Source organism: Bufo bufo, chromosome 8 (assembly GCF_905171765.1).
Source record: "Bufo bufo chromosome 8, aBufBuf1.1, whole genome shotgun sequence".
Taxonomy (NCBI): Eukaryota; Metazoa; Chordata; class Amphibia; order Anura; family Bufonidae; genus Bufo; species Bufo bufo.
Genome location: NC_053396.1, coordinates 175,979,105 through 176,036,669, shown reverse-complemented (window position 1 = coordinate 176,036,669; position 57,565 = coordinate 175,979,105). Strand labels below are relative to the sequence as shown.

At 44.1% G+C, this 57,565-nt stretch overlaps 2 protein-coding genes across 2 annotated transcripts; both read right to left on the bottom strand.

Moving 5' to 3' along the window:
- Positions 1 to 812: 812 nt before the first annotated feature.
- Positions 813 to 19,558, bottom strand: LOC120977677 (zinc finger protein 436-like). The gene is made up of 8 exons (XM_040405712.1): positions 19,513 to 19,558; positions 9,809 to 10,344; positions 9,636 to 9,721; positions 6,824 to 6,880; positions 4,601 to 4,736; positions 4,334 to 4,441; positions 4,154 to 4,255; positions 813 to 2,404 (listed from the first exon to the last, which is right to left on the bottom strand). Exons 2-8 carry the CDS (start codon positions 10,332 to 10,334, stop codon positions 1,641 to 1,643), a joined length of 1,779 nt encoding a protein of 592 aa, XP_040261646.1. The 5' UTR covers positions 10,335 to 10,344; positions 19,513 to 19,558; the 3' UTR covers positions 813 to 1,640.
- Positions 19,559 to 38,003: 18,445 nt separating this feature from the next.
- Positions 38,004 to 38,936, bottom strand: LOC120978114 (olfactory receptor 8D1-like). Its single transcript, XM_040406342.1, has one exon. It carries the CDS (start codon positions 38,934 to 38,936, stop codon positions 38,004 to 38,006), a length of 933 nt encoding a protein of 310 aa, XP_040262276.1.
- Positions 38,937 to 57,565: the final 18,629 nt, after the last annotated feature.

Genomic DNA, 57,565 nt, shown 5'->3' with positions numbered 1-57,565 from the left:
GGGTACTTGACACTGGACTTCAGGCATTTTGGCATTTCCCTCTCCACAGTCTTCCTCCAGACTCTGGCACCTTGATTTCCGAATGACATGCAAAATTTGCTTTCATCCGAAAAAAGCTTCTTTGTAGCCCAGGTCAGGCGCTTCTGCCGCGGTTTCTGGTTCAAAAGTGGCTTGACCTGGGGAATGCGGCACCTGTAGCCCATTTCCTGCACAGACTCAGTCCACTGCTTCCGCAGGTCCCCCAAGGTCTGGAATCGGTCCATCTCCACAATCTTCCTCAGGGTCCGGTCACCTCTTCTCGTTGTGCAGCGTTTTCTGCCACACTTTTTCCTTCCCACAGACTTCCCACTGAGGTGCCTTGATACAGCACTCTGGGAACAGCCTATTCGTTCAGAAATTATTTTCTGTGTCTTACCCTCTTGCTTGAGGGTGTCAATGATGGCCTTCTGGACAGAAGTCAGGTCGGCAGTCTTACCCATGATTGTGGTTTTGAGTAATGAACCAGGCTGGGAGTTTTTAAAAGCCTCAGGAATCTTTTGCAGGTGTTTAGAGTTAATTAGTTGATTCAGATTATTAGGTTAATAGCTCGTTTAGAGAACCTTTTCATGATATGCTAATTTTTTTAGATAGGAATTTGGGGTTTTCATGAGCTGTATGCCAAAATCATCAATATTAAAACAAGAAAACTACTTGAACTACTTCAGTTGTGTGTAATGAATCTAAAATATATGAAAGTCTAATGTTTATTAGTACATTACAGAAAATAATGAACTTTATCACAATATGCTAATTTTTTGAGAAGGACCTGTATATGGCTGCGACTTTTTAACCGAAGAGTAGTCTAATTGCACACATGCCACCTGCGCCCTGACGAATATAAAGACGCTTCAGCTCTATATGCGATATTACAGTGGATGTTCATGTAAAGCTACTACAATACTTCTGATGGGCCTATAATGAAAGAACCCATCCAGTCTTCAACTCAAGCATCTTACATGATGGCTAATTTTTTTAGGAGACTGAACCAGAAAAGACTCAGTTTAATGATTTTCTCATGTACAATTCATTCTAAGATCAAATGACGGAGCGCATGAAAAAGTATGCTGGCAACGTTTACAAAAACGTACGGAAAATACTGTGATACTGCCAACTAGTGGTAGGTGAATTTCATTGGCCAATAATGACAAAGGGGAGGAAGGGAAATGCTGTACTATGTGATGATTAAAAAAAACAAAAAAAAAAACATTATATATAAACTGTAAGAAACAAGACCACACCGGAGAAAAAATATTAATAACTTAAAACAGTCAAACGACAAACAATTGAATGGTGCAGATACTGGCAGGTGGTCGTTGGAGCTGCCCGTACTGTGCTTTACATCTTGAGTGGTTTATGGACTTGTGATGGCAACCCTTGCTTCACCCAAGTCGTCGTCTTCTTCATAGGTCTACAATTTGAATGGGAACCTTTAGGTGGACTAAAGAGTCATGTCCCACCAGCTCTTTCTGCATCTTCTAGAACACAACACACACTATGTGTATTACCGTCATGGCACTTCAGGACAAGTACATCTCAAGGTCTACACGAAGGTAGATGTGATAGATCTTCCAAACCAGCAGGTCAACAAATCGTTCCACAAATCAAGGCACGCTTAGTTTCTCTATTCCATGAGTTCGTAAGTGAAAGTTTAGGTATGACCACTTTGTAAAGCATTTCTTGCACTCAGGACAAGTGAAGAGCTTATCTGTGGAGTGTGTTCTTTGGTGTGTCACCATGTGGGAACTCTGGGTGAAGCGTTTACCACACTTGGGACAAGCAAACGGCTTCTCCCCAGTGTGTGTCCTGTAATGCGTTGCCATATTCGATCTTCGACTAAATCTCTTCCCGCAGTCAGGGCAGGCGTACGGCTTCTCTCCTGTGTGAGTCTTAAGATGCATTCCCAGGTGGGACCTTTTGGCGAATCTCTTGTCGCAGTGGTTGCAAGCATAGGGCTTATCGACTGAAGACGACTGGCCATGTGTCATCTGATGCATAAGAAGATTGTTCATGGTCTCAAACAGTTGATTCTGTTCTTCACAAACACGGACTGGATTATGATCGACGTATGAAGCTTCTTCATCGTACATGTAATTATATTGATTGGTTTCTTCTTTAATTTGGGGATGTTCTGTTGATGTGAAACTGGAGTCACCAACATATCTACTGTAGGCGGTCCAGGCTTGCTCCTCACATTGCTCTGAAGTAGACGTGTATGCAAGACTTTCCATGGCATGCCTGGGTGACGCAATAGGAAAATTTTCTCCACTGTCCTCTAGTTGAGACCCATGAAATGAAGCTGCGTTATGTTTTGCCATGCTACTAGATGATGAAGGCAGGGTGTAGGAGTCTTCTTGCAGGTCATCCTCTGAAAAGAGATCCGCACGTATAAAATATAATCGAAAAATAACACCACATCTTTCTATTTTGAAAAATGTTAATTTGGCCAAGGCCAAGATGAGCAAACTAGATGTTGTCCATGTGTGTCCATAACCCTTCTTGTGATTAACACAGCAGCTCTGAGACCCCGGAGGAAGCTGGTTGTTACCCGCAACACATATGATGCACTGCCTTTTAGCCTCTACTCCCCAATATATGCATTTGGTATAGGATGCGACTGGGGATGAGCAAACTTCACATTTTGAGGTTCAGGTTGGGGTTAATGCTGAATTGCATTATGGATTCTGTTACCACGGACCATAATGTAATTCCATTACTGACTGCTTTTAGAGCCATTCCGTCATAATAGAAGTCTATGACCTGCATAACCGATCCGTCCAGTTTTTGTTATGGTGGATTCCTCTCCTGCATAACGAAAACCGGACGGCTCCGTTATGCTGGCCAGAGACTTCGATTATGACCGAATTCCTCTAAAGGCATTCCGCCATGGAATTGCAATAAGGTCTGTGGTAACGGAATCCAAAATGCAATTCAGCATATACCCCAACCTGAACTTCAAAATATGAAGTTCGCTCATCCCTAGAGGCGACTTTAGAATTTTTTTGCACATTGGATGTTATGCACATTTGCTAGTATATATCCTGGCTTCCTTCTGGGCCTATTCTAGTGCTTTTCCAGGGTTTTGGTTGCTATTTGGGACATGATTTGCATCACACATGGTCATTATTGTAGACCGTGTTTTAAAGTATGGCTTTGATAAAATTATTTATATTTTTAGCGCAACTCCTTTTATACAGCCCAGCTTTTGCTTTTTGTGGTTCCATATATCATACAACAGTATCTAGTATAAAACAGATGCGATATGTACCTTTTTTTTAACAAATGAACGCTATAAGTGATGAATGCCAATGTATGACATCTGTCAAAGGCAGGCATTTAAAGGGGGTTGTGTAATCTCAAACATTGGTGGTATATCAGTAGAACACTGGGTCAGCTATTTCCATCAGCTCCATAGAAGTGAATGGAGCGGTGGCCACGCCTGCGAAGTGCACTACCCATTCATTTCTATGGGACTTCCACAAATAGCCTAACTGCTCTGCATACACAAAGGACAGAATGATAAAAGGTTCTGTCTCATCTTCGACATTGGTGGCATATCACTAAGATATAGGGGTTAAAGGGGTTTTCCAGGGATAGTAAAAAATAAAGCAGTGTCAGAAGTGCAGTGGGGGATCAGTGTAGGCGAGAATAGCTTCTTTGTTACTTTTAAGATTTATTTTAACTTCTCTCTGGAATACCCCTTTAACACCCTAATGACCACCCACTGACTTGATGACAGGCACTGTAGGTCCCCAGGAAAAAAAAAAATTATAATAAAAATATTCGCTTTGTGCAGCAGTTTACATTGACAGAGCTAATCTGGGTATGCTAAGACCCATCAGCTCTGCTATTCCCTGAGAACACACGTCATAAGGGAAATGTATTAACTGATGCAAAGGAAACCTGGCTTAGTTGCCTATAGCAACCAGATTCATCTTTTCATTTTCCAAAGGAAAAGGATCAACGAAGCCAGTTTTCCTTTGCACCAGTTTTGATGAATTTCCCCCATGGTGTTCACATTTAATTTGTAGAGTTTTAGATACATTATTCACATGGGTAATATATGCAATACTGAAGTGAAACATGTTACTAACCTCAATATATCTTAGTAACTTACCTGTGCAGGTAGCCTCTTGGCCAACAGAAGTTTCCCAGGAGTTCAAAACATACGTCTCCTCTACTGCTTGACCAACCGATGGAGAGTCTATACTGAATTCACCTGTACAAGGAGCAACAGAACACTGGTACGAGACATTACTAACAAAAAATTAACATTAAACCCATGAGTATCACTCACCTGCATACACACTGCTTGAAACATCCTCCTGTGCAGTTTCGGCTCCGCTTTGGTCGCCATCTTCTTCCTCAGTGACCAGTACAGCCTTTACATTTCCAATGCACATCTCTGATGTAAAAGAGAAATAAAAATTATATATACCGGTGTATGTATAATATATATATTTTTTAATTTTATTTTTTTCAATCAGCAACAGGCCCTGTTCACATCTGTCAACACTCCTTTTGCGTTTATAGAAAGCTTTAGTACCAGATCTGAAATGCTTACCTGGTTCTTCTGGGACAGGGCTGCTGGATATCGGATTCTCCGTCACCACCTTCTGGTAAAGGTCTCTGTGCTCTTCTATATAGTCCCACTCCTCCATGGTGAAATAGACCGAGACGTCACCAAATTTTATAGGTACCTGAAACCAAGAATCATTACGTTTTTGTAATAAGGACGTCTCTCCCAGTTTGTGTCTGTAGTAGTTATAGAATCAGCTTACCTGGTAGAGGTGAAATGAGCATTAAAGGAATGCAGTTAAGGAACTGGGCATAGTCCAAAACAGCACCAGATAAATATTGCTGTACAGAACCCAAATAATTGTCCATACAACAGCCAGCTACAGAGCGCCACACAGTGTCCAGAGAAATATTGCATTCAGCATCTACATATATACTGCACTGAGCATCTAGATAAATTAGAATTTCTGGCCCACCAGAAAACAAACCTTTGGTGACATCCATTGGTGGTCTACAGTCGTGAAGCTGTTAATACTATCATCCCAAGTGGTCTAGGCCAGTAAAGTACCTCACAGCAGTAATCCTAGTGGTCTAGGACTGCGAAACAGTTAATGTCAGCAATTCTGGTGCTTGTAGGGATATTTCAAACTACTTAACAGCGACAATGGCTACATTTTCTCAATATAGCAAGTGGACTTTACAGGTCAGCATCCCTGGTGGTCAAGGATAGTAAAGCTGCTAATACTAAGGGCTTAAAGGGGTATTCCAGTTGTTTAAAGTTATCAACTATCCACAAGATAAGCAGTGATGGCTAACCTCCAGCACCCCAGCTGTGGTGAAACTACGACTCCCAGCATGCACCATTCATTTCTGTGTTGTTCTGAGAACAGCCAAGCAAGTGTGCATCTTGGGAGTTGTGGTTTTACCACAGCTGGTGTGCCGGAGGTTAGCCATCACAGAGATAGGGGATAACTATTAAAATCGCTGGGCGTCCTACCGCTGGGACTTCCACTGACAAGGAAAACAGGGCCCCGTACCCCCTGCAGCCCCACTGAAATGAACAGATCAGCCACTGAATTCATTTCTATGAGAGTTCTGGAGATAGCCAAGTACAGCACTCACCTACCTCCGGAACTCTCAGACATGCCCAGCCAGCTGCTGTGTTCATTGCAGGGGTACAGGGCCCCCGTTCTCATGATCGGTGGGGGTCTCAGCGGTAGTACCCCCACCAACCTAATAGTTACAGGATAGGGGATAACTTCAAACAACCAGAATACCCCTATAATAGGAAAATCCTTGGTGATCTAGGGCAGTATAAGGGTTAATATCAGAATCCCCGGGAAACAGGGTAATGATCACAAAGGGGTAGAGCGAGTCTCAAAGTTACCATAAAGTGTAGAGGTTTGGGGCATTTCAGGGTTGTCCCAGGGCTTAAAAGTTCTGCATTTTGGTAACAACTATGGAATCCACAGTGGTCCAGGCCACTGAAGAGGTGAGGGCTCATCCAGACGATCAAGCCCCAACTTGTCCATGGACCGGGGAAAATGGACAATTCTTTAAGTGTACCTTTTCACTAGAATGGGCAAGTCCTGCAGGAAAACCGGACCTATACGTCACATGCTGTGATTTTTGCACGTGTGGATTGGCCCATCGGCTATGGTGGGTCTGTGGTTAGTCCAGGTGCTGTCCATTCCACGCTCAGAAAGCACCCGATAGTGAACATTGCCGATCCTGGTGCAGATGAGGAGATTTCAAGCCACTTAAGGCTACTTTCGCACTCGTGTTTTAGCTTTCCGTTTGCGAGATCCGTTCTGGGCTCTCACAAGCGGTCCAAAACGGATCAGTTTGCATTCTGAATGGAAGAGGATCCGCTCAGAATGCACCAGTTCAGTCTCCATTCCGCTTTGGAGACGGACACCAAAACTCTGCTTGCAGCGTTTTGGTGTCCGTCTGATGAAACTGAGCCAAACGGATCCGTCCTGGCACACAATGTAAGTCAATGGGGATGGATCCGTTTTCACTGACACCATAGAAAACGGATCTGTTAAAGATAATAGAAACGGATCCGGTCTGAACGGATGCAGATGGTTGTATTATCTGAACGGATCCGGCTGTGCAGATCCATGACAGAGCCGCACAAAATGCGAGTGTGAAAGTAGCTTAACAGGGACAGTGGCCACATTTTTTCCTAATATACATCCCCCCCCCCCCCCCCCCCCTCTGAGACTTCCCCCACCCTTCTCAGACAGCATCGCACAGTAGTACTGACCTCACCATTGTGTGGACTGCTGGGTCGAGAGGGATTCTTTTTAACCATTACGTATTCCTATAAAATAAGTGGATATGTTTTAGCATCAGTCCAGTAACCAATCTGATTAGTCCTTGACATGCACTCGTTTTCATACATGAGGCGCACACATTGGAATAGGCATTGCAAACCAAAATCTGTGAAAACAGCAGATATCGAAAAGGTCTCCAGTACCATCAGAGATATTACACAGTGTGAGGGGGACGGTCAGCTGTTTGAAGAGAAGACGCGCGCCGTGCTGGCACTGCCTCCTCTTCACGTTTTACCTTCTAGCCGTTGCATCTGCAGCGGTGAGCAGGTGTAATTACACCCCAACCGTCCCATTCATTTCAATGCTACGGATCGCTCCTATACAAGTGTATAGGAACGAGCCATCCCATAGAAATGAATGGGACGGTTTGGGTGTAATTACACCTGCTCACCGCTGCAGATGCAACGGCTAGAAGGTAAACAATGAAGAGGAGGCGGCGCTGGCACGGCGCGCACCTTCTCTTCAAACAGCTGATCGGAGGGGGTGCCGGCTCTCGGACCCCAGCCGATCTGATATTGATGACCTATCCTGAGGCTAGGTCATCAATAAATATAACTTGGACAACCCCTTTAAATCCCAAATTTTGTTGTCAACCAAGGTCCAAATACAAGGTGCAAAACATCTTATAGGATTGTAAGCTCTTGCAGGCAGGGTCTTCTCCCCCTCTGTACCAGTCTGTTACCCTCTGTACCCCCTCTTGATGTACAGCACCATGTAATTAATGGCGCTTTTATATAAATAGTAATAATTAACCCACGGTCACTAAATTCCACCCATCTAATCACTATATGTAGGCAATAAGGTCAGCTTTTCAGTGATGAGTTGAGGGCCTTTCATTACGGTATGGATATGATGTTTCTTAAAGGGGTTGTCAGGAGATGGCCAGGCATGGTGTGCAAAAAAAAAAAAGAAGTAGTAGTCCTGGTTCTTGCGGCATGTCTTTGTCCCTACTGCTTCCAGTATGATATACCACCCGACACCCCCCTGCTCATCACCCCTGCTGGCCTGCAGTGTGGAATAAGTCCCTTTTTCAAAGCAAATGGCACCCTTTCTAGAGGAGGGCAAAGGACTCTGAAGGCATCCACCTGCAAAAGACTCTCCACAGAATTATCTCAATCCTTTACACAAAAGGGGTTATCCGGGCTTTTTAATATTGATGACCTATCCTCAAGATAGGTCATCAATACCAGATCAGCAGGGGTCTGACAGCCGGCACCCACCGCCAATCAGCTGTACAAAGAGATGGCGAGCGCAGTGCGCATGTGCCATCTCGCTTCCTGCCCACTGCTCGTCCCATAGGCATACAGCAGCGGACAGGAAGAGAAGGGAGACGGCACGTGCGCACAGCATTCGCCGTCTCTCCGTAAAGATGATTGGCGGGGGTGCCGATCTGATACTGATGACCTATCCTGAGGATAGGTCATCAATATTAAAAGGCCTGGAGAACCCTTTTAAAGCTCAAGGGAAGCTTAATTGAAAATGCACGTGATTCTTATTACCAATCCATGTGGTATGAATCCGTAATACAGAACCCATAAACTAATGAGACCATACCGTACCTCCAAATTCATAGAGAGGGGCAAAACTAATAAGCCAAAAGGCATCAGAATTCTGGGTCTACTGGGGCAAAAAACGGCTATCCATGCCTTGTTCCTGACTTATTATAGGTTTTAGATACTTTTTGTGCCTTACTAGAAAGTTTTGAAAAGTGTCTAACAAAAAAATAAAATAAAAAGGAAGCAACATGAGGTGTAGTGTAAGGCATTGTTAATTCCAGTATTGAGATTGCACATCAGTATGCATCCGTTCCGAAATCAAAACAAAAAAAAAAATAATAAAAAAAACTGATCCCTCACTAAATACACTGAAAGTCAATGGGTGATGGATCTAGTTTTTTAGGCTCCTAAAAAAATGGATCCGTCACCATTGACCTGCATTGTTTTCAGTGCCGGATCAATTTTTTTTCCGTTTTTTATGACCGGAAACTGAATGCTGCCGAAATGGAAGACATCCTGATGCATCTTGAATGGATGTTTTTCTATTCAGAATGCATTAGGACTAAATGGAAACTTTTTTCCGGTATTGAGATCCTCTGTTGAGATACCGGAAAACAACAACGCAAGTGTGAAACAAGCCTAAGAAGGAGATAACTAATTAAAGGGGTGATCCCATGATTAAAGGACATCTGTCAGCAGATTTGTCCCTATGACACTGGCTGACCTGTTACATGTGCACTTGGCAGCTGAAGACCTCTGTGTTGGACCCATGTTTTATGTGTGTCCACATTTCTGAGAAATATGAGGTTTTAATATATAATATAAGAGTATTCAGATCCAGGTGCTGGTTTGAAAAGTGTGTAATATTATTCATAAGAACAACCCTTTAACATGTCGCACAAGATGCCACTGTACTAAACCCAGCACATCTGCTTCCTGCCTGGTCTAGTTTTTATATGGCCTAAATTTACGACAGTTTTTATTTCATGGATTCTATGGGAGAACGCGGAGCCTGAACGTCAGATTCCATGCGCAGCCAAAAAATGCCCGAGGCTTTGAAGATTCCATGGGCAACCACTAGATTTTCAGTCACACTTTAGCATACAAAGAAAGAGTTTTTTAATTGACAATTTTTTTTGTATACTAACAACCCTGCAAGGCAGCGCTCACACGTCTGTCATTTTATATTATTGCGTATTACAGGAGCCCACCGGGGTCCATTTGAGGGCATTATAACGGCACTCACCTCTCCGGTCAGCAAGGAGATGATTTCCATGGCTAGCTTTAACAGTCTTTTATTCATTACCTTCTCGCTCTTGTTTTCAACAAAATCTAAAGAAAATTATAGATAAAGAATATTTTAAACTTTTTTTTGGGGGGTGAATAAGACTACTGTGCCCCCCCCCCCATCCTCCTTACCACCATGCAGGTCTGTGCCAATCGATTTGTCCACCATAAGTTTAGTGGTCAGTGTCAAATCCTGTATCATATCCCCGGGTTCAGAGATTTCTGGGCTTCCCTGGATCAGACCTTTGAGGGTTGGTCCCATCTGTGGGGGAAATGCTAGTGGATAAGACCGGGGAAGGGAAGAGCTCCCGTTTTCTACTTGGGCTTTTGTGCAGGATGGAGTCTTGGAGACGTCTTGTACCTCTGAGATGTTCGGCACATCTCGAAAAACCATAGGGACGGCGTCCGGTTTCAGAATCATTTTTGTGCCGCTGAACATGTAATTTTTTGGCGAGAAATGTTTTGAACAGATCTGATAAGCTCCAGGTCTTTTGGTCTGGAGAACATCCTGTGCCAAGGCATCTACGTCAATGGACGTGTTACCAGTCTGCTGGAGCCATAGCTTAATCCAGTGGATGGAGCTGGGGAAGCCGTGAAAGGTGGCGTCGCAGTCATGCGAAGAATCACTCTGACAGTTTTTCACGATGCACTTTGTCATGGTGTTTTCCCTGGAGAGAAGGTCAGAACCATAAAGATCAAATAGTTAACGAAGTATGTGCAATAAGGGCAAGGAAACTGCTGTACTGATGGGCGTGCAAGAGAGATCATTATCCTAGGTGAAAGGGTAGAGCACCACACTCGTATTCTGATCCTGTAGTCACAACCTTCACCACTAGGAGAACAGGTATATGAACACCACTTTCCACCCCCAAGCAAAGGCAAAATCCGCCGCTTAGGCCTCTTGCACACGAACGTGTGCGCCCCATGGCAGTGCTGCAGGCCTTAATGAACAAACACCAACCGTGGGGCAGCCGCAGCGGATCGCGGACCCATTCACTTTAACGGGTCCTTGATCCGCAAAAAAAAAAATAGGACATGTTCTATCTTTTTGCAGAACGGAAGTACCAGGGCTGTGGAGTCAGTAGATAAATGCTCTGACTCCTCAGTTTTTGGTACCTCCGACTCCTCTGTATTTAAGTATGCGAATGTATTTTATACATTCTTTGAAGGAAAGAAAGGCAACATACATGTCATTACGACAGAACTACTTGCTAAGAAGCCAACAGTCTACTGTATTAAACAGTTTAAGCAAAAGACAAACACAATGAAAACAACTAAGTTTTTTTTTTTTTGTTTGTTTTTTGTTTTTATCAAGTGGCTGGATAGTAGCAGCAGGCATAAACATCAGGAACAGGAACTTTACCAGTTCAGAAATGGTGCTGCTGCTGCCTTCTCCTTTGTGTGCTGATCTTCTGCTGAAGATAGGGCAGTGGGGGGATCCAGGAAGGGGCATTTATTTTTAAAACATGATTTCCCTAGTAGAATCCCATTGTCATGTTTAAAGTTTAAGCTAACAATCTGAGTTTACAAGTTTTTATAGCCTTAGCTGAATGACAGAAGTTTTTCAAATGGTTTACAGCTTCAGTCTTGAACTATTGACTATCCATTCCCGTCACTTATACAAGTGTCTCTAGTCCTGCAAAAAACATATTGACTTAATCAGTTATCAATGACAGGCTAGGTTAACTATGGGCGTTGCGTTCCCTGTAACAGCGGAACACAACACAATACAATGGAAAGTATAAGTATTGCCGCTCCTTAACTGTGCGTTGCGTACCATATAGTGAAGCATATGAAAATGACTTACGGGTAATTGTATTTTCCTGAACCCACGCCAGCACCACAAGAGGATGGATCTGTCCCCCAAAGCCAGGAAACCTTTTCTCGTTTACTTTTACTTTTTTTTTGTTTTTTTGCGACACCCGAAAACTACCAGCCAAGAAGGGAGGGAAAATATAAGGGTGCTGTCGTGGGTTCAGGAAAATACAATTACCCGTAAGTAATTTTCATTTTACCCCTCACCCATGACAGCACCACGAGAGAGAGAGAGCCAAGGAAAACTCTAGGGTGGGATGACAGCAGAAAGCACCGAAGCTCCAAAGAATAAATCAGAAGGAGAGTTCAATTGTAACCGGTAGTGGTTAAAGAAGGTAGAAGGAGAAGACCAAACTGCCGCTTTACAGATGTCCTCGATAGAGACCACAGCTCTTTCAGCCCATGACGTAGCTACCGCCCTTGTGGAGTGTGCACGCAGACCCTCAGGAGGTTCTTTCCCCAAGGAAGAGTATGCCAGAGTAATTGCTGACTTGATCCATCTTGCCAGAGTCTTCTTTGATGCCTGGTGTCCTTTGTTTTTTCCCTGAAAAAGAACAAAAAGCAAGGAAGATTTCCTCCATTCCCTAGTCTCATTCAGGTACTGAATGAGACATCTTCTGACATCCAGGCAATGAAAAACTTCCTCCCTGTCTGAAGCTGGATTGTCATAAAAGGAAGGAAGAATAATTTATTGTGATCTATGGAATTTAGTAGCTACTTTAGGTAAGAAAGCCGGGTCAGGTTTTAAAATGACTCTGTCCTGAAGGATAGTTGTGTACGGGGGATTTATGGAAATTGCCTGGATCTCCGAGACTCTACGTGCAGAAGTCAAGGCCACTAATAAACATAGCTTTAGAGAAATACATTTTATATTAATCTGATGGATTACCTGGTCTTCCCTCATTTTCCTCAACACACGGGGAATCAAAGGGAAAGGAGGGAAGGCATAGGCCAGAGGAAAATCCCACCTGTGGAGGAAAGCATCCAGCCCACAGGGGGGATCCCTCTGGAGACAGGGGGAAAAAAAACTCTCCACTTTTTTGTTCTGAGCCGTGGTAAACAGGTCTATATGCGGGAGACCCCAGCTTTTAGAGATCTGGGTGAACACGTTCTGGTCCAGACACAAATCTCCCTGGGAAATCTGATGGCGACTCAGTCCGCCTGAATATTTTCCTTCCCCCTGATGTGGACTGTTGAGATAGACCTGCATTTGCCCTCTACCATCTGGAGTATGTAACTTAGAACTAGCATTAGGTCCTGACACCTGGTCCCCCCCTGCTTGTTTATGTAGGAAACAACTGTTGTATTGTCGGACATAATTCTTAGATCCTTGCCTACACATAGTGGAAGAGCCTCCCGAATTGCTTCCTTCACCGCCATGAGCTCCATGTTGGAGGAAGCCTTTATTAAAGGGAACCTGTCACCAGGATTTTGTGTATAGAGCTGAGGACATGGGTTGCTAGATGGCCGCTAGCACATCCGCAATACCCAGTCCCCATAGCTCTGTGTGCTTTTATTGTGGGGAAAAAAAACGATTTTATACATATGCAAATTAACCTGAGATGAGTCATGGACAGGACTCATCTCAGGTTAATTTGCATATGTATCAAATCGTTTTTTGCCCACAATAAAAGCACACAGAGCTATGGGGACTGGGTATTGCGGATGTGCTAGCAGCCATCTAGCAACCTATGTCATCAGCTCTATACACAAAATCCCGGTGACAGGTTCCCTTTAAGCTTCGCTTCCAACTTCCCTGAAAGGTTAACTTCTGAATGTGGGCCCCCCAGCCCCACGGACCTGCGTCTGTTGTCAGACAATCTTGTTCTTTAGCCAAGGAAGACCTTGATTTAAATTGTCTGTCCTCAACCACCACCTTAGGTTGAGTAAGGTCTGGGAGGATATTGTGAATTTCATATCTAGAGGCAAACTCTCTTTCTGCCAAGTCTCTAGAATTTCCCAGTGCAGATCTCTTGTATGGAACTGTGCCCAAGTGACAGCTGGGATGCAGGAAGTCAAGCTCCCAAAGAAAGATCGACATACCTTTTCTTAGAGTGATCCGGGGATGATCTATTAAGTTTTGAATTTTCTGTCGTATACCGGCTATCTTCTCTTCTGTCAAAAAACACTTCTGGAGTCCGGAGTCCAAGATAAGGCCCAGGAACTGTTGACGTTGAATAGGTCTTGTCTTTGACTTCCTGTCGTTGAGAATCCAACCCAGCTTCCTCAAGATGCGGATTACTTCCAAGACTGCCAACTCGCAGGCTCTCCCTGTTTCTGCCACAATCAAAAAGTCGTCAAGATAAGGTATAAATAATATGTCCTTTTCCCGGATGTGAGCTGGCATTTCTGCTATCACTTTGTAAAGACCCTGGGGGACATTGCTAAACCAAATGGGAGTGCCTGGAACTGCCAGTGTTTTAATACCCCTTCCATCTAAACTACAAATCTCAGGTATTTCTGATAGTCCTGATAAATCGGAACATAGAGATAGGCGTCCAAGTCCAGAACAGCCATGACGCATCCTGGGAAGAGTAGATAGTCTCCATTCTTTTTTTTTTTGTAAATTCTTTATTTAAGATTTTTCAATTTTTAACAACCCAAAGCATGGTGGACAATGGGACTGATAATGAATACAACTCATTAATAAAGCATGAGTACAGTAAATGACAAATGATAAGTCAAAAAAAAATATTATAAAACCCTACTCGGGAATACCACAATATCATGTGGAACAATAAAAAGCAAATTGAATCCGAAAACACTGTCGCGAAATAAAGTAGACAAGGAAAGGGGGGGACAGGGAAGGAAAGAACAAGGGTGGAGGGAAGGGAAAAGGGAAGGGGGACATCATACCCAAACCTGCAGATAGTCTCCATTCTGAACTTTTTCTCTAGGAGAAAATGGTTCAGTTTCTTTAAATTGATTATGGTTCTGTAAGAACCATCGGGCGTTTTTACCAAAAATAGAGAGGAATAAAACCCTTCTTCTTGATGCTTCAGGACTGCCACTAGGACCTTCTTTTCTACTAATGACTGCACTTCTGACGCGATTGCCCCTCCATCTTTTTGCGCTGCTTCCGCAATCACGAACCTTGAAGGAGGACTTAAACGAAATTCCAGCTTTAACCCCTCTCTTAATGTGTCCAGAATCCAAGTGCTGCTGGAAATCTGGGTCCATGCAGGCAGAAAGTGTTTCTAACCTCCCCCCTACATGGTCCCTGGCGTCATTGCTGTTCAGACTCTCTCTCCTCTGGTCTGTTTGTTGAAGAAATAACCTCTTTCCCCTTCTCTTCGGGATCTTGGTTTTTAAGACTTATCTTCCTTTGTATTTTCTCTGTTACTCCGAAAGGAACGGAAGGTGCAAAAGGATCAGTTGAACCTTTCCCTGGAAAAAAAAAGCGCCCTGTATAGGAAATTTTTTCTTCTTGTCAGCAGCCTTATCTAGCAGGTCATCCAGAGCTGATCTGAATAGATACTCTCCCTCACAAGGTACTGCACATAGACTAAGTCACCCTTCCAATTTTTCTGCCCTAGGGCCCTGCGAACGGAGTTAGCTAGTTCTCTTGCGTGGGTGGACAATCTAATAGCGTCCGCAGATGCATCCGCTAAAAAATCTACCGCCTTTTTAATAGTAGGAAGACTAGCTAAAAGGTCCTCTCTAGGGCTCTTGTTCTTTATTTGTTCCTCTAGGTCTGACAAATAAGTGATCTGGCAGTACAGGTTGAAGCGATGGAAGGTCTGAAGGAAGACGTTGAGGCTTCCCAAGCTCCTTTCAGAAACCCCTCAGCTTTTTTATCTAAGGGATCTTTTAAGGACCCCATGTCTTCGAATGGAAGAGCCTATTTTTTTAGCTTCCTTAGAAATGGCAACGTCAACCTTTGGCGCTTTATTCCAGATAGCGGGCTACGTCCTCAGAAAAGGGATATTTCCTCTTAAAAATTTTTGAAATAAAGACTCTTGTTTGGTTTACACCATTCTTCATTAATTAAGGCTGATACATTTTTATACAAAGGGAAAGACCTAGACTGTTTTGTCTGCAGCCCCCCCAAACATAATGTCTTGCACCGACCTAGCCTCTTTAACGTCTTCTATATACATGGTTGCTTTGATCGTTTTCAAGAGTTTATCCACATCCTCCACGAGAAAGAAAGCTCTTTTAATTTCATTATTATCGGAATCCGAGGAGAGGGACGAAGCGTCCGAGTCCAAACCAAAAGACTGGACCTCCTCCCCCTCATCAGACTCTGAAGAAACCGCCTTAGACTCCTTTTCCTTTGATTTAGCCTCTCTGGAACTATCAGGCTTTTTGGAGGATAAAGAAGCGTTAATCTAAGCTCTTACGAAATTCTGTAGACAACTCTAAAAAGATGGAGTCTCCTCAGCCACTGTTTTATCTATACATTGCTGGCATAACCTCTTGCTATATTCAGAAGCCAGAGAACATTTGCATAAGGCACATTTTTTTGTGACTTCTCTTAGAAACCGCCTTTTTTAGGTTTTTCCGAGGTCGGGTTGGCCGCCGGGTCCTCCATAGTTTCTTTTCTTTCCTCCTCCATACTGCAGCTCTCGATCTCAGACACTGTCCCTGTAATTGCGACCGCCGGCAGTTATTTCCGGGTTCCAGTGGCGCTTTAAACTACACACCCCCTGCACGTGATCCGATCCATGCCTCACTTTGAACCCGGAAGTGGCGGTCACGGGAGCGGAGCCAAGACTCCCCCCTGGCCGGATCTTCTGCCTCTGCGCCGACGGATGCTTACTGGTGCTTGTTATCGCACCGAAGCATCATGCCCCTCCAGCGCTCAGGAACGCAGAGCTATCACGCCTCTGCTTGCCTCCCTGCGCACAGCGTGCCGCATAAGACGGGGGCTGCAGGTAACAGGGCAGCCTAGGGGGAAGAGGACGAACCACAGGCTTCCCCTCAAAGACAGGAAACCATACTGAGGGCAGAGAGGAGTCTCCGCCTTTTTGTGCCGCAGGTTTCCTGTCATTGGGGGGGGCGGATCCATCCTCTTGTGGTGCTGTTGTGGGTGAGGGGTAAAAGCATGCTTCTTCACGGTCACTTAACGTGTTCGTTTTGCGGTAACGTGACGCACTGCATGCATTGGTCTTTATTCTTACAGTAGAGAAGTAATTAATTATAACTTTTTGTGAATTGGGACATTTAAACTAGCATTTTTTTTTATTCCAATTTAAATTTAGTAGGAGTCTGAGTCGGTTCATTTTTTGCCGACTCCAGGTACTCAAAATTGCCTCCGACTCAGACTCCTCGACTCCGACTCCACAGCCCTGGGAAGTACGGGACGAAACCCCACGGAAGCAATCTGTAGTGCTTCCGTAGGGTTTCGTTCCATGCTTGCTTTCCGCATCTCTAGATTTGCAGACCCATTCAAGTGAATAGGTCCGCATTCGTGATGCAGAAGGCCCACGGATCGGCGCCCGTGTATTGCGGATCCGCGAATGTGGTCCGCAATACGGCCACGGAGCGCACACGTTCGTGTGAAAAAGGCCTTACTGTGAGGCAGAAACCTCTGCAGCTTGACTATGAATGCCACGGACCTGCTAGTCTCACTGTATGACGCCAAACCGTGTGTGGACAGCCACTGTCAGGACACCACCATGCCAAGAAAGGACATGTCCTTGCTTGGCACGGTCGCAACTATAAACCGGGCTGCATTAACCCTTTGAGGACATGGCGATTTTCCATTTTGGCATTTCCGTCTTTTACTCCAGGCCTTTCAGAAGCCATAACGTTTTTTATTTTTCCATTCACCTAGCCGCATGAGGGCTTTTTTTTTTTCATTGATACCATGCCATTTCGGAGTGTATATACCCATCTCATCACTTTACGTTAAATTTTTTTGGGGAGGTGAAGAGACGAAAAAACTGTGAACCGGCCATTCAAAAAAAATTTCTGTTACGTTTATCATTTTGAATAAATATTTTAATAGTACAGGTGTTTTCCAATGTGGTGATGCCTATGATTAGCACTGCGGTCTATGAGAAGTTTGCCATGTTCCTATGGAGCCCTGCCACAGCTGTGCCAGCCTCAGATCCTTCTTGGAGGGACTGAGGCTGCCATAGGGAATGAATGGTTCTTACGATCACTGCTATGGGGAGCCGCTTCCATGTTTTCAGTGCTCAGATGTCATGTCACATTTGACCATGGCATCTGAGGGGTTAAATTACTGTGATCAGCGTCCTTGCCAATCGCAGGTGTCTGCTGTGTGAAACAGCAGGCACCCAGCGGCTATGGCGTCATCGCCGATCACAGACATCAATTCTGGGTGTCTGCTGTGTGAAAGCGGAGCAATCCGCGCCAAAAGGCCGCCAATAGTAGTACTTAATATGCCTTTGTTTTCGATGGGAGATTAAGCTGTGCTTAACCTCTTGATGACCTCTGCTGTACCCGATCTCTTTAAAGATGGCGCCTGCTCCACTCCAGAAGGAGAGTTTTTTTTCTCCCCTCTGCTGCGATTCGCCAGCTCACAGCCAGAGAGAAGGAGACGCCCCTTGAGAAACACGGCCGTCTGCTCCTCCCTGTACCGATGGTATAGATTTATATACCAAGCAGGAAGCCAGAACAGAGGGCACAGCGGGCAAAGAGAGAAGCACATAGAAAAAATAATAAGTGTTATCACATGCCATCAGTATGCCCTACCCTGCCAGCTATTTACATGGCAATGTCAGGACCAGTGAAAGGTCCTCTTTAAGACATGCTTGCCAACTGTCCCAGAACATCCCAGAACAAAGGGAGACTTCCTTGACCCCAGGAGGAGTTGGCAAATCTCACGCACAGCTCATGGAAGGTTGTAGCAGCCGTTCCTCTATCTCGATGTGGTACCAGGATGGTGTATCATTAGATGGTGCTCATACATACTCTGAGGAGGGGGGGGGGGGGGCGTGACGCAGAATGAAATGGACTGTGATATACCACAAAAAGGAGAGGGGCATTTTGAGGAGAGCGCAGAGACTCTGAAAACGGGCCATGTCCATTGCTGATGGGCAGGCTTTAGCGCTGCCCTAGCTGTTTTACTGGCTAGAGCCCATCAGTGCCAGTGACGTCACCGGGCTCCCTGAGCAGCCGGAAGAAGAGGCTTTAGCGCCCCTGCAAGGGACCTGGTACATCACTGAGTCTAAGAAAAGTTCACTTCCAGCGAAGAATTTCCTATAAGAAAACGGGGCTCGAGAAACCTGTGGAAAAGGTTGGACATGGATGTATGTTATAGGTTTGTGTGTCTTGTACTAATGGAACAAAATCCTCAATCTCGGACAACCCCTTTAAGACTGGTGTACAAAACACTGGTCTTAAAGGGGTTTTTCTCTGGATAGGTCATCAGTATCTGACCGTGGGGGTCCAACACCCGGGAGCACTGCCGATCAGCTGTTTGAAAAGGCAGCAGCGCTCACAGATCTGCAAAATACAGTCCGCAAAGCGCAAATCTGCAAACTACAGCCGTGTTCTGTGTGCACCCTGCACTTTTCGCTTGTCCGATTGTAACAATCCCTATTCTTGTCGGCAAAACGGACATGTTCTGTCTTATTCACCTATTAAAACGAATGGGTCCGCGTCCGATCCGCAAAAAAGGCGGCGCGGACACAAACTGAAGATTTGGTGTTGTTAGTCTCCATATTCACATGTCAGAAAGGCCAACTTAGATAAAATCCTATTACGTCTATGAACACCGTCACAACTAATACCGAATACTACACAACCAGGGTATGATCTAAATATAAGCGCACTCAGACCCAGCGCTAGGGGCATATGCTGTGTGCCCTACTGTTATATACCAAGTGACATGTATGCAGCAACCTCCCAATGCTATAATGTCAGGGGCAGTATATAGATATATATATAATCCCTCTGATATTGGTTCAGCCCTGCCTGTGACTTCTGCTGGGCTGCGGGCCTGTCACACGGCGGCAAGAGCACCACACCACTGCAGGGTGGACGCTGCACCTCGCCGTCATGTGCTCCTGTGACAACATTCCCCCACAACACACAAATTCGTACCCTACCTTATTGTAATCAAGGACTCAGCCTGTGCTGGTGGGCGGAGGGATCCCTGCTGGTGGGCGGAGGGATATAATCATCTTTGCGCGTTGATTGGCTGACCCGCAGTCTACGGCACAGGGTAGGAACAGGGACTTCTGGGAGATGTAGTTTACTTTGTGGTTAATCTATCTAGGAGCGGGCGGCAGTAGGACTACAGTGCCCACAATGCCAGCGTGCTGGTGGCAAAGCTTACCAGTTCTACCAATGAGGCTTTTGCTTTGCTGTATACTTCCTGTGATGATGCAGCTTGTGCTTATTTAATACAGATGTTGCATCTTCGTTTGTAATGTGGCAAAGCCGCTGCTGCTCCATCGTGACTCTTGTGAAATGGTTGGCAGCTAGCAGGAGGCCCTGGGACTTTTACTGTGAAATTGGATTGGGAGATTTATCAAACCTGGTGTAACGTAGAATTGGCTTAGTTGCCCATAGCAACCAATCAGCTTCCACCTTTCATTTTTCAGAGTTCATTTGGAAAATGGAAGGTGGTATCTGATTGGTTGCTATGGGCAACTAAGCCAGTTCTACTTCATACCAGTTTGAAATAAAATCCCCCCTATATATAGATAGATATATAACATGTTAGTCTCATATTCCAATTGAAGGAGTTGCCAGCCTTAGGGTATGACCACATGGTGCCGTCGTGTGGCGCTTGTGATGCTGTGCGGCCATTAAAGTTCTTATCCAACCCTTATAATGCCCCCGAAATGCCCGGGCCCCTCATACTGGTTATACTTACCCTGCTCCCCAGCACCCGCTTTGCTTCTAATGTCCGCACGTCCGCCGCTGCATCTCCTTGTCGCACTAATCAATTCATCTGGCAATGTAAGGAAGGGGGGGGGGGGGGTCAGCCAATAGCAGGCCGCAATGGGAACGTGCTTCCCTAGCGTTACTTGCAATGTTAGGGAGGCTCGTTTCCATCGCAGCCTGCTTTTAGATGACACCCCTTCCCCGTTGCCGGATGTTTTGATCCGCGCAACAGGGAGACGCAGCGGCGGCCGTGCGGGCATCAAAAGCGGCACAGGTGCTAGGGAGCAGGGTAAGTATGAGGTGCCAGGGCATTTTGGGGGGCATTATAATGATGTAGAACGACTAAACAGTGCAGTCTCATTAGTCAGAGCTCTCTGCGGCCCCATGCGGTACTTAATTGCATGGCAAGTGCAACACAACTGCACTCTGTGGCCGTACCTTTGAAGGGGTTTTCCCAGGAAAAATGTTCTAATAAGTAAAGGCCCCAAACCTGCATCATCTCTCAAAAGATTAATACTTGCTTGCTCCACGGTCCTGCGTGCTGGGCCCGTTCCTTCATGTGCTGGTCCCCGCCTTCTAATGGCCGGGGCATGGACACCGGCACCGCTACAGCCAATGACTGGCTTCAGCAGTGACATGTCTCCAAGTGCTGCGGCCTCTTCACAGTATACCAAGCACAGCGCCGTATATTGTATAGCGGATGTGCATTTACTCGAGTGGGACTGAGCTGCGTGGAGGCCATGTGCCCGATTGACGTGACCTCATAGGTTGAGAAAGAGAGGCGGCAGCACTCGTCCCTAGTGCTGTGAACACTTCAAACTGCTGATCGGACGGTGTTCCCAGGAGTCGGAGCCCATACTGATCTGATATTAGTCACCTATCCTGAAAACCCCTTTAACATTATCATTTGAGGTGGGACCCACACCTATCAGACAATGGGCGCATATCCTATCTTTGTCTGAGATGGAAATACCCTTTTAAGGGCTATGTACACCTTTGGGGGCTTTTTTTTATTTATTATTGCATTGTACCCATTTTGAGCTAAAAATCGTTTTTTTCAATTGGTCTTTATTACAAATTTTGAGCCTCTTTCTCTGTGCAGCCTTGATATTCTCTAGTAGCAGGCCCTGAATTTTTACTTTGTCCTGTCAGGCAGCTCAGCTGACGGCTCCTGATCTCAGCTTGTAAACACTCATTATAGCTCAATTCTTATCTTACTGATAAGGCTACTTTCACACTAGCGTTCGGAGCGGATCCGTCTGATGTTTTATCAGACGGATCCGCTCCGATAATGCAGACGTTTGCATCCGTTCAGAACGGATCCGTCTGCATTATTACTTAGAAAATTTTCTAAGTCTGAAAGTAGCCTGAGCGGATCCGTTCAGACTTTACATTGAAAGTCAATGGGGAACGGATCCGCTTGAAGATTGAGCCATATAGTGTCATCTTCAAGCGGATCCGTCCCCATTGACTTACATTGTAAGTGTGGACGGATCCGCTCGCCTCCGCACGGCCAGGCGGACACCCGAACGCTGCAAGCAGCGTTCAGGTGTCCGCTCACTGAGCGGAGCGGAGGCTGAACGCTGGCAGGCGGATGCATTCTCAGTGGATCCGCCTCCACTGAGAATGCATTGGGGCCAGACGGATGCGTTCGGGGCCGCTCGTGAGCCCCTTCAAACGGTGCGCACGAGCGGACACCCGAACGCTAGTGTGAAAGTAGCCTAAGAATGAGGTTTAGGCCTCATGCACACGACCGTTCAGTTTTTTGCGGTCAGCAAACCGCGGATCCGCAAAAAACGGAAGCCGCCCGTGTGCCTTCCGCAATTTGCGGAACGGAACAGACGGCCCATTGTAGAAATGCCTATTCTTGTCCGCAAAATGGACAAGAATAGGACATGTTATATTTTTTTTGCGGGGCTATGGAACGGAGCAACGGATGTGGACAGCACACGGAGTGCTGTCCGCATCTTTTGCGGCCCCATTGAAGTGAATGGGTCCACATCCGAGCCGCAGTTTTGGCGGCTCGGATGCGGACCAAAACAACGGCCATGTGCATGAGGCCTTAAAGGGGTTCTGCAGCTTTTTCTTACTGATGATCTATCCTCTTGATAGATCATCAGCATCTGATTGGCGGTGGACCCCCGCCGATCAAGTGTTTCTCGTTTCCCACCAGCCCAGTGACGTCACGACTAGTATCACTGGCCTGGGCGCATCTAACCCTTGTTCACTTCAATGGAGCTTAGCCTTCTCAAACACTTGATCGGCCGGGGTCTCAGGTATCTAAATGATAGATCATCAATAAGATAAAGCTGCAGAACCCCTTTAAATAAATGTTTATGACCTTTTAGTAACTTAGAGATGAGGTTTATTAGATGACCATCACAAAGTAAAAGTCGGATTCACACAGCTAGACAAATACTTAACCCTTTGTGACAGAACGGCTCAATATTTTTAATAATGACCAATTTTAGCCCAAAATGTGTAAAATGCAAAAAATAAAATAAAATTGCCCCCAAAGGTGTATATAGCCTTTAAGTCTTGCAGCAATTTTTTTTTTCACATTCATTTAATAGGAGACGTATAGTGGAATAGTTGACCCCATAGTGAGATCAGCCAATGGTAGCCCTGACCTCTGGTTATAGAGATCAGCACAGGAGGACGTTTAGCTGACGGATCACTCCTGTGGCTGGGACCTCGGGCCCCACTGCTCATTATGGGATCCTTTGGAACAGAAAATATTTTGTACTTTCAAGAAAATTGTTCTGTTGCAAAGTGGCCAATTAAAAATAATTTCATGAAAATACAAGCGCCGTGTGATTGAAATATAATTAGCATTTTTCTCATTAGGGAAAAGGAGTTATTTTAATGATCTTCATTGTTTATTCGTTATTCACTTTACCCAGACATGATCTGTGCCTAGATATGTAGGGATATTACTAAGGAGATTAGCATGCATGTGTGACCCCCTCAAAGGAAAAAGAGGGTTTAGGGTGGTCAGATTGTTACTATGAACCCCAAAGAAGCTGTAACGGCCACAATGTAGTATCACTTAAGATATAATAGGTCCACCTCAAAAGATAGCTACCGGCTGACCATCTCCCCATGCACTGAGCCGAGTGTGCATGTTTTTTCAATGGGGATCCCTCTGGCAGCTGTTTATCCCCTCCAGGACAAAAAAAAAGATCAGTTATGTTGAAATTCAACATGCCTGATCCTTCTTTCCACTAACTATTAGGGGACAGTCTGGTAACCCCCATACATGGCAGATCTTCGGCGGGTTCGGACCACATTTACCTAGTGTATATAGCCTCTCCGCTAGAATCTACGTCCCACCAGAGCAGATGGATAGAGATTTCCACTTGGGACAACCCCTTTAAAGAGGACCTGTCCCCTCTCCTGACACATCATTTTTGCATTCCCCATGTAATAACAATTCTGGAGCATCTACAGTCTGACCCCAGCAGCACTGATTGGACAGAGTCAGACTGGTAACACCCAGCAGTACCTACTGAAGACTGCTTGCAATTTATTTGTATACTTCTAGCAAGAATAATACAGGGATGGCACAACATAGAGTCATAAGAATGGATGCCCCAGAACTGGCATTGCATGGGGAATGCAAGTCTAATATATAAAGCTGAGTGTATGTATGTGTGTATGTTTGTCCGCTAAAGAAATCCGCACCGTCGCATTTACAATCACGAAATTTGGCACACAGGTAAATCATGTGTCCGGGAAGGTTTTAGACCAGGTGTCAGCTCTCTAGGACGTACCGTTCCTGAGATATTCCCAAAAAATGCATTAGCCAATAGAAGCCTGGTCACATGACCCTTATCAGCCAATAGAAGCTTGCAGGCCCTTAGTCTCCACATACACACAGTTTTAAACCAGGTTTCCATAACAACCCAGCCATTTTTCTTTACTGCTGTAGGTCAGCTTTAAAGGGGCAGGGCGACCAGTAGTGGGGCAAAGGGGGGAGGAGGGGTGGGAAAAGGGTGGGATGGTTGTCTTGATGGACCCAGTAGATATAGTTTGGAAGAAATATGTGAAAAATCAGGTGGGAGGCCCGCATGAGTAAGATTGTGACATGGAATGTTCGTGGACTGGGAGATAAGGTTAAGAGGGTTATAGTTTTTGATATTATTACCAGACATCTCCCGGCGATAGTAAGATTGATGGAGACACATAACACACAGGATAAAATTAATTTGTTTATGAAGAAGTGGGCTAAGTACCAGTATCATTTGTGTTTCTCTACTTACTCATGTGGGGTCAGCGTCTATATCCATCGCGACGTAGACTACCTCCCGCTCGATCAGAAAATAGATGAGAGGGGTAGATTTGTATTTCTTCACTGTCAGTGGAATGGTATAGTTTGTATTATGGCTTTTGTCTATATACCCCCGCCATTTTCCTTATATGTTATACATCGCCTGGTTGAGTTTGCAGACTCCAGAAGTAAATGCCCCGTATTAATAATGGGAGATTTTAACCACCTCCGGACCGCTGTACGCAGATTCGCGTTCCGGAGGTGGCAGCGCTGCGCACAATCACGCATATACGCGTCATCTCGCGAGACGCGAGATTTCCCTCCAAGCCGGCCCGCGCATGCGCATCGCGGGCCGGCAAAATTCAAAGAAGAAGTTCGTCACCAGCCTGCCAGCAACGATCATTGGCTGGCAGGCTGGCGATTTTTAAAAAATCCAATCCAAAGTCATATAACAGATCATATTAGTAAATATGATCTGTTATATGGCTTCTCTGCTCCTGTGCTGGTCCTTTTCGTCGGTTGGATCCAGCAGAGAAGCAGACTGAACTGTAAGTACACCAAACACTTCACTGTAGCCCCTGATCACCCCCCTGCACCCCAATTAACCCTTTGATCACCCCTTTGATCGCCCCTGTCAATCACCAGTGAAAGGAAAAAAAGTGATCAGTGTAAACTGTCACTTTTTTTTTTTCACTAGTATTGGCTGTTAGGTTTTAGGGATAGTTTAGGCCCCTTGGTTAGGTAGTTAGCGTCAGTTAGCGCCCACCCCACCGCACCGCAGTCACTTTTATTCGCTGAATAGCGTATCGCTAATCAGCATTTGTACTTTTATAGTATCTGTAAGTGATCAAAACTGATCACGGTCAGATCTATAATAGTATTAGTGTCACTTTAGTTCGCCCTCCACCCAAAACGCAGTGTTTGCCCGATCAGGCCTGATCGGTCGCCCACACGTGCGTTCACCCACGCCCGCCCCACCGCAGTGACAAAAAATATATATTTTTTGATCACTGCACATTCATTTTACACGCACTGCGGCGATAAAAAAATCAGTTTTGATATTTTTTATCAACCGCAGCGGCCTCCGGTACTTCGCTAGCCTCCCCTTTGTAAGACAGGCTTGCTTTTTTTCTTGGGTAGTCTCAGGGAATACCCCTAAATTTAGTAGTCCAAAATGTCAAACAGGGGGTATTCTTCTGAAGAGGCCTACAGGATTCTGACCCAGTCGGATGAGGAGTGGGAACCCTCATCTGATGAATCTAGCGGGTCAGAATATGAACCTGTGGAAAGCAGTGGCTCTCTGACCCAAAGTTCGGACGAGGAGGTGGAGGTCCCTGGCAGCACCAGGCGTACCCGGCCCCATGTCGCTAGACCACAGGTTATGCAGGATCCGCTTCAAGAGCAGCAGAGTGGGGCTGTCGCTGCCGGATCACGTGGTGAGGCATACACCAGCAGCGCAACCCTCCCTGGACCTAGTACCAGCACTGCCGTACAACATGGTGACGTGGCGAGCACCAGAAGGGCAGTTGAAGCTGGTACGGTGGCACGTGCACTAGTTACCCCGTCGCAGCCACCGCACAGACAGGCCCGTAGAGCCCCTAGAATCCCTGAGGTGCTGGCAAACCCTGATTGGCAGTCACCAACTTCAGCCGCACCTGTAGTTCCCCCTTTCACCGCCCAGTCTGGAGTTCGGGTTGAGACGGCTCAAATCGGTTCGGCCCTGGGATTTTTTGAGCTGTTCTTGACTGCGGAGCTCTTGGACTTAGTCGTGGCAGAGACCAACCAGTATGCCACACAATTTATATCCGCCAACCCGGGAAGCTTTTATGCCCAGCCTTTCCGGTGGAAACCAGTCCAAGTTTCCGAACTTAAAATTTTTTTGGGCCTTCTCCTCAACATGGGCCTGACAAAAAAGCATGAATTGCGGTCATATTGGTCAACGCACCCGATTCATCACATGCCCATGTTCTCTGCTGCTATGTCCAGGGCACGATTTGAGGCCATCCTCCGTTTCCTGCATTTTAGCGACAACACCACCTCCCGTACCAGAGGCCACCCAGCTTTTGACCGGCTCCACAAAATTCGGCCCCTCATAGACCATTTCAACCAGAAATTTGCAGATTTGTATACCCCCGAGCAAAACATCTGCGTAGACGAGTCCCTAATACATTTTACCGGGCGCCTTGGCTTCAAACAGTACATCCCAAGCAAGCGTGCCCGGTATGGGGTCAAATTGTATAAGCTCTGTGAAAGGGCCACAGGCTATACCCACAAATTTCGGATCTATGAGGGAAAAGATCAGACCCTGGAGCCGGTCGGTTGCCCTGACTACCTGGGGAGCAGTGGGAAGACAGTCTGGGACTTGGTGTCACCCCTATTCGGCAAGGGGTACCATCTTTATGTGGACAATTTTTACACAAGTGTGGCCCTCTTTAGGCATTTGTTTCTAGAACGGATTTGCGCCTGTGGCACCGCGCGAACTAGTCGCGTGGGCTTCCCCCAACGGCTTGTAACCACCCGTCTTGCAAGGGGGGAGAGGGCTGCCTTGTGTAACGAAGAACTGCTCGCGGTGAAATGGAGAGACAAGTGTGACGTTTACATGCTCTCCTCCATTCACGCAGACACGACAATCCAAATTGAGCGAGCAACCCGTGTCATTGAAAAGCCCCTCTGTGTCCACGACTATAATGCGCTCATGGGAGGGGTGGACTTCAATGACCAGATGTTGTCTCCGTATTTAGTTTCCCGCAGAACCAGACGCTGGTATAAGAAGGTGTCTGTATATTTAATTCAATTGGCGCTGTACAATAGTTTTGTTCTCTACAGTAAGGCTGGGAGAACACGATCTTTCCTCAAATTCCAGGAAGAGATCATCGAGAACCTCCTTTACCCAGGAGGTTCCGTGGCCCCATCCACCAGTGTAGTTAGCCGTCTACACGAGCGACATTTCCCCAGTGTCGTTCCTGGTACCTCAACCCAACCGTCACCCCAAAAAAGATGTCGTGTCTGTAGCAGGAGTGGAATAAGGCGTGACACCCGCTATTTCTGTCCTGACTGTCCTGACCACCCTGCCCTATGCTTTGGTGAGTGTTTCCGGAAGTACCACACACAGGTACACCTAGCATAGGGATTGCATCTCACAGGACAGGCACACAGGGCTATTAGGGCCCTTTTACTCTCAGCTGCTGCAAACCTCTCCTTTCACCTGGGATAAAGTGCATAACGTACTTCGCCACATCTTTGGGCGATTTGCGCTTTGCACATTGTCCCATGGGGAAGGAGAGGTTTGTTCTATAAAGGTAAAATAAACTAAACAAAAAAAAAATTACCGGTAAGTAAAAAAGTAAAAAAAGTAAAAAAAAAGTTAATATGTTCTGTTCTAAAGTTAATAAAGTTATTGCTTTGCGGCCTGGTTTTTTCTTTTTTTTTACCTTTCAGGTGGACCAACCGATCGACTAGCTGCAGCACTGATGTGCATTCGGACAGAAGCATTGCGCTGCTGTCAGATTACACGCAAGTCGGTGTATGCGGCGCTGCAAGACGAGATTTCTCCTCTGCAGTAAAAGATATGTTTGCCGAGGCATATGAGCTGAGGAGGTGGCGGTGTTCATATACTTTGGCAAACACTTTGTATATATAAAAAAAAAAATCCCGGCAATGATTTATTCATCCACATCGATTGATGTGAATGGAGAAATCTGGTTTGCCAGGGCATACGAGCTGAAGTGGGTATGGATGTTGGGCGGAGCTCCTATGTCCTGGCAGACGCCTTTCCCCTCCTTTTTCTTTTTTTGGCAGAGATTTTTTCATCCACATTGATCGATGCGAATGAAGAAATCTGTGCTGTTCATTTTTTTCTTTCAGCCCAGAGGCTGAACGAAAAAAAAAAATCTCATTACCCGTATGCTCAATATAAGGAGAATAGCAGAAACTCCTAATGCTGGGCATACATGTAATGATTGCGGAGACCCTCAAATGCCAGGGCAGTACAAACACCCCACAAATGACCCCATTTTGGAAAGAAGACACCCCAAGGTATTCGCTGAGGGGCATATTGAGTCCATGAAAGATTGAAATTTTTGTCCCAAGTTAGCGGAAAGGGAGACTTTGTGAGAACAAAATCAAAAAAATCAATTTCCGCTAACTTGTGCCAAAATTTTTTTTTTTCAATGAACTCGCCATGCCCCTCATTGAATACCTTGGGGTGTCTTCTTTACAAAATGGGGTCACATGTGGGGTATTTATACTGCCCTGGCATTTTAGGGGCCCCAAAGCGTGAGAAGAAGTCTGGTATCCAAATGTCTAAAAATGCCCTCCTAAAAGGAATTTGGGCCCCTTTGCCCACCTAGGCTGCAAAAAAGTGTCACACATCTGGTATCTCTGTATTCAGGAGAAGTTGAGGAATGTGTTTTGGGGTGTCTTTTTACATATACCCATGCTGGGTGAGATAAATATCTTGGTCAAATGCCAACTTTGTATAAAAAAATGGGAAAAGTTGTCTTTTGCCAAGATATTTCTCTCACCCAGCATGGGTATATGTAAAATGACACCACAAAACACATTCCCCACCTTCTCCTGAGTACGGTGATACCAGATGTGTGACACTTTTTTGCAGCCTAGATGGGCAAAGGGGCCCACATTCCAAAGAGCACCTTTCGGATTTCACAGGTCATTTACCTACTTACCACACATTAGGGCCCCTGGAAAATGCCAGGGCAGTATAACTACCCCACAAGTGACCCCATTTTGGAAAGAAGACACCCCAAGGTATTCCGTGAGGGGCATGGCGAGTTCCTGGAATTTTTTATTTTTTGTCACAAGTTAGTGGAAAATGATGATTTTTTTTTTTTTTCATACAAAGTCTCATATTCCACTAACTTGTGACAAAAAATAAAAACTTCCATGAACTCACTATGCCCATCAGCGAATACCTTGGGGTCTCTTCTTTCCAAAATGGGGTCACTTGTGGGGTAGTTATACTGCCCTGGCATTCTAGGGGCCCAAATGTGTGGTAAGGAGTTTGAAATCAAATTCTGTAAAAAATGACCTGTGAAATCCGAAAGGTGCTCTTTGGAATATGGGCCCCTTTGCCCACCTAGGCTGCAAAAAAGTGTCACACATCTGGTATCTCCGTACTCAGGAGAAGGTGGGGAATGTGTTTTGGGGTGTCATTTTACATATACCCATGCTGGGTGAGAGAAATATCTTGGCAAAAGACAACTTTTCCCATTTTTTTATACAAAGTTGGCATTTGACCAAGATATTTATCTCACCCAGCATGGGTATATGTAAAAAGACACCCCAAAACACATTCCTCAACTTCTCCTGAGTACGGAGATACCAGATGTGTGACACTTTTTTGCAGCCTAGGTGGGCAAAGGGGCCCACATTCCAAAGAGCACCTTTCGGATTTCACAGGTCATTTTTTACTGAATTTGATTTCAAACTCCTTACCACACATTTGGGCCCCTAGAATGCCAGGGCAGTATAACTACCCCACAAGTGACCCCATTTTGGAAAGAAGAGACCCCAAGGTATTCGCTGATGGTCATAGTGAGTTCATGGAAGTTTTTATTTTTTGTCACAAGTTAGTGGAATATGAGACTTTGTATGAAAAAAAAAAAAAAAAAAAATCATCATTTTCCACTAACTTGTGACAAAAAATAAAAAATTCTAGGAACTCGCCATGCCCCTCACGGAATACCTTGGGGTGTCTTCTTTCCAAAATGGGGTCACTTGTGGGGTAGTTATACTGCCCTGGCATTCTAGGGGCCCAAATGTGTGGTAAGGAGTTTGAAATCAAATTCTGTAAAAAATGACCTGTGAAATCTGAAAGGTGCTCTTTGGAATATGGGCCCCTTTGCCCACCTAGGCTGCAAAAAAGTGTCACACATCTGGTATCTCTGTATTCAGGAGAAGTTGAGGAATGTGTTTTGGGGTGTCTTTTTACATATACCCATGCTGGGTGAGATAAATATCTTGGTCAAATGCCAACTTTGTATAAAAAAAATGGGAAAAGTTGTCTTTTGCCAAGATATTTCTCTCACCCAGCATGGGTATATATAAAATGACACCCCAAAACACATTCCCCACCTTCTCCTGAGTACGGAGATACCAGATGTGTGACACTTTTTTGCAGCCTAGGTGGGCAAAGGGGCCCATATTCCAAAGAGCACCTTTCGGATTTCACACGTCATTTTTTACAGAATTTGATTTCAAACTCCTTACCACACATTTGGGCCCCTAGAATGCCAGGGCAGTATAACTACCCCACAAGTGACCCCATTTTGGAAAGAAGAGACCCCAAGGTATTCGCTGATGGGCATAGTGAGTTCATAGAACTTTTTATTTTTTGTCACAAGTTAGTGGAATATGAGACTTTGTAAGAAAAAAAAAAAATAATAAATCATCGATTTCCGCTAACTTGTGACAAAAAATAAAAAGTTCTATGAACTCACTATGCCCATCAGCGAATACCTTAGGGTGTGTACTTTCCGAAATGGGGTCATTTGTGGGGTGTTTGTACTGTCTGGGCATTGTAGAACCTCAGGAAACATGACAGGTGCTCAGAAAGTCAGAGCTGCTTCAAAAAGCGGAAATTCACATTTTTGTACCATAGTTTGTAAACGCTATAACTTTTACCCAAACCATTTTTTTTTTACCCAAACATTTTTTTTTTATCAAAGACATGTAGAACAATAAATTTAGAGCAAAATTTATATATGGATCTCGTTTTTTTTTGCAAAATTTTACAACTGAAAGTGAAAAATGTCATTTTTTTGCAAAAAAATCGTTAAATTTCGATTAATAACAAAAAAAGTAAAAATGTCAGCAGCAAAGAAATACCACCAAATGAAAGCTCTATTAGTGAGAAGAAAAGGAGGTAAAATTCATTTGGGTGGTAAGTTGCATGACCGAGCAATAAACGGTGAAAGTAGTGTAGGTCAGAAGTGTAAAAAGTGGCCTGGTCTTTCAGGGTGTTTAAGCACTGGGGGCTGAGGTGGTTAACAATGTTATGAATACGAAGTTAGATAGATTCTCTGTTACCTCCAATGATAAATATGATACAAAGCAACAGACACTGCTTGAAAGAATCTCCCATGAATTGTCATTAACAGATGTTTGGAGATACCTCTATGATAAAAAAAAAAGGGCTTTCTCTTGTTTTAGTCGTGGAAGCACAATAATGTCCAGAATAGACTTGGCACTAGTTAGTCCGGAATTGCTGGATCAGATCTCAGGTATGAGGTATGAGGTTAACAGTATTTCAGACCATTCCCCTATTAGCCTCACATTCAAAAAGAAAAGTTGTAGGATAAAAAGCAGAGAGTTTCGATTGAATCCGCATTGGTTGAATTTAATTGATAATGACGAAGGCATTAATGCGGATATCAAGGAGTTCTGGCGAATTAATTTAGGATCCACGCAAATAGGCTACGTGTGGGACGCGTTCAAAGCGTATTTGCGTGGTATCCTTAACGGTAAAATTAAGGGGCTGAAACGTGAATTTGTTAAAAAGGAGAATGCGCTGGGAGATAAAATAAAGGAAATACAGGAGGAACTTCTTATTAATAATGTACCAGAATTGGAGAGTCAACTAGAAGAGGCTAAAACTGCACTAAAAAAATATTTAGCTGATAAGGCACAACAAAAAATCTTCTTTGAGTGGGCACGATATTTTAGTGAGTCTGGAAAACCAGGGAGATTGTTGTCTACGCTTATACAAAATCAGAAGGAAAGTAATAGAATTAAGAGTCTTGGGAAGAGAGATGGGGGGATAACATCCAATCAGGGAGAAATTGAGCGAGAGTTTGTTCAATACTATAGGGACCTCTACTCCTCGGAGAGTGTAGGGAATGATAGAGATATAGAATGCTTACTTGAAGGTGTGTCGCTCCCTAGACTCTCCGAGGAGGATAGTGAACTTTTGAATGGTCCTATCAAGAGGGAGGAATTATGGGAAACGTTGAAATCCATCCAGGGTAACTCTACACCTGGTTTGGATGGTCTCCCCATTGAGATATATAGAAGATACAGAGAGGCTGTTCTACCAGTTTTCCCACAGGTTCTCAATGAATCAATGGATAAGGGCAGCCTCCTCTTATCTCTATCGGAGGCTGTAATAACTTTGATAAGGAAAAAAGGGAATGATGAGAGTATGGTGGATTCATATCGACCCATCTCTCTTCTAAACACCGATTTTAAAATATGTGCCAAATTATTAGCAAACCGTCTGAAAAAAGTTATAGAAAAACTAATCCACCCAGATCAATCAGGGTTTGTGCCAAAACGTCAAGCAAAGCCCAAACAAATATCCGACGGGCTCTGCTGAACATCCAGATGGGCGGGGAGGGTGCCCACTCCATCCTGTCATTGGACGCGGAAAAAGCGTTTGACAGGGTGGAGTGGGCATACCTCTGGAAAATAATGTATGAGTTGAATCTGGGAGAAAAATTCATTAGATGTGTACAATTACTGTACAGTCACTCCAAAGTGAGCATAAAAGTTAATGGCGTGATCTCCGAGCCTGTTATACTACAAAGAGGCACTAGGCAGGGGTGCCCCCTCTCCTCATTATAATTTGCTATATTTGTGGAACCCCTAGCCTGTAAGGTCCGGGCAGATGAGAAAATCAAAGGGTTCGGGGGCAGGGGTGTATTGGATAAAATATGCTTGTACGCGGATGATGTTTTGTTTTTTTTGGAAGAGGGGGCATCCATATTGCCTTACCTAGTGAAGATAATTAATCAATTTGGACAAATATCCGGCTTCAAGGTAAACTGGACAAAATCGGTGGTGCTCCCAATAGGACATTAAATAGTGCAAAATTATATAAATATCAAAGTATTAAAATCCACGGATTCATTCGACTACCTAGGAATAAGAATGAGCTCGAAAGGGTTAAAAATAAAACATGCATGTGGCAAAAACTATTGATGAGACAGGCTGATCGAATTGCCATTATTAAAATGGTTCTATTACCCCAGATTCTATATGTGATATCTTCATGTCCTGTGTGGATAGGGGATCATTTTTTCAATGTATTGGAAAGATTGATTAATGATCTCATATGGGGGAGAAAAAGGGTTAAGATGAAACAAAAATATCTGTGGTTAAATGAAGAAGATGGTGGTCTGTCCGTCCCCTGCTTTCGAGGCTACTATTTTGCCTCCCATTTGCAGTGGTTAATGACGGAGGATGGCGGATTGTATCAATACTTGGTGGGTGAGTTTGAAAGTCTCCAATATAATATTTTCAGTTTTCTTGAAACCGGGATTATAAAAATTAAGGGAAGGAATTGTCCAATTAGTCATATGATGCACTTAATATGGGTTAATACAAAAAAATGATTGGGAATAAAATACTCATTAAGGTTCACCCCTATTTGGGGAAATATTAATCTTGGTGAGTTTCAGAGATTGGAAGATTACGCATTTTGGAAAAAAAGTGGTATTAAGTTTGTCTCACAGATTGTGGTTGAAGGGAAGCTCAAAACTCTAGAGGAATTGGGGCTTAGCACGGAGCTAGATTCTCTTACACGGTTCAGATATTTTCGATTGAAGCATGCATTTGATTCAACCAAGAATAAAGACTATTTAATCACTAAAGATTCTGAATTTGCAGAATTTTGCTACAATAGTAGTGTCACTAAAGGATCAATTTCACAGATATATAAGAATGTAAAGAGGGGTTTGGGTGTTGTGACAAAATTTAAGAGTGAAAGTAAATGGGCACAAGAAATGGTGTAATGATATGTTGATAAATATGACATTCTTAATAGTAATCATGTAATATTTTTTGCATGTAATTTTTTATATGGAAAATAAAAACATTTAAATAAAATCAAAAAAGATACAAACATCCAACTAAGAGCTTATATACATTTTTGTATGTGACCTACGCTTTTAATACTGCCTTTTGGTGCTGCAAATGCTCTTAATAATTGTATTTGAAATAAAAAGACCTTTACACAAAAAAAAAAGGGGGCAGGGCGCTGTGGATGACACTGTTAAGGGAGCGGAGTGCTGTGGAGGTCACAGTTAAGGGGGCAAAAGACAGATTTAAAAACCCAATGTCCCGCTAAGCCATGGCCCGATCCAGTTAGGCTACGCCCACTCCCACTCCGCAGCTGACGGGGATTGAAAAAATGAAGGTAAAAATTAACTTCTGTCAGCTGCAGGGGTGAGAGGGAGGGTGACTTTCTCCCTGCAGCTCACACTCAGACAGCACAGTGCTGCTGTGTGAGAGTGAGCTGCTCAAAAGGACATCCCTGCGTCCGTCCAGGCCCTATGCCAGATGGAGGACAGGGAGTCTGAAAGCTGGACTGTCCAGCCTAAAACCAGACCTCTTCCACCCTAGGGACAGACGGCTGTGGAGGTTACAGTTAAGGGGACAGTCCGCAATGGAGGTCTCTGTTAAGGGGGAGATTGCTGTAGAGGCCACTGTTAAGGGGACAGGGTGTTGTGGAAATCACTGTTAAGGAGATGGGGTACTGTGGAGGTCACTAATAAAGGGGCGGCCGCTGTGGGGGTCACTGTTAAAGGGGGCGGGATGCTGTGGAGGTCACTGTTAAGGGGGCGGGATGCTGTGAAGGTCTCTGTTAAACGGGCGGGCTGCTGTGGAGGTCACTGTTAAGGGGGCGGGATGCTGTGGAGGTCTCTGTTAAAGGGGCGGGCACTGTGGAGGTCTCTGTTATCCAGCAGGGAACGGTGGGGGTCACAATTAAGGGGACGATCCGCTATGGAGGTCAGTATTAACGGGTGGAGTGCTGTAGAGGTCACTGTTAAAAGGGTGGGGTGTTGTGGAAGTCACATTTTAAGGGAACGGAGCTCTGTGGAGGTCACTGTTAAGGGGGCAAATTATTGTGGAAATCATTGTTAATGAGACAGGGTACTGTGGAGGTCACTAATAAAGCGGCGGCCGCTGTGGAAGTCAGTGTTAAAGGGGAGGGCGCTGTGGATGTTACTGTTAAGGAGGCAGGCCGCTGTGGAGGTCACTGTTAAAGGGGCGGGGTACTGTAGATGTCACTGTTAGGGCTCATGCATACGATTGCATTTTCTTTCCGTGTTCGTTCCTTTTTAATTTTTTTGACCGTATGCGAAACCATTAATTTCAATTGATCCGCAAAAAAAACAGAAGTTACTCTGTGCGCATTCCGTTTCCGCATGTCCGTATTTCCGTTCCGCAAAAAAATAGAACATGTCCTATTATTGTCCGCAATACGGACAAGGATAGTACTGTTCTATTAGTGGCCAGCTGTTCCATGCCGCAAAATACGGAATGCACACGGACGTCATCCGTGTATTTTGCGGATCCGTTTTTTGCGGACCGCAAAATACATACGGTCATGTGCAAGAGGCCTTATCGTGGATATTGTCAATATCTTTTAACGACACACACAAACATTAAATGAAATAGATGAAATATACCTGTGCGAAGCCGGATTAAACCTAAACTAAATAAAAATCTTCTGATTCATTAGTAAAATGAAACCCAAATGAATTACAACTATTATAGACAACAAATGCGAAAATGTTTTTAATGAACTGGTATCTGAAAGCTCACGCTGCATGACCACATCTTTGGAGTGCTGCCTCGTCTTTCTTATTCTTGGATATCTAGTGGATATGTTGCTCAGAGTCCCTGAGGGATTGCACCTACATCTCCATTGACTGTTCTGCCTTTTTTCTTCCATTTAGTCCTTTATTTAGTTACTGTTAGGAAATATGTACAGATTGATTTATTAGGATTTTGCTTTATGCACACGATCATGTCCATATTTTGGTCCTCAAACAACGGATCCACAAAATACGGATACCTTCTGTGTGCATTCCTTATTATTACAACTCCCAGCATGCAAACATGCTCGGCTGTTATTCTAACTCCCATAGAAGTGACTGAAGCACTCTGGGATTTGTAGTTTCTGAACAGCTAGCGTGCCGGAGGTTGCTGATCCCTGTTCTATCATTTGCAGAACATCCACACGGATCCGCATAAAACACGGATATATGCATGGCCTCAGTGTGCTATCTGCAAGAAACGCAGGTAGCACTCAGATGAAACAGCTTAACATGGCCATGTGCATGAGGCCTTAAATGGGTTGTCTCAAGACCGACAATGGGGGCATATCGTTAGGATATGCCCCCATTGTCTTATAGGTGCGGGTTTCACCGCTGGGACCTGCACCTATCTCCTAAACGGAGCCCCGCAAAGTGGTGGCTGGAGGACTCCGCTCCGGCCACCACCAAGTGCTCTCCCCATTCACTTCTATGGGCTCGACGGAAATAGCCGAGCCAGCGCTTGGCTATTTTCGGCGGCCCCATAGAAAATAAATGGAGGGCGGCTGCGCATGCGCCAGTGCACCCTCCACCACTTTCTGGTCTCCGTTCTCGATATAGGTGTGGGTCCCAGCGGTGTCTGTGATGAGACAACCCCTTTAAGGATGTCCATGAAATGTGGTTTGTGTCGTTTGATGGCCACATCTCCTAAACCAACAGCGGCTCATGTCAGTCAAACTCACTGCATCTGTTTTACAGTGAGTTCGGCTAATATGAGCCGTGGTCGGTTCGGAAAATGTGGCCGTCGCACAAACTGCATTTCACGGACCACACACGGCCATGTGACAGGAGCCTTAGAGTTAGTCTACATTCACACAACGGTGAAAAACGTACATTAAAAATGGCGAAATGGCTCATTTTAACAGACTTTTTTTTCATTGATGCCTTTCTGAGAAAAGAACATTAAAATCGGTCCCTTTCTATTGTATGGGAGCCGTCTGTCTGTAAAAAGGGACAAAATAGATCATATTCTATTTTTTGACGTCCGTTAGTCATTGGACGCCAACACAATGGCCTTGTGAATAACCCCCATAGGCTACCATTATTCTTGAAACAAACGTGTGACGGCCTTTAAAAAAACAGTTTTTCACTGTTGTGTGAATGTAACCTTAGAAATGTACTTTATTAGGGCTCATGTGCACGACGGTTGTTGTTTTGCGGTCTGCAAAACACGGATACCAGCTGTGTACATGCTGAATTTTGCGGAAGAGAAGGGCCGGCCCCTAATCGAACAGTCCTATCCTTGTCCGTAATGAAGACAACAATAGGACACGTTCTATTATTTTGCAATGCGCACATACGGAAAGGACACAGAAGAAAATACATTTGTGTGCATGAGTCCTTAGGGTTAGGAAACGCATACTGATCAGTTTATTTTATATGTTGCAGGCAAAGTGAGAAATAGAGGACAAAAACGATAAAATGTTAGGCTTCAGATACCAGTGAAATGACCTTATTCCATACTTTGAATACAACCTGCTTGGCATTTTTCTAGAATAGCTAGGACTCCTGTAGATTGCCTTCATTCCATACTTTGCCTGTAACATATACATTCTTTGCTCTTCGTAGATCTACCAGGTGATCGTGTGATGTTGTGCAGTTACGTTATCATTCGAAACCATCTACGTTTCAGTGCAGATTTTACGTCTTTATTTTTCAGGCTGTAGATCAGCGGGTTAAGCATGGGGACAGCAGCGGTGTTAAATAGAGAGAAAAGCTTGTTAGAATCCAAAGTGTCCATTGAAGCTGGTCTAAGATACTGGCAGACAAGTGTCATGTAGAGGAGGACCACCACGGTGAGGTGTGAAGAACACGTGTAGAAAGCTTTATGCTTCCCGGTACTAGACCTGATTTTCATTATGGTACGGATGATAAAGATGTAAGGGATGAAGGTGAGGAGAAAGGGGAAGGTGGCAAGGAAGAGTCCACAGATAAACATCAAAAAGTCAGAGAGGGAGGTGTCATCACAGGAAAGCTTCACTAGAGGGACAATGTCACAGAAGAAGTGGTTTATTTCTTTTGAATGATAACAAGTGAATCTGGATATAAGAATAAGATGAGGCAGAGATTCTACAAATCCCAACGCCCAACAGACAACAGCCAGCGCGGAACAGACAACCCGACTCATGATTGAGGAGTAACGCAATGGGTTACAGATAGCGACATAGCGATCATAGCTCATGGCCGTAAGTATCAACAATTCATTGCACACGAGAGACGTGAAGATGAACATTTGAGTCAAACAGGATTGTACAGAAACGGTTTTGTCGCCGGATAAAAAGCTAATAAGGATCTTATGAAGAGTGACCGTGCTGGAGGATATGTCCAATATGGACAGGTTACATAAGAAGAAGTACATGGGAGTATGGAGCTGAGGGTCCACACACACCAGTAGGAGAATGGTCATATTACCACCAACGGTAATAAGATAAATGAGAAGAACCAAGAGAAAAATTGGAACTTGAAGCTTTGGAACATCGGAAATGCCCTTAATGATGAAGAAGGTCAACACTGTATGGTTTGCTGTATTCATTTGTCCAAATTGACTCTAGAAATCTGTAAATAAAAATACTTATAGATCACAATTAAAAACCTAGTATCCATGGTGGTAGGCAATGGTTGACCTACAGAAGTGTAGCTATGGGTGGAGAGGAAGCAGTTACACCAGAGGCCTAGTGCTTAAGAGGGCCATACAAAGACATCATTCTTATATATGAGCTATAGTAGGTCAGGGCTCTTGTTACATTATTTTGCCTAGGGTCTTGAAAATCTTAAATTCTCATTCCATGTCTGATAAGATAATTCCTCCAAAAAATTTAGTACATTCCCAACAACCACAGTTTGTCCATAATCAGAATCACAGGGCTGCTGTATGCATGCTTCTTACACCGCAGGGCCTTGTGTCTTTTAGATTTGATATAGAGGGAAGTCATCAATTATCGACTTAATGAATTTACCAAAGTTACAAAATGTTGGCTCTAGGAGGCAAAAGAAGTGGCCATTACTTGGTGAGTAAGCTAAAGAAATGCTGCTGAGCCCACTGGTGGTCTGCAGGCTTGTTTTTAAGATGACATTGTCTTCAGGGGCTGTTTACCAACTGGCATTAAAGACTACAGTGAAGGACAGTGCAAGTATTTGTATGGTCTACAGATTTATGGGTGAGCTGGAATTGCTCCTAAACAGCAGGCCTGAGCTTTGATGAGCTGACTTGTTGAAAGAGATGACATCCTATGAAAGTGCTCTGTAGACAGGGACAAGACAAGGAGCTGGTAGAGAGCAGCCGCCTCTTCTATCGAGAAAGAAGCATATCAGAAGGCCCCTATTTGATCAGCAGTTCTTCTTACATGGTGCTGATGATGATCATGGTTGACAAGGAGAACGAAACGCATTAGAAACATAGAAGGCTTGTTTAAATTCACTTACTGTAGATTTCCCAACCACATCTGATGGGAGTTTGTTCCAAGCCTGAACTACTCATTCTGTGTAGAAAATATTTCCTGATATTGGTTCTGATCTTCCCTGCAACAAATTTTAGATGGTGCCCCCTTTGTTCTTCCGTTGAGTCTTTTTATTAAAAACACTTCTCTCCTGAACCTTATTTATGACTTTAACATATTTAAAGGTTTCACTCATGTCCCCCCCTTTTCCCTTCTTTCCTCAAGGATAACCAGATTAAGTTCTTTAAGTCCCTCCTGGTATCTTTTATACTTCAGACCCTCCACCATTTTTTTTAGCCCATCTCTGCACCTGTTCCATTTTATCTATGTCTTTTTGTAGGTGGGGATCTCCAGAACTGGACACAGTATTCCAGTTCTCTCTTTAGGTTGATACAAAAGAAGAATTTTGAGTGCCTTCGGGTGGCATGTACTGTCTTCCATTTTAGGAGCAGCTCTAGCTACTACTGCTTGGAGCTTTATGGCTGGCACTAATAATGGCACCGTGTTATCACTCGTGAAATATAGCTCTCATTCACAGCATTGTAATTTCCCCAATTTCGGGGGAATTATGGATGGCATTTTGGCATCTACGGGCCATTATAGCTGGACTATATGGGAGGCTTAGGGGTGCATTGCACTTAGCATATTTACTCTGAATGCTGAAAGAGCCTGTCCTGCACTTGCATCTGGACAGTTACTGAAAACCTAACCAGTTTTACCGCTGAATGAGGCCATGCTGCAATCTCCTGCACAACTGATGGCCAGCAGTGCAGCCACGGTAAAAAGCAGTACTGCGGCTCCTTCAATCTCATAGACACAAGAGAACGGAGCTGACTTTGACTTCTATGGAAGAGTTTTCTATACACGCTCTGTGACCTCTGTGACAAGTTGAGATATCACCTATTGTGAATGGCGGATCCTGTGCTATCTGTAGTGATTACATGGCCCGATGTCGCAAGTCATTGGCTCATCAGTGAAGGAAACCGCTGCATTTACATACTGTGGAGGAGCGATTGCTAATGCCACGGCTCGTCCCCATACGGAATCATTGTTTGGCGGCAGCAGAGGCTGTTTAGACGGCACAATCTGCTGCCAGCAAATGATGATTTAGGTGTCTGCACCAACGGTCCTCTTACCCGATGAACGAGCGTTTTGCTTGTTCATCATATAAACGGCGGCAACTCTACACAGGCAGTTAAGGCTACTTTCACACTAGCGTTCGGAGCGGATCCGTCTGATGTTTCATCAGACGGATCCGCTCCGATAATGCAGACGTTCGCATCCGTTCAGAACGGATGCGTCTGCATTAAAACTTAGAAAATTTTCTAAATGTGAAAGTTGTCTGAGCGGATCCGTTCAGACTTTACATTGTAAGTCAATGGGGAACGGATCCGCTTGAAGATTGAGCCATATGGTGTCATCTTCAAGCGGATCCGTCCCCATTGACTTACATTGTAAGTCTGGACGGATCCGCTCGCCTCCGCACGGCCAGGCGGACACCCGAACGCTGCAAGCAGCGTTCAGGTGTCCGCTCACTGAGCGGAGCGGAGGCTGAGCGCTGGCAGGCGGATGCATTCTCAGTGGATCCGCCTCCACTGAGAATGCATTAGGGCCAGACGGATGCGTTCGGGGCCGCTCGTGAGCCCCTTCAAACGGAGCTCACGAGCGGAGCCCCGAACGCTAGTGTGAAAGTAGCCTTATCTGTACGAACACTCATTAGCGATAATACGCCCGAACATCGGGCAACGTAAAAGGGCCCTTTACCTGTTACTGTAATCCTGCCTGGGATGATAATGAGATGAGAGCTCAGTCTTGACATGTTATTAGGTTTAGTGACCAAATGTGAAAATTAACGGATTTTAAGATTTTTTATTTTTTTTTGCAACTATAGATTGCGACTTGAAAAATAAAAAGCAACAAAAATTCTATAAAAATACGTTTAACATAAAAAACTGGATTCAAAGGGGTTATGCAGCCGGTTTATAGTGATGACCCATCCTTAGCATAGGCCGTCAATATCTAATCGGTGGGGGTCCAACACCCGGCAGCCCGGCGATGAGCTGTTTGAAGAGGAGGCAGCGCTCCGTCCTCTTCATTACACTGCCCATCGTCTCCCCTGTAGCAGCTGCGTCGTGTAATTACAGGCACTCGCTCCATTCAAATGAAGTGTACTGCACTTGACAACGGGCAGTGTAATGAAGCGGAAGGAGCAATTGCATGCAACGTGCTGATCAGCAGGGGTGCCGGGTGTCAGACACCCACACATCAGATATTGATGACCTATCCTGAGGATAGGTTATCAATACAAACAGCCTGCACAACCCCTTTAAACAATAGGTCCTTTGCTGATGACACACTCCCTTTAATTCAGAGAGGTATGAATAGACATCAATACGAACACATTTACTTACATTTTACATGAAATCCGTTTCATTGATCAGTTGCACAGTATACTGGAGTAGTTTATTTTGTCATTACATACAGTAATGTACTTCATGTATGATATATTGTCAGGGAAATGTAAAAAAAGACTATCACAGGCATAAGGATGTGAAAAGCAGCTGATTTGGAAACTGGTTAATTTCTATCTCAGCATAAAATGAGTGATGGTGATAATAACTGATGACATGTTATAATTAATCGGTGGCATCATAGTAAAATAACATGCGCCTCAGCAAACACCATAATCACCTTCAATATGGAAATAAAGTACAGATAAAAGGAGTATTTATAATGACCGAGAAGGATCTAATACCCCAGAGGGAAAATCTCAATAGGTTAGATATTTCCCCAAGATCAATTAGAAAGATAAACAACATATATTATATATAGATTTTAATTTAAAGCCACCGTGATAATAATTATAATATCTACTTTTCTATTGTTAAATTCAGAATTGTCCTTTTCTTCTTTGAATGTCTTACTGGCTTCACCGGATAATTCAAAGAGCAGGAACAGATTGAGAAAATGAGAACACTTTTGTTTAAAAAAAAAAAAAAAAAAAAATTGTAAAGTAATATTATATATATTTTTTTCTTTTTTTTCTTATTCATTTTAAATAAATAAATGTTAACGAACCACAAAAAACATAGACACACTTTATGTCCTCATGTTCCTAACAATCAGTTCAATAAATGTATCATGTCCATTATGGTGAACATTAATTGGCGTGAAAAAAATTGAATAAAAACAATGTTGGAACTGATTTGTTTCATGCATTTTTCCATTATAAAAGAAGTTATCAATATTTAACGGTAACTTACAGGCACCCCAACATTATGTACAAGGTGTAAAATAGCACAGTAAACATAAAAATAGAAAAGTTACAGCTGAGAGATTCCAGAAAGGCAAAAACTAAAGAAATTCTGAACGGGACAAAGCTGCAATTAGCCTACAACTGCGGTACTACGTAGACGGCGTACAGGTAAACATTGAGGAGACTGCAGTGTTAGCGGGAGCACTGTGGCCCCTTCAAACAGCTGATCGTTGGGGGATGCGGTGGGTCGGACACCCATTGATCTGATATTGATGGCCTATCCTGAGGATAGTATAGAAAAGTGCACATAGATGCAACTGATGATGTTTTTTTTATGTGATAAGTCATTTCATCTGTTTTAGATCATCCAACAGGTATGCAGATTTCTGCAGTGCATTCAGAAAGTCTTCACACCCTTTCACTTTTTAACGCTTTTTGTTGTGAATTTGTGCTAAAATTATGTTTTTCCCCATCAATCTGCACCCAATACCCAATAATGAGAAAGTGAAAACAGAATGATAGACATATTTAATTTATTGAATCTTGCATTGAGATAAGTATTTAGACCCAGTGGCGTAGCTATAGCGGTCACAATTGCAACCAGGCCCCTAAGCCAGGTGGCCCACAGGTCCCCCCTTGCCAGTGGCACACAAATTACTGTATTTTTCACTTTATAAGATGCAGTACTACGGGATTTTGCCCGTTATCACACACCACCAGGCCGGGCTTGAGGCTCAGCGGCACCGACCACTCATCGGTCTGTTTTTCCATGCCCCTCCACAGCTCCTGCGCGGTATGGGGTCTTTCCCCCAAATATATGATTTTTTAGAACAGCCTGCTGTCATTTCCCCTTGGCTATGCTGAAATTGGCGGTGTAGGTGTTACGCTGACCAGATGAGAAGGTGGTAGAGGAGGATGAGGAGGAAGCGGAGGAGGAGGCAACAGGAGGCACCGAGAAACATCTAGCATTCTTCGGTGGCGGTAGGACATGTGCCAAACCGCTTTCCGCCTTAGGCCCAGCCACTACTACATTTACCCAGTGGGCAGTTAGGGAGATATAATGCCCCTGCCCTTGCTTACTGGTCCACATATCGGTGGTTATGTGGACCTTGCCACTGATGGTGTTGCGCAACGCACACCTGATTTTGTCTGCCACTTGTCCGTGCAGGGCAGGGATGGCTTGCCTGGATAAGTAGCAGCGGCTGGGAACCACATACTGTTGGACAGCCACCTCCATAAGGTTTTTAAAACTCTCTGTCTCCACCAGACGGAATGACAGCATTTAAAAGGCCAGGAATTTTGAAATGCTGGCATTCAGGGCCAGGGCTCGCGGGTGGGTAGGGGGGTACTTCCTTTTTCTGTCTAGTGTTTGCAGGATGGACAGCTGAATGCTTCTGCGAGGGACCGACAGCGGCCATGGGTCCCTTAAAGCAAATGTTTTTTGTGACGCCAGTTGCAGTAAAGCAACAAGGGCACAGGGCCCCTTTTTAGTGATGTAATAGTAGATGGAACCCAGGTGTAGGAATGCCAGAGTGGTCTAGGGTGGCCAAAATGTCCCTTAATGTTAATGCACGAGTCACGGTGCTCCTACCTGGATACGCTGGACCCTAGGTGTTGTCGTCTGAAGCAATGAGAAGGGGGGTTGTTGATGAAGGGGATGAAGAAATAAATTGAGTCCAGACCTTGTGATGAAGTTGATAACAGCTTTACTTTCGATAAACGTTTCTCCAAACAGTTTCAGGCTTTGTCTTGGTTCCCAGCAGGCTTTGACATTAATGGCAGGCAAACTCCTCTCTGCTATGTCTGTTCCTCTCTGGCTCTGCTGGGCTAACAGGATATCTGTATAACTTAGTTTTAGCTGTCTGCTGCAACTTCTCTCTTGTCTGTCTCTAAACTGGTCCGGGGAACTTTACTCCTGGCTTTAGAGGCTTCCAGCTTCTGCCTCCATATCCAGCTAAACTGAAGGTGCTCCAGCTGGCCTGGGCAAGGCCACGTCCAACTGCTGCGCAAACCTCCCTTGGAAGAGGGTAACTGCAACTCAACCTAAACTAAACTCCTACCTTCCAGCAGCAAGTGGGGGAAATGCCCAACACACCACAGAGGGGGGTGTTAGAATGGAAGGAAAGCTGTATTCTCTGTCCCTGTAGCTCTGCCATTTATGCTGCCACCTTCTGGTGAACCAGGCACATTACATATAATAAACAGTTACAGAATAGAGAATGCACATAGTCAAGAACCTTCAATAAATACGTATGATGACATGAGGTTAACCATAGGAGACAGTAGCAGGGTGCAGAAGTGGTAATGCACCTCTGGGGCGTTGCACTTCCATAGGACAGTGTGGAGATGCTCATTGACACTGCTGGTGGTGGTGTTGCTGTCACATCCTTTCTTTGCGGGAAGCCAGATGGCCCTGTTACTCCAGAGACGGAGGAAGAGGCCGAGACCGCAGCAGAAGAGAGAGCAGAAGGAGCCTCAGATATTTCATGGTTCTTCAGGTGTGTACTCCACTGAAGCTCGTGCTTTGTGGTTAGATGCCGGATCATGCAGGTGGTGCTCGGGTTTAGAACATTTATGCCTCGCTTCAGGCTCTGACTGCACAGTGTGCAAACCACTCTTGTCCTGTTGTCAGCACACTGCCTGAAGAACTGCCATGCCAGGGAACTCCTTTGAGCTGAATTTTGTGAGCTCAGTTCCTCGGCGTGGTGGGCAGTAGTAGGCATACTGGCTAGGGGCCGGCTGCTGTGGTTTTGCACCCTGCTCCCTCTTTTGCTGTGCGGCTGGCGCTGCGTGACCACCACCTCTTCCTCCAAACTGCACACGTCACTCGCATGACCTAGTTGCCATGTGAGGTCTAAAACCTTATCATCCTCCACATCATTTTCCACCCACTCCGCACCCCTGCCCTCCTTGCCGGTCTGCACACTGCAGAAAGCCGCAGCAGACGTGCTGCGGTGGTCTCCCCACGTCCTCATCCTCAAACATAAGTGGTTGGGCATCAATGCACTCAATCTCTTCCACTTTTGGGGCAGGGCTAGGTGGATGGCCCATGGAAACTCCAAGTTGTGGTGATGGAAGAGGTAGGTAGGGCTGGATCGGTGGGTGTTAGTTGTTTAAATTCATACTGGCCTATCTAAATATTCACAAGCGGTAAGAGTTTTTTATAAAGGTTAAATTGTAACATAAAATCATATAATCGAAATAAAATGATCAAAGTAGTCATAATCGAATACTCATAAGGTCATCATAACATCCATCAGTGGGAGGACGACTATAAAGACATACTGGTGGGAAAAAAAAGATATAGACCCAGAAATGAACTCACTTCACCAGGGGGTGTTTTGTGGGATAAAGCTCAAGACACCCACAAAACTAACCCCCCTCGCCTGGATCGCTCGTAGAATCTTAGGAAGAAACGGCAGTTCCACAATGGATACTTCTTGTTAATCCATTTTATTGATAAAGAAGGTCTGGCTCAACGAGTTTCGGGGTCTCACTGGTCCACCTTCATCAGGAGCAGTCATAAAAACATGATGAAGGGAGACCAGTGAGACCCCGAAATGCGTTGAGCCCCCCACACCCTCTTTCCCTCAAGAAAGATGGCGGCGCCCCCCCCCCCCCATCTAATTAAAAAATAATAATAAATGGCGCAGACATGCGCACTGGTTACTGTGCCTTCAGCACAGTAACCATCAGGGACCAATAATAATGTGCTCTGTAGGAAAAATATGTCTTTAAATTAATACTTTTGTGTAAAAAAATGAAAATGTAATTTTTTTTCACCTTCTTAGCATTCATTTCTTTAAAAAACTAGTGGGTCAAAAAACTCATTACACCCATAGATAAATACGTTAAGGGGCCTAGTTTTTAAAATGGGTTCACTTTTGGGGGGTTCTATTATTCTGACACTTATAAGCCTCTGCAAACTTGGCTTGTTGCAGGAAAAAATATGTACTTCAAAAATTTTTAAATTTATGTTAAAATGTTAAGTCTCCTAAATAAAATAAAAAAAGTAAAAAAATTTTGTAAGTGCAGCCAAAATAAAGATGTGGAAATATATTTCTGATAAAAATATTGAATAGTATTTATGTATGTATGTGAAATATTGCAGTTGAAAATAGGAAAATGTGCCAATTTTTACAAATTTTCACTTTTTTAATAAAGATACGCATATTTTATCGGTAGAATTTTACCACCTAAGTAAAGTACAATATGTGACGAGAAAACAGTGTCAGAATTACTTTGATGTGCAAAACCGTTACAAAGTTATTCTAAGCTAAAATGACACGTCAGATTTCCAAAATTTGGCTTGGTCATTAAAGGGGTTCTGCACTTTGTTTAAACTGATGATCTATCCTCTGGATAGATCATCAGCTTCTGATCGGCGGGGATCCGACACCAGGGACCCCCGCCGATCAGCTGTTTCAGAAGGCAGCGGCGCTCCAGCAGCGCCGGCGGCCTTCTCACTGTTTACCGCCGGCCCAGTGACATCACGACTAGTATCACGGCCTGGGCGGGGCTAAGCTCCGTTCACTTGAATGGAGCTTAGCCCGCCCACGCTAGTTGATACTAGTCGTGACGTCAGTGGGCCGGCGGTAAACAGTGAGAAGGCCGCGGCGCTGCTGGAGCGCCACTGCTGGAGCGCCGCTGCCTTCTCAAACAGCTGATCAGCAGGGGTCCCGGGTGTCGGACCCCCGCCGATCAGATGCTGATGATCTATCCAGAGGATAGATCATCAGTTTAAACAAAGTGCAGAACCCCTTTAACCCCTTAAGGACATAGGGCGTACAGGTACGCCCTTGTGCCCTGGTACTTAAGGACACAGGGCGTACATGTATGCCCTGTGTATTTTCGATCACTTCCGTGCGGCTGGCAGTGATCGGAACCCGGTGCCTGCTCAAATCATTGAGCAGGCACCTAGGCTAAATGCGCGGGGGGGTCCCGTGACCCCCCCATGTCGGCGATCGCGGCAAACCGCAGGTCAATTCAGACCTGCGGTTTGCTGCGATTTCTGCCGTTTCTGATCGGACCGCGGGGATCAGAAACTTTAGTATTCCTAAAATATGTCTGTATCCCCCCCCCCCCCCCGCACCCCTGAGTGATTTTAGCCCGGTGGGAGATGCAGGGGGAGGGTTGCGGGCGAGCGGTGCGGGAGGCGGGCGGTGCAGCAGGCGGGATCGCGATCCCCCGCCCGCCTCCCCTTGAATAATCGTTGGCATCTAGTGGGTATACCAGGGTGCCAGCACATTGCTGACACCCTGGTATAAACGGCTGACATCTGCGATGCGATGTCAGCCGTTTAACCCTTTCCATACCACTGTCCATACGGACCGCTGTATGGAAAAGGTTAACAGCTCAGGGAGCTCCCTTCCTCTCCCATGGGGGGGCTGCTGTGCCTTTGCAGCCCCCCGATGGAGAGGGAGAGAGCCCCCAGACAGCCCCCCGACAGCCCCGTCCTTACCCTTCCCCGTCTGCGCAGTTTTGGCCACTACTGAGCAGACGGGGAAGGTTCCCATGGCAACAGGACGCCTTCTCAGGCGTCCTGCTGTCCATGGTGCTGAACAGATCTGTGCTAAAGGCATAGATCTGTTCAGACAAAGTGTAAAATACAGTACAAAACACTATATAGTGTACTGTACTGTATTATACAGACATCAGACCCACTGGATCTTCAAGAACCAAGTGGGTCTGGGTCAAAAAAAATAAAAAAAAAGTGAAAAAAGTTAAGATAAAAAAACACACTTATCACTGAATAAAAATTAAATAAATAAAATACACATATTAGGTATCGCCGCGTCCGTAACGACCTGATCTATAAAACGGTCATGTTACTTTACCCGAACGGTGGACGCCATAAAAATAAAAAACTATGATGAAATTGAAATTTTGCCACCTTACTTCCCAAAAAAGGTAATAAAAGTGATCAAAAAAGTCGCATGTACGCCAAAATTGTAACAATCAAACCGTCATCTCATCCCGCAAAAATCATATCCTACCCAAGATAATCGCCCAAAAACTGAAAAAACTATGGCTCTTAGACTATGGAAACACTAAAACATGATTTTTTTTGTTTCAAAAATGAAATCATTGTGTAAAACTTACATAAATAAAAAAAATTGGATACATATTAGCTATCGCCGGCAATGTTGTAAATAACAAAAAAAAAAACGGTGCCAAAAAAGCTATTTCTTGTTACCTTGCCGCACAAAAAGTGTAATATAGAGCAACCAAAAATCATATGTACCCTAAACTAGACCAACAAAACTGCCACCCTATCCCGTAGTTTCTAAAATGGGGTCACTTTTTTGGAGTTTCTACTCTAGGGGTGCCTCAGGGGGGCTTCAAATGGGACATGGTGTGAAAAAAAAAAGTCCAGCAAAACCTGCCTTCCAAAAACCGTATGGCATTCCTTTCCTTCTGCGCCCTGCCGTGTGCCCGTACAGCGGTTTACGACCACATATGGGGTGTTTCTGTAAACTACAGAATCAGGGCCATAAATAATGAGTTTTGTTTAGCTGTTAACCCTTGCTTTGTAACTGGAAAAAAAATATTAAAATGGAAAATCTGCCCAAAAAGTGAACTTTTGAAATTGTATCTCGATTTTCCATTAAATCTTGTGCAACACCTAAAGGGTTAACAAAGTTTGTAAAATCAGTTTTGAATACCTTTAGGGGTTTAGTTTCTTAGATGGGGTCACTTTTATGGAGTTTCTACTCTAGGGGTGCATCAGGGGGGCTTCAAATGGGACATGGTGTCAAAAAAACAGTCCAGCAAAATCAGCCCTCCAAAAACCAAACGGCGCACCTTTCACTCTACGCCCCGCTGTGTGGCCGTACAGTAGTTTACGGCCACATATGGGGTGTTTCTGTAAACGGCAGAGTCAGGGCAATAAAGATACAGTCTTGTTTGGCTGTTAACCCTTGCTTTGTTAGTGGAAAAAATGGGTTAAAATGGAAAATTAGGCAAAAAAATGAAATTCTCAAATTTCATCGCCATTTGCCAATAACTCTTGTGCAACACCTAAAGGGTTAACGACGTATGCAAAATCAGTTTTGAATACCTTGAGGGGTGTAGTTTCTTAGATGGGGTGGTTTCTATTATGTAAGCCTCGCAAAGTGACTTCAGACCTGAACTGGTCCCTAGAAATTGAGTTTTTGTAAATTTCTGAAAAATTTCAAGATTTGCTTCTAAACTTCTAAGCCTTATAACATCCCCAAAAAATAAAATATCATTCCCAAAATAATTCAAACATTAAATAGACATATGGGGAATGTAAAGTCATCACAATTTTTGGGGATATTACTATGTATTACAGAAGTAGAGAAACTGAAACTTTGAAATTTGCAAATTTTTCAAAATTTTGGGTAAATTTGGTATTTTTTTTTGTGCAAAAAAAATAATTTTTTTGACTTCATTTTACCAGTGTCATGAAGTACAATATGTGACGAAAAAACAATCTCAGAATGGCCTGGATAAGTCAAAGCATTTTAAAGTTATTAGCACTTAAAGTGACACTGGTCAGATTTGCAAAAAATGGCCTGGTCCTAAGGTGAAAAAAGGCTGTGTCCTTAAGGGGTTAAGGCCCAAACAGGCTTGGTCACTAAGGGGTTAAGCTTTAATATCCAAAAAGCCTCACGATTAAAAAGTTTTCTCTGTAAATCTCCACCCCTCTCATATAATTTTACTTTTTCAATACCCTGTACCATAATGTGACTCACATCCCCTCCATGATGGTGTAAGACATGATGGGAGACTGCTGAGATATGGCGGAATGTGTTTGTGTTTTTATTGTCATCTTTGATTGCATCCGACAAATGCCGTCTAATCCTAATTTTTAAAGAGCCAGATGTACACCCTACATATTGGAGTTGGCAAGTTTTGCAGGTAATAAGGTAAACTACACCATATGTGTTACAGTTAATATATTCTTTGTTCATATATGTTTGGTTCTCTGTGCAAGAAGTAAAGTCTTTTGATAGGTGAACAGAGCAGCAGGTGCAGACATTGTGACCACATTTATATGTACCTTTGTGTTGTAACCAAGTTTTATTTTTGCCAGTGCTGTTATCTCTAAATAGACTGGGGGATAAAGTATTACCCAATGTCTTTGCTCGTCTCGCTACACACTGAATTCCCATACTGACTACTTCAACTTATATTGTGGACTATATGGGGTTGAAAACACCACTCTGTTTCTATCCTGTGATTTCCCTTTGGGTGTGTCCACATCCCTGAGTAATTCAGTTCTGTCTCTCTGACTAACCAGTTTTAAGGCTCTGTTCACACTCCAGTCAGGATAACTGCGTCTCATTAGTCTCTGAACTATGTGTCACCGCCAGTTCTGTGAGAATGTCTGTTAGACGTTCTTCTCTACCTCTTGCATGAGGTTCTTTGTTTTGGTTTCACTTTGTCATCTCCTTTCCTTCTCCCAGCTGTCACCTATTTACACTAATTGTCTCCCTTTATATTCCCTCCCATACTGCCTCACTTTGCGGTTTATACTTCTTCCTGGATGAGTTGTTCACTGCTGGAGGCTGCTACTGCTGATTCCTCAGATACGTCCTTTTCCTTTATTTGTGTTCCCTTACTGGCTTGATTCTAGGTGACCCTGACTCCATCCGAATTAAGTGCAGGGAGCCGTGTCCCCTCACTATTATAGGGTTTTCAGGTGTCACACAGTATAAGGTATGTGGGCATGCAATCGTCTACCATAAAAGACCTTTGCATGGGCATAGCAGTCAGGGAGAGCTCTAGGGGTTTTATAGGGCTCACCCATATGCTCCTTAAGTTGTGATCAAGCCAGTCGGATGTTTATTTATAAGTTCCAGCTTTCTGCATCACCATCCGTGACACTATGTCAGTGGATTCTTTTTGGTAGTCTTGTTCACATGTGCAATTCCGCTTTGCTCTGACTAGTTCACCTACAGGTATACTTTTAATTGTATGTGCAGGATGACATGATTTACCATGGAGTATAGTGTTACCTGCCATCATTTTTCTATAAGTGGATGTAATAATCCTCCCTGTGTCTGGTGAGGCTGTCAGATTCAAATCAAGAAAGGAAATTTCCAAAGGATCACAGTGATATGTAAAGCACAAATTATTTGTATTATTATTTATGTATTTTATAAAATCCGGTACGGTCCTAACATCTCCGACCCATATAAACAACAGGTCATTGATATAGCGACCGTACCACTGCAGGTGGTCAATAAATGGATTGTTGTCAGAGAACAAATATTGATGTTCTCACAAACACATGAAAATATTTGCAATTGATGGCGATACCTTCGCCCCCATAGACGCACCAGATATTTGTAAATAGTGCGAGTTGCAAAACATGAAATAATTATGCGTCAACAAATAATGTATGGCTGTACATAAGTAATCCCGCAAAGTTGGAGTGTAATCGCTGTATGTTAACAAAAACCACTGTAACGCAGATATAGCCTGATCCTGGGGTATGTAAGTGTATAATGCTGTAACATCCGCAGTGACCCTTAAAACCTCTTTTACCCACTGGAGGTTATGCATTGCTTGTAGTACATGCTTTGGGTCACGTATAAAACCAGGCATGGATCCAATTAGTGGCTGGAGTAGGCTGTCAGCCCACTCAGACAGCCTTTCATTCAATGCCTAAAACTGGAGGTCTGAGTGGTAGAGGGAAACAATTTTTTTTTAATGAGTATTTGATTATGACTACTTTGATCATTTTATTTTGATTATATGATTTTATGTTACAATTTAACCTTTATAAAAAACTCTTACCGCTTGTGAATATTTAGACGGGCCAGTATGAATTTAAACAACTAGCACCCACCGGCCCAGCCCTACCTACCTCTTCCATCACCACAAACTACCCTATAGAACGACAAGGGAACTGGCGCCAATCCTGTGGTTACTCACCTTTTTCACTCCCCTTTATACATTGATGTAACAGTTTTCCGTACATAAGTAACCACCACAGGCAGCCCTCCCTTCTCTTCCATCTCTCCCTCAGTCCACCCTGTGGTGCCCTGCGAGTTTTTCTTTGATCCCCCGGAATATTCACCCAGGGGTTCCTTTGATTAACACTCTTCCTTTTTTTTCCTTAATCCTTACCCATGGAAACCCCGCCAGCAGAGCCATAGAAAAGCATAAGTGGCTGCTGCATGACTTGGGGCTCATACTGCTAGGCTGATTTACAAGGGGTTGAGGTGGAAGACAGATGCCCATGGGCCCCCGGTGCCAACTCTGCGCTTTCAGCAGGGGACCGGGTGGAAGACAATGTGAAGGAACTGGAGGCACTGTCAGCCATGCAATCTACTAGCGCCTCTACTTGTTTTGGCCTTACCATTCACACAGAGGTATTCGGGCCTACAAAATGACGCAGAACGTCCTGTTGCCTACGTGCACCTGAGGAAGGTGTTTTGTTTGGGAACGTAGCTGGCACAGATCGACAACATCCTCTCCCTGCAGCAGGAGCTCTACTGCCACCAGCAGCACCACGACCGGGGCCACGTCCCTTATTTGATGCTCTCCTCATTCTTTGAGGGCACCCACAAAATTGACAGACAGACGAACAATTGTACTTCCGTGTCACGGATGCAAGGGAGGTGTATCTCGCCCCAAAAAATGGGTTTATGTCACCCACACAATTAACAGACAGGTTAACTATTGTATTTCTGTGTCAGGGATGCAAAAGAGGTGTATTGCACTCTAAAAAATGGCTATAGGTCAACCACAGAATTAAAAGCCAGATTAAAAGCCTGACACTGTCCCTCACTGCAGCTGCTTCCTGTCCCTTCACTAGTTAGAGCAGAATGGCAGCGCCACACGTGATCTGGCATTTCTGCTGGCAGGGTCATGTGCTGTGCCGGCCATTCACAGCCATACCACTGCTAGGCATGGCTGTGATGGCTTCCAAGTGCTGCGCTGATTGGCTGCATCCGAACCTGAACACTGAAAAGTTTGTCATTCGGGTCCCCGAACCCGTGATGTTCGGTACGAACCCGAACTTTGCAGTTCGGGTTCGCTCCTCCCTAGTCAAGACTCGTCGGAACCAGTTCTTATTTCTAGAACTGGTACCAGGAAGGGTAAAAAAATGCTAATGCAATCGTGATTGTAATAGTGCCAATATACAGTAGTAGGTACCATGTTCACCTATGGTAGTTACCATATTTGCATAGGTCACTTTAGGTAGAAATGGTTTATGATAGCAGCAGATGGTGGCATAAAAGTATGGTAATATTTACCTATGGCACTTATCATATTTCCATACATCACTGTAGGTAGATATGGTTTATGCTAGGGCAAAATTGTTGCATTTAAAATGGTTAAATGTAACAGTGGCAATATGGTAAGTACCATGTTCACCTATGGCACTTATCATATTTCCATACGAATGCTCATACAAGATGTTTTTTTAAAATATTTTATATTTTTGTTTAAACTACAGAACATCAGACAGCCTTGATGATCCAGAAAAGGGGGAGGCCTTCACAGTACAGGCAGTATTTTCAAAGGACAGGGAAGGGTAATATATGTCAGAGTACTATGGCCCTCCTGTCCCTTCTCAGTGCCATATCCACCCCAGCACCATGAACAAGAAAGCGGCAAGGAGCTGCAGGTTCCCCACCTGCCAGTACCTAATTAACACGAGAAATGTTTTAGAATTTTTATTTTTTTATACCACGTTGGTGAAACTTGTTTTCTCTTGTTGCACCATGTTGGTGTTTTTTTCTAGTTTATTGTTTACAATAAAAAAAATTGTAAACTACAAAACTCTTACGTTGTCTTTTATTTAGCGTGGTTCTTAGGTGGGTTACTGAGGTTAAAGTAGATGTAGAGTCTGCTTGGATGAGTTTAGAGGTGAGGTTGATTGGCAAGATGAGATTGATATTGGAGGTGGGTGGTCTGTTGTGTTGTGTCATAATAATTCTGGCCCACTGTATGCTAGAAGGGTTTGTTACTAGTCTTCATAAATTTTCCCCCTTTGACCCATAAACAAAATGACAAGTCTGAACTTAACCTCTCCTGATCTGATCAGCATCTGGCTGAAAAGGAGATTTGGCATGAGTAGTGTGCACCGTTGTCTTTCAGTCGGTTGGTCTTGCTTTCAGCTAGGCTTAATTGAGCACAGCCAACACACTGGACTCAGTGTTCCTCCCATATGTTCCTTTCAGTTGGATTGCAAACTCTAGAATCTGTATGACCCTAACCACTTCAGGACCCTGCCATTTTTCACCTTAAGAACTTTATTTGGTGATAACTTTAAAACACTTTTACTTATCCAAGCCATTCTGAGATTGTTTTCTCGTCACATACTGTACTTCATGACAGTGGTAAATTTAAGACAAAATATTTCATTTTTATTTATAAAAAAAATACCAAATTTACCACAAATTTCAATTTTTTTTCTTCTTTTAAAACAGACAGTGATACCTCCTAAAATAGTTATTACTTTAAATTTCCCATATGTCTACTTCATGTTTGGATCATTTTTTAAATGACATTTTCTTTTTTTGGGATGTTAGAAGACTTAGAAGTTTAGAAGCAAATCTTAAAATTTTTAAGAATTTCCAAAACCTAATTTTTAAGGACCAGTTCAGGTCTGACGTCACTTTGTGGGGCTTACATAGTAACATAGTACATAAGGCCGAAAAAAGTCATATGTCCATCCAGTTCGGCCAGTTATCCTGCAAGTTGATCCAGAGGAAGGCCAAAAAAAAAACCTGTGAGGCAGAAGCCAATTTTCCTCACTTTAGGGGAATGAAAAATTCCTTCCCGACTCCATTCAGGCAATCAGAATAACTCCCTGGATCAACGACCCCTCTCTAGTAGCTATAGCCTGTAATATTATTACACTCCAGAAATACATCCAGGCCCCTCTTTAATTCCTTTATTGTACTCACCATCACCACCTTCTCAGGCAGAGAGTTCCATAGTCTCACTGCTCTTACCGTAAAGAATCCTCTTCTATGTTTGTGTACAAACCTTCTTTCCTCCAGACGCAGAGGATGTCCCCTCGTCACAGTCATAGTCCTGGGGATAAATAGATGATGGGAGAGATCTCTGTACTGACCCCTGATATATTTATACATAGTTATTAGATCTCCCCTCAGTCGTCTTTTTTCTAAAGTGAATAACCCTAATGTTGATAATCTTTCAGGGTACTGTAGTTGCCCCATTCCAGTTATTACTTTAGTTGCCCTCCTCTGGACCTTCTCCAGCTCTGATATGTCTGCCTTGTTTACAGGAGCCCAGAACTGTACACAGTACTCCATGTGTGGTCTGACTAATGATTTGTAAAGTGGTAGGACTATGTTCTCATCACGGGCATCTATGCCCCTTCTGATGCAACCCATTATCTTATTGGCCTTGGCAGCAGCTGCCTGACACTGTTTTTTGCAGCTTAGTTTGCTGTTTATTAAAATTCCCAGGTCCTTTTCCATGTCAGTGTTACCGAGTGTTTTACCATTTAGTATGTACGGGTGACTTGCATTATTCCTTCCCATGTGCATAACCTTACATTTGTCAGTGTTAAACCTCATCTGCCACTTATATGCCCAAGCCTCCAATCTATCCAGATCCCTCTGTAGTAGTATACTGTCCTCTTCAGTGAAAATCACTTTACACAGTTTAGTGTCATCTGCGAAAAATTGATATTTTACTATGCAAGCCTTCTACAAGATCATTAATAAATATATTGAAGAGAATAGGGCCCAATACTGACCCCTGAGGTACTCCACTAGTGACAGTGACCCAATCTGAGTGTGTACCATTAATAACCACCCTCTGTTTTCTATCATTGAGCCAGTTACTTACCCACTTACAGACGTTTTCTCCCAGTCCGAGCATTCTCATTTTATATACTAACCTTTTATGTGGTACAGTGTCAAATGCTTTGGAGAAGTCCAGATATACGACATCCATTGATTCGCCGCTGTCAAGTCTAGAACTTACCTTCTCATAGAAACTGATTAAATTAGTTTGACATGACCGATCCCTCACGAAGCCTACATAATAGAACCCACCCATAAATGGCCCCATTTTAGAAACTACACCCCTCAAGGTATTCAAAACTGATTTTATTAACTTTGTTAACCCTTTAGGTGTTCCACAAGACTTTCTACGGCATTCAGGTGAGTGGGTGGATCTTGTGATATTTTTGTAGAGTCAGTCGTTACGGACGCAGCAATACCCAATATGTCTGGTTTTCTTTTTTTTTTCTTTTTTTTTTCTTTTACAATTTTATGTGTTTTATTTTGGGAAATTTTAATTATTTTTTTTTTACTACTGATTTTATTAACTTTGTTAACCCTTTAGGTGTTCCACAAGACTTTCTACGTAAAAAAATTTTGGCTACTGGCATTACATTGATTGGCTGGCCGGAACGCGTCATCGGGTGCTATATATCACCCGATGACACGTGTTCGGCTCATTCTAAGTCAGGGAGAGCTGAGCATAGGAAGGGACAGAGAGTGTAGG

What these genes read in the sequence shown, in the direction of transcription:
- LOC120977677 (XM_040405712.1), bottom strand. Translation starts at nt 10,334, where the DNA reads ATGACAAAGTGCATCGTGAAAAACTGTCAGAGTGATTCTTCGCATGAC. An exon ending in TCTCCTTGCTGACCGGAGAG is followed by an intron (nt 6,881 to 9,635) that starts GTGAGTGCCGTT and finishes CTTATTTTATAG; the next exon opens with GAATACGTAATGGTTAAAAA. An exon ending in TTCAAGCAGTGTGTATGCAG is followed by an intron (nt 4,256 to 4,333) that starts GTGAGTGATACT and finishes CTCCTTGTACAG; the next exon opens with GTGAATTCAGTATAGACTCT.
- LOC120978114 (XM_040406342.1), bottom strand. Translation starts at nt 38,936, where the DNA reads ATGAATACAGCAAACCATACAGTGTTGACCTTCTTCATCATTAAGGGC.